Source organism: Eretmochelys imbricata, chromosome 21 (assembly GCF_965152235.1).
Source record: "Eretmochelys imbricata isolate rEreImb1 chromosome 21, rEreImb1.hap1, whole genome shotgun sequence".
NCBI lineage: Eukaryota > Metazoa > Chordata > Testudines > Cheloniidae > Eretmochelys > Eretmochelys imbricata.
Window position 1 is genome coordinate 6919842 of NC_135592.1, and position 71859 is coordinate 6991700.

Consider the following 71859-nt stretch of genomic DNA (forward strand, 5'->3'; position numbering starts at 1 on the left):
AGGTCTTGCCCAGCTTCTTGGCTCAGACTGAGCAGGAAAGAAGATGCGGTGGTGAGGTTTCATGTGGATCAGACTTCATTATATTTCCCTACACATTTGGTCGTGCAGTGGGAAGACATGCATGATGTATCCCCAAGCCAAGCATTTCAAAATCATGAATCCGGGACCTCCACCATCATGAGGCTTACTTTCTGATTTTGAGCTTTTAGGGGTCACAGTCTTAAGCTTTTTTCCTCCACACATATCCTTTTATAAAAAAGTGAAAGCTGAGCTTCTCACATGACTCCAGGAGCTGGGGCTTTCAGAAAAGCACCAGATACCATCCCAAGACTCATGATAAAATCATGAGAGTTAGCAAGAGTGTGCCACGTAAATAATTAAAACTAAGCAGTGCTAGTGAAAATTAATTGAACAAAGCAGATCTTGTGAGGCTGTTAGGGTATTTTTGGTTGGTTTGGGTTTGCGGGGGGGGCGGGGCAGGATTTGCTCATTCACAAAATTTGCCTATTGCTATCGGTCCCCATCACTTGTGTCAATGAGGACTCAACCCTGCAGTCATATCTTCATTGACTTCAATTGGACTCAATGTGGACACCCGTTTCTCTGATCTTGGCTAGCTATTAGTGAAGGAGCAGGACTCTGATAGTTAATGCTCAAGTCCTGGAGGGCTTGGATAATTAACCAGTAATAATAGGAAAGGAAAAAAATTAACGAGCCCATTTAACCACCTTCTTTGTCGTAAACCAAAATGTTTTGTTGTGCTGGGAAAGTAATGAGCAAAATCCCCTTTCCTGTTAATGGTACATTAACCCATCCTGAATTGTGGCAAAACTCCTGTGGAATGCATGGCCCTGAGATCACCATGCTGTTCCTGAATGAATTCCTAATGATCAGTGCAGCTGCTCTGGGGCCCCCCACACTTTCATAACGATAGGGGATTTAAATGGGGAACGTTGCTGAAAAGGATTGGGGAACCAGTTCTTCCAGGATCCCAGCTCTCCTTACGCTGTCCCCACTTATCCTGATTAGCCTCAGTCATCTCCGGTAATTGCAACGCTTCATTCTGCGGCTAAATCCAGCCGCCAGGCTGGGTTAATTTGTATCTTTGTTTCATGAATATGGAGGGCACAACATGCCACCTTTATAATCAGGATGCCGGGAAGCTGGCACTTGTTTACAGGCACAATTTTTAAGTGGTAATTGCTTCTTATTGTCAACAGGCTCCAAGAGATTGCAAAGGATCTCAAATACCCAAACAGAAGCGGCAGTAGACCCCATTAATATTTCGGTGGTTGTCAGGCAAAGCTGCTCAGAACAAGATTATTGGCAGCCTGTCTGCAGAACGCAGGCTAGATACTCATCTCCTGAGACTCGCTTTGACTACCCTTTATGCTATTGCTTTTTCTTTTAGCAAAGCAGGCACTTAAAAAAGAAAGAGAGAGAAACACTCAACAACATGTATATTTTCAACACTGTGTTGGACGGAAACCCAGCTGGGGTAGGAGAGTGAGAGTTGGGTCTGATCACTTGATCACCTCTGTCGGTCAAAACCAAATGGATCTAGGGCCAAACACATCCCACAAAGTCTTTTTCTCCCTTAGTATTTTTTTTTCAGATGGTATATTTTCTTGCCAAGCCAGAGACAACCCAAGCTGCAAGACCTGGATCCTGATTTTTGAACTCTCCACAGTTTGAGGAGTATTTGGATCTGGTTTGGCCCATAATAATGACAGGAGCATCGATTCATATGCTTTAGGGCCAGGAGAGACCACTACAATCATCTCATCTGACCTCCTGCAAAGTACAGGCCATAGGCTTTCACCCTATTGTAACTGCATCAAACCCATTCCTTCGAGCTGAGCGAGAGCATGTTTTTTACCTAGAGCATATTTGGGCCTGTCTCTGCCATTGGCCTGATTCAGACATCAAGCAACCCAAAAAATCAGAGTTGTTTTGTTTCAGGCCTATCACTAATGGAAATGGGGTTGACCTTGCAGGGACTCTCAGGAGGAGTGTCTCGGGGACTGCGGCAGAAGGGGCATTTGAAACAAGACCTCATAGGAGGCACGAAGGGCATAGTAAGACTTGGGACAAGTGGCTGCAGGAATGGATGCTAGCAAGGGTGGTTGCAAAGCATCTACTGAAGAAGACATAAGACTTCCAGGGTCAGGTGAGCTATGGGCTTGGTTGTCATCCAAGAGTTGAAAGTAGCTCATGCGGCCTTACAGTTAAAGCAACCTTTGCCTGCTGGTCTAAGCGCCTATATTAGGACTTGTCTACCCAAAGAAGTGAATTTGGGTGAAGTGTAGTGTGTGAATTTAAACAAGAATAGCTATTCCTGAATAATTTCTTGTATAGAGGCTCTGATTCCTGAATAAGAGAACCTTATTCTGAATTAACTTAATCCACTTCCAAAATGAATTAAGCTAATTCAGAATAAACTAATCAGGAATAAGTCCCTGTGTAGACCAGCCCTAAGTGTGTCCACACATGGAATTGTTCAGGAATAGCTATTGAGCTTTTATCCACACATTCCCTTAATCCACACTAACCTTCAAGTGTAGACAAGCCCTGCTGACCACATCCAGGAGCAGACTTTTGGGCCCCAGCTTCCAGTGCTTGAATTAGGGTCAATGAGATTAATAACATCCCTGCCTCTCAATGTAGCAAGAAGATAATGAGTTTCCAACGGCGTCTTCCCTTTGAAGTGAAACATCTCAAAGCTTTTGTTTAATTTAGTAGAAATCCCTTCTCCAGCCACCCCTCCACCTCTGACCCCAGCCGGGAATCTGTGACTTAGCTCTCTAAGAGACGAGACAAAGACTCTTAGGCCAACTCTGCCACTGTGGTTATAACAAAAATAAAACGACTAGTCGAACTAACAAACGTAGGGTGAGATTTTCAAAGCAGCCTTGAAGACTGTACGCACACCTGTCATTACTTTTAACAGGAGAGATGGGTCTCACTCCCCTGGACTGCTTTGGAAATCTCATCCCTAACAAAAGGAAGAGCTCTTAAGAAGTTCAAAGCTCTTCATTGTTTTTGCCATGCTATTTATTGTCATTGCAATAATGCTGTCTCCTGCCCTGAAAAGAAGGAGACAGGAGAAATCAGACTGTTACAATATTGTTAATTCCTTTCAGAGCTACCAAGAACTAAAGAGGAGGGCCACTCAAGCTACTAGGAGCATCCATTACCTATTGACACTCTAAACCCTAGCTAGTATTTGTTATGGGCCAGATGGCGGCTTGGCTTGTGCAGGACAGTAGGACACACCTATGCATCCCATCATCGGCAGCTGCCTATAGGTGAGAGCAGCTTGTACAGGGCAGCTATATCTCTCCTACCCCATGTGCATGGGCAGAACCTTGGTGCCATATCCCTCCCCTATGTGCCAGCCAGCATACCTGTTCAGGTAACCTGGCACAGGTACTTCTACCAAAGCAAGGGGGAATTCTCGATAAGTCACAATCTGCTTGCTGGTCTGCTCCAGGGGCTGGATAACTTACTCAGAGCTTAGGGCAAAGCCACACTTGGGCCCTGCGTTAACATACTTCCCCCTACTTACAAACAGAGCTGGAGTTCTGGATTTCTTGCTGGGTCAGCTGGTCATATGGAATACAATCCCTTGAGCAGGAGCAATTTCCCTGCAGACTATGATAAATGACTCCAGGGAGGGAGTTGTAATTATTAATATTTTAATTACAGCCAGATGATAACGAACCGAAAAGCCGTTTTTTATTAAAGCTGCAGCAGTTGGGTAATGAAGGAAGAGGCTGCTTCTCTTTTCCTTCAATCACGCCAAGCTCATTTAACTCGCTCTAAGTTGAGGATGTTGGGGGATGAGATACAAAGAAGGAAGAAGCTGCTGTTCTTAATTAGTTCTGTCTCAATGGGCCGCAGAGACCATTCCCACCTTCACTTGTTAGCCAATCCCCTCTATCTTCTTATCATTAAGGGCCTGATCCAAAGCTCATTAAAGTCATTAGGAGTGTTTCCATTGACTTCAGTGGGCTGAAGATCAGGACCCAAGTACATTGGACCCATCCATCCCAATGAAGCCACCACAGTAACATCAGGGATAAAACTGGCCTGTTTATTCACCCAGAGTTTGCTTTGCCACCTGCTCACCATGGGAAAATCCCCATTAACTGGGTGGAGAATCGTAGAAAGGTTCTCAGCTCAAGGCGTGTTGCTGTGTGGTTCCAGTTTCTTTTTAATTGTGTCTTTTGCGTTGATGGGTCTCAGTCCAGTTACTCATGGGCAAGTGTCCAAAAATCCCACTCATCCTAACTGGACCCTTGTTGACAGTCTCAGCAGAGGGGTCAAGCACTGACTGGGCCATGGAGACTGACTCCCCTCTTATATCTTATATCTTATATATAGGGTGGTCCCTCTTCCCAGGGTGAGACTATGGTGCATTGCTGGGCTAGTGATGGGGAAGTTTGCCCACACTGTACCTGTTCCATGGATAATGAAGGGGGGAAATGTCAGAAGATTTGCAGTTCATTTTTCCTTCCCTCCTGCCTCATCCTCATTTATGGATGTACATTGGATGGGGACTGAGTTTCCTCAATTTTCCAAGCTGTCGTTGCAATGGTTCGGGTCAGTTCTTCTTTTGTTTGACCCGGTCCCTCCAGCCTCAGGGCCTGACCTGGCAATGTGCTGCACTACTTCAGTAAAGTGCCAAGAGCCCTCAACTCCCAGAGGTATCAGTCAGAGGTGAGGGTGCTGAGCATGTTGCAGGAAGCACCTGAACCTTGTAAAACCTGACCACAGCTACAATCGATTCTTTGGGAAGCCTTTGCAGACAGGGAACTTCAGGAGGAAAGCCAAGGGGCTTATGGAGGATATAGCTGGACATGCTGCCTCTCCAGTCATGAGGGACTTTTTGACTAAGAGCCCAGTCCTGGGAATGGAGCACACTCAGCACTTCACAAGTTCAGGACCTGCATTCAGCAACAAGGAAGGCTTCATGGGTGATGAGAGATCTGTGGGCGAGGGCAGGTGACACACGAGGTATAGTAGAACTAGAATGCAGAAGCACTGCTTTCTTAGGCCCCGCTGTGCTGCAGGATGTCTGTGCATCTGCCAGCTGTTAACATTTCTTTGGCTAGGCCCCTCCTGAAAAAAGAAAATATTTTTTAAAAAAATCCCTCCACTGATTACACCACACAGGCTTTCTGTGTCAGGCTCCCAATAGCTCATACTACCAGAGAAATAAGGACCAGGTGATGTGCTAGACATGCCCAAGTCCATTTCACTGGCAGTCAGACCCAGAGACACATCTGTACAACTGGGGCTTCGCTCGGACACGTGTAGCTCTGTGGTTCATGCAAGCCATTTTGTCGGTGTTTGATCCGTGCCTGGGTTCACATTATTATTTATTGTTTGCTTGTGTCACAGTAACACATAAACGCCTTAACATAAATCGAGACTCCATTGTGCGAGGTGCTGTACATATGCACAGCAAGACAGTCCCTGCCCCAAAGACGTTACAATTGAAATAGATAAGACAGACAAAGGGTGGAAGAAAGGAAGGATTTTTTATGCTCATTGTACAGATGGAGAACTGAGTCGCAGAGAGATTAAAGGAGAGATTTTCAAAAGAGCTCATTTTGGTGGCTGAGCTCTTTAGAAAATCTGGTCCCATTTGATTTGCTAAGTGTCTTCATGTCTTTTGAGTTTTGCTTGGAAAATTCACAAATAGGACAAAAAGGGACAAACAGTTTTTTTGTTATGAACTATTCACTCGGCTCTGCTACCTATGGAAAGATATGGATCTACTGTATATACCATGGGATGCCTCCTCTCTGGCCCCTGCGGCCAGGTCTGCTTGAAAATGGGTTATTAAATAACAGGCTACCCCACTGGTGCTGAGTCAGCCTGAAACTAATGAACACCCTGGCTGGCCATTTGAAATTTATTGCACCTATTAATTACAACCATTAGCTGCAGCCAGTGAAATTTTTATAATGAGTACCCTTGTGACTTTGCCTTCCTAGCAGCAAATTAACTGTGTGGGGGGAAGAATCAATGGGATCAGCATACTTTACAGAAGTGATGTTTTAATTAGCAATTCTCTGCAAACATGTGAGCCCAAGAAACAGTGCTTTGGTTCATTATCTCCTCTTAAAGGGACAGAATTTCTTTTTGATTTAGTCCTTTTCCGGTCTCTTCTGTTTAAAAAAAAGTATCCCACTGTAAATTATGGGTTGCTGCTCTTAATTGGGTTTCGCCTTAGGTTGGTGATAATGAGGGAGGCACACATGGTGTGTGAAAAAATAATAACCATAATTTTAGAAGTGGAAATAAAAAACAAATTAAATAATGTGGATACTGTGGTAAAATTAGCCAGCGATACAGCAACTGGCATACAGAGGAGTGTAATGAAGTGTCTAGTGCGTATATGTGAGGCATGCCCTCTGCTGGATGGGATCAGTATGGCTCTGTACTGCTAATAGCTAAAGGAATAGATGGTCCATTATTTTAAGTAATAGATTTTAGAGCAGGTGGCTCTGGATTCCATCCCTGTAATTTTCATTAAGTTCTTAAGGCCACATTGCACAGTGTGCAGTAGTGACTACTAAAGGCCTAGGTGAGTGGATTCGTTACAACAGTCAAGAGTAAAGCTCAACCCAGCCCAATTTGAGTCCAGATCTGTGCTTTCCAGAGTCCGCTGGCTTTTGGAACTGGGTTAGGGTGTAAAAAATATGTCATAAATCTCTTAACATAGGCCTCTATGCTGGGGCATAGCTCACAATGCTGACACACTTGAAGCCCAAGGTTTTAAAAAAGTGACAGTGGTTTGGGGTACCCCACATGAGACCCTGAAAGGGGCCTGATGGTCAGAGGATGGGTGCTCAGCACTGTCTACTCAACCAGCTCTTTTAAGGTGTCTCAAATCGGGCTCCCAAAATCACTGATCCCATTTGAAAATCTTGGCTACAAAGGTCAGAGATGGCTGGAGTATCCACCATGAATGGGAAACAACTTGAAATTTGAAGGCATTTTTTCATATTTCATTACAAGCTATTTTATTCTATTCAGGTCCTTGGTATTTGGGCACTTTCCAGTACTAGGTCATTTTACCTGGACATTGGCCTCACCTGACAAATTTTTTGCAAAAAAACAGGACCTGTTTCCATTGAAAAACAGTCCGTTTCCCAAGAAAAATTGTCTTGCTGGGGGCAAAAGGCAGCTTTAAAATTTGGAGTTCAAAGTGTAAAATTTAACATTTTTCTAGTGGGGGAATTAAAAGTTAATTTGACCACATTTCTCAGAAAACCAAAACTGGAGTGGCATGAAAATCACATGAATTGAAACCTCAGAATTTCTGTGCAAACCTTTGCCAGGATAATTAAAGGGCCAATGACACATCATGACAAACCTTCTCTTTCAGTGCAACTCTGCTTTTAGCCATGTGAAAAGAGGGTTCACCTGATTCTTCCCTCACCCGAAGCAGAGCCCAGTGGCTATGACCGGTAGCCGTTTTTAGGGTAACAATACATGATACCACAAGATGCAGGTGATTGGTCAACCTGACAGTAGCAATTGCCCTGTAGGTAAATTTAGTCCTATGACTTCAAGGGAGGAATAAACAGTAGGGACAAATGTACTCGTCTTTTATTGCAGTGTAGACATAAACTCAGAATAAAAAGCATGGGTCAGATTCTTCTCTCAGGGCTTGTCTACATGGGAAAGTTTTACAAGTTATACCAGTATAACGCCCCAGGTAGACTCTCTTATTCCTCAGTTTTTCCAGTTATTCCTGTAGTAACTCCTCTGGGCCCAATTCACTGTCACCCTGCACCTTGCGTTGTCATTTATATCATTGCAAAGCAGGTGTAAAATGTTATCAGAATGCAACGGTAGCATTTTACTTTCACATTTCACTGGCGTAAATCGCTGCACAAGGGGCAGGGCAGCAGTGATTCAGGTCCACTGACTTTAGTGGATTTTCTTTGCATTTAAACCAGTGTAAATCACATCAGAATTTTGTCCCTTTGCGCTTCTCTAACCAAGATCTCATAGCACTTTATTCATTAAGCCACAAAACCCTCCTGGAAGGTGACTAATAAATACATTAACCATTTTACATATAGGGAGATTGAGGGCTTCTCTATACTGAGGATTTTTGCACCCTTCTAGCTACACCAATTTTTGCACTGGTACAAATCCCTAGTGTAGACATGTTGCATCACCGTACACAGGGGTTTGCCCTGGTGCACCATGTCTACACTAGGGGTTTGTCCTGTTGCACCAATCCCCAGTGTAGACAGGCCCTTCAAGAAATGACTACCCAAGGACCACACAGTGAGTCAGTGGCAGAGCTGGGAATAAAGCCTAGAAGTCCCAGTTCCCATTCGTTTGCTCTGACCACAAGATTACACTGCCTCTTGCCATACAACCGAGAAAGAGAGGAAAAGACAGCATGGAAAGTCTAAGCTAAAATAAAGATTTCCCATTTCATCAGCCTGACCTGGCTGTTAAGAATAGCTGGGGTTGAAAAGCAGAACCCAGTGAAATCAGTAATTGCTGGGCTAAGGAATAGGTTCTGTCCAGCTGGTTCAGAAAGACATTTATTAGGACTCAGAGAAAGTGACATTATTAAAGTGAGCATGCTGATTTCAGACAGCTCCCAATTCATCACTGTGACAGTGACAAACATGGCCAGGGGTTGTGCAATTGACTAAAGAGAATTCTCTGGCTTAACATTTTTAATGCACCCTGCATTTTTTCTCTGCTGCACAGGGCTTTATCCAAAGGATCTTCTCCCTTGAATAGAAAGGGCAGCGTAGCTCTGTGAAGCATACCCAGCTCTTGCAAATCAAACAGGGCTTCTGTCACTGCTACCGAAGCCAGTTCATTTATTTTTTAATTATTCCTTGCTCCTTCAAGTTCCTTTTTCTACCTTTTCAAGAAGAACGGGAGCATTAGGCTCAGCTGTTCTTGCCTTCATTCTTCCAGGCTCGTTCATCATTGTCTGCTCCCTGAATGGAAGGCAGAGGGGTCACTTTTAAAAGCCTCCGTGCGACAAGTTTCCCTAAAGACATCAATAGTTCCATAATGGAAGCTGGGTCCTGTCAGTCAGACTGCCCAGGTTCTGATGATGGTTTTGTGTCTGCAGCTAAGTCAGTCTGTCCTGGGATCCGCTAATATCCAAGGAGAAAGGTATTTGAGTGATGCAAGTGCTTCGCAAATGTTTGTTAGTTAAGTCTCCCTGTGAGGTCTGGTAAGTAATTTTTTATCCCTGTTTAATAGAGAAAGTGTAGCAAGGAAGGGGAAGGGTCTTGGCCTAAAATGAGCTTGTGAAGTGAACTGGAAGTGGCTGTGTAAGGACAAGGAATGTGTCTGGTTCTGAGCAGCTTCTCTAGGTGCTCTGGATTCTTGAGACCTGGGCTCCATTCATGGTAGTAGCTGCCATCTTCCTCTCTTGCTGATTCTGAGTTGGGAAGGGCAAGTCATGCAAGGGTCCAACAAGAATCCTCAGCAGTTCTGCCTTTCCCATTCCCCCCTCCTTTTGAATGAGGGCCTGAACCTGCTCCCATTAAAGTCGATGGAATTTTTGTCATCAATTTCAACAGCAACGAGGATGAGGCCTTGGAGACATAAGCAGGCAGAGCAAAGGCCTGTCCAACTGGAGTCAGCACCCTCATTGGACCTGTTGTACCGTGAGCAAAGTCCCGTCCACACAGTCAATGGTAGCCACTTAGGAACTATTTTATGGTTACTCTTTCTTTTGGTATTGGCCATTACTTTTTTGCCACCTCTGGTTTCCTCTGGAAGCTCTCGTGGGGCCAGATCCATAGCTGATGTAAATCAGCAGGGACTCTGCTGGAACTAAATCAATCTACACCAGCTGAGGATCTGGCCAATTGTCTCCCTGATTGCCTATGTCCTAATGGAAAGCCCATCAAAGTCAATGAAAAGTCTCAAACTTCAATGGGCTTTGGATCAGGCGCCTCGTGCTTTGGACCTGGCCCAGGGGGCTGAGATGCAGAGCACTAACGGTAAATATCAGCCCGTTGCTGGGCAGGAAAATGTCAATTCAGCAGGAAAATGTCAATTCAGCAGGAAATGCCATGGCTGCAGTACAGACCATATACTAAATGTTTGTTATCTCCAGGTTCAGCTTGATTAAAACTTGTCTTTAGTTCCTTCTAGGTGGCCATTTGCCTAGAATAAGGATTTCCTATCAGTTATGTCAGGCTTGCCAGCGCCTTATGTGAGCTGCTGGCTCATTGTGGATACGTATGCAGTGGCAGATAGTTAGCAAAGGGAAATGCTGGCAGAATGATGTTGCCCATGATACATGTTAGAGCCAAGATTAACAGAGCTTGACCAGAGAATGGGGAGATCTATTGTTAGTACTACCTGCCTGACTGGGCTCAAAGGGACACACTATCTACCTATTGTATTCACACTTACCGTAGAGTGACAGCATGGTCAGATATGGTGTGGTCCAGAGCCCTGAACTCTACTCCTGGATCTGCCACTGAGCTGCCAGGTGACTTTAAGAAAGTCACTTAGTTCCTCTGTTTCTCCTTTCTCGCCTCCCCCCACCCCCCCGATCTGTTTAGACTGTAAACTCTCTGGGACAGACTATCTCTTGCCATGTATGTACAGTGCCTAGCACAAAGGGGCCTCTAGGTGCTACTATAATATCAGTAATAATAATTCGTTGGGTGCAAAATGCACTCCAACGAGTTTTACAAGACATAATGGGCTGAATTTAGCACTGGGGTAACTCTGTTCGTTTGCACACTCCAGGGATTGACTTGATCCATTAATAATATTAAACAAATGTTCATGGGTTTTTAATATTAAAATCCAAGAAGATCCCATTTTCATTTTTCTTAAATTTTAACATTTCCTTGGAAATGCATGAGAAAAACAAACAGAAACTAGCTATGAACAAAAGTTAAACTGAGCTGTCAAGTTTAATTGTCCAAGCTGAAAAATTTGGAAACAAGCAGCATAAATAATGGGAAACAAATCTGACTTGAAAATGTATTTTAAATGGTAACAATGTAAGGGCCTGATCCTGCCATCCTTTCTCACGCTGGGTCCGATTCTGATAGCCTTGCCCACACTGAATAATACATCACTCAGAGGGCAGCCCCATTGATTTCACAGAGCTACTTGTAGCATAAGGTATCAGACTCTGTCCCATTGAGTAGTACCTTACTCTACATATAGTGCAGGTTTCAAAGCCCACTGAAGTCACTGGATTTGTCTCCCACTGACTTCAGTGGACTTTGGCTCAGGCCCAAAGTCCAACTAACTTCGATGGGGTTACTTTGTGTGTATGAAGGGACAGAACTGGGCCCTAAAGTATTTGAGCTCAGATTCACCACTGGCATAAATGGTTGCAACTCCTCAAGCTTCAATTAATTTTATGCTTCTTATGTGAATGGTGAATATTACTAGACCATTTCCATCCAGCTCTTCCAGGGTGCAAGGAAACTACCCAATAGTGAGGTAGCAAGTTCATTGCACTATGACTTCAGATTTTTATCTCGACAGTGTGTCTTGAAATTTCCCTGGAAATTGTCCCAATGTCCCATTTCCCTAAAAATGGTAGGGTATTGTTACCCTTGACATATGCCCACAACTGTACTTTCAAGAGGGTACCATTTCTAGGGCCTAGTTCTGATGGATATTATGGGCTAGATTTTGTTTTCCCTATATCTGGGAGACAGATTGTCTGCTGGTATAAATCAGCCTAACACTATTGACTCCAAAGGAGCTACACTGATTTACATGAGCTAAGGATCTGGCCTCTGGGTTTTTAAATATCCCCAAAATATGTTCGCCCATTTTAGGTGCAGGTGGTAAAACCCTGTTAAATAGTTTTAAAAATCGTAACAGTCCTGAAGTTCTGCAGTATGCCTGGGTTTCAGGAGGAATTTTTAGCTAGAGCTGGGCCCACATAATATGTATGCTGAGAAATTTGAATCTGGATTCAGATTTTGACCACCCCCAAAGTTGAGACAGATCTGGTGATTTTGTTCAGGCCCATGGCTGAGGTTGGGGGATGGTATTTGGGTAGAGGGGTCGAGGAGAAATTTTCTACCTTTACAAAAATAGTCATTGACTCAAACGCGGGGCCCCATCTGGCTCCTGATGAGCCAAATTTACAGCTACTGACATCAGCTGAGGTTTCACGGGCAGTAGTGCCGTTGCAGTGAAATGGGAGTCTTTCCATTGACTTTAATGGGAGCTAGATCGGGGCCGTAGGACAGAGTTTGGCCCACTGTCTGCAACAGGAGCTGAAGTGGGTTCACTGAGCCTGATTCTCCGCTTGCTTACACTGGCTTAAATCAGCAGCAGCTGAGGTTGGCGCAGTTATCTCAGGGTAAAGCCACCAAGGCATTTTCACTGGCTCTTTCTCTCAGTGCAAATTTGCAAGTATACCAGACCGGTTCGGCAGAGAGTTCCTTTCTGCCACCTCAAGTCACAGAGTGTCGCTACAGTGAGAGAGAGGGAGACACTAACGAGCTCGCTTCCTATCTTGCCTTCAGACAGCTTCGTCCAGTGGCACTTTGCTCCCTGCCAGCTGTTACCTCAGAAGACCCTTTCGCTGGCTTATAATAAAAAGCAGCAGCATATAGAGAGACGCACACAGAGCTGCCACTATGCTAAGAAACCCTGCAGATAGGAAGACTCGTTAAGGAGCCTGTTGTCATTGTTCCTGACTCTGAACCTCAGAGGTAGCATTGGGGCCTTTTTAATTTGGGAGCCTGCTAGAGAGGTACATAGAAGGCTGTCAAACGAAGGGGAAGGTGGGGAGGTGGGCGGCTGGAGAAGTTTATTAAAGGGACTCTGTCCCTTGCTTGCTGTCTGCTCTATATTAGTGCTGGGCCCTGATTGGAAAGACCAAGTCAGGCAAAAGCACAGAGGACAAAGCCAGCCCACTAGGTAGCTGCACTCTGGTTCCCAGGTTACTGGATGGGGATGACGTGATTTTCATTGCCATGTCGGAATGACAGTGCTGGGAATTGAAGGGCTCTTAATGAATACTGAATGGCCTTGCTGGAAGCCGGAAGGTCGGTCAAACATTCTCCATGGCCTTGAGGAGCTTAGCATGACCCCCTGAGAGCCAGCTGAGCTATTGACAAGCAGCCACCCTGAATGGGATTTTAGTTGCAGTCTCTCCATTGGGGTAACTATCAGCTTGGGATATTTTGTAACCCTGGGGGTGGGAAGGGGCAGAGTCACATGCCAAATGGATTTTTTTTAAAACAATATATTTGCCATTTCTCTTGCAAAATCTCCTTTGGGCCAAATCCTGCTCTCACTCAGTGGACTTATTCTGCACTCACTCTGGACCCGACCAGCAAATCTCTCAAGCACATATTTAATGGGACTACTCGTTGATAAGCACATGCAAAAGTGCACTGGTGGATCAGGGCCAAATAGCAGCACTTGGCCCAGTGTGTTCAGTTTAATTCAATTCAGTTAAAGATATTGTTCTTATTTTTCTCCTAAATGTCTCCATGTAAGTTAGAGACAGGTCCAGCCCTGAATTTCCACAAAGTTACGGGATGTATGAATCAGGCATGTCTCTGTTAGCAGCTCGCCAGTGTCAGAAGCTATGATTCATTGCTAACCACTGTGGGCAATACTTGCCCCTCTAGAGCTTATGCTAGAACTTATATAGCAGTTCCCACTCATGGATCTCAAAGCTTGGATGAGTTTCATTATCCCCATTTTACAGAGGAGTTAAGTGACTCACTCACATGGTAATTTAGTGACAGAACTGGAAGAGTCCACTCTCCCAATCCCATGCCCTGTACGCTAGCACACACTGCCTTCCTTGCTGAGATAGGGATGAGGGGTCAGTTGAAGTTTCCCTCAGGACTTTCTGTATTTCAGAGACTAGACTGACCTAGCCATAGAAATGTAGAAATTTAGTGTTCAAGACTCCTGTTTTCGAGCACTTTAATCACTGTTACCCTCTTTCTCATTGGCAAAACTAGATTTAGTCATTTGCAAAGTTAGAAATGCTAAAAATTAAAATAGGGGGAAAGTGCGGGTGGGTTTGACTTCAGATGTTATTCTTTCCCTTCCATGTGTTTAAAAAAAAAGGCTTTTGTTTGCATAATTACATTTTGCAGCTGTTAGAGCTGTTACTCCCTAATGTGGGCTGTGCTTTGGGGCATGATTTGATCCACTGAAAATGGACAAGAAGACACTGAGCTTTGATATCAGCTGCTTCTCATTAATTGCAGTTGCTGGGTATATATCGCTAAGCTTTGTTAGAACACCACAATGAGCCTAAGCTTAAGGTCCCTGTAATATTCATTAGCTTAGCAGACTGTGCAAACTATCTATGTTTCTGTGCATGTGGGAATTGCAGCTCACAGGCTTCCACGGGCAGCAAGTGTTTGGTTCAACCCCCTCTTCTTTTACTGGAAAGGAAAATTTTAGAGAGTGTGACTGGGGGCATCTGACATGGAGAAGGCTGGAGATAGGAGGTTCTGGCTGGGAGAGGAGACTGCCAGGAGTTCTGCATCTGGGGTTGGGGGGAAGTCTGTCTCGCAAAGAAAGGCAGTGATTGTCCATCCCTGCCCACCCTCCTTCCTAGTCATCAGCAAGAGCTGCTCTGATTTAAAAAACGCTCTTTTTTCTTCCTCTCCCCGTCCCCAACTAGGTTTCCTTTGGATGCTCCTGAGCCTGACCTGCCATAGGGGATGCCCCAGTTCACCTTCGCTTGCTTCTGCGGGCTCCATGGCTTCTGCAAGATGAAGAGGAAAAAAGAAGAGCCCAGCGCAGAGCAGGAGACGTCAGTGTGAGACTTGTCTCGGGTGTATCACGTTTACCCGCTCACTCACATCGCTGGATCCCAGCCCCGATTTGAACTTGGTATGACACTTTTGCCCTTTGACTGAGATCCCACCTCAGGGGGAATCAGTCCCATTTCTGCTCTCTGACCTCTGTAGCCATGATGAGGCACCCATCACATCTGTGTCCCTTGCTTATTTTGCTCCCCTGCTGTACTGGAGGGTGCGCAGATCGGGGGGTGAGGGGAGAGAAGGGAGTCACAGGAGTGATGCTCCAAACCCTGGGACAGGAAGACCAGCATGTTCATTTAACTCCTAAAAGCAAAACTGAGTTTCCTATGCTTGACTGTCGATAGTTAATCCTCCAAGTATAACTAGGGCCGCAGGAAACAGGGTTCCTGTCCAGTGAGAACTTTTGAAATTTCAAAATGCTTTCATGTCCTGAATCCGGATGACAAATTGAAATCTCAAAAACTTCCACTAACTGAAACACTTGATGTGCGCAGGGGAAACAGTTTGGATCAATTGTAATGTTTTGTTTCCATTTTGAGTCTTTCCCCTTTAAGCTTTTTTTTTGGGGGGGGTCTAAATTTACTAAAATTTCTGTATAAAACGTGGTTTCCTTTGAAAAGCCAAAACTTTTTTCCAAACATTTTTGAGTCAGGAGATTTGTCGAAACTGACCCAGTTTCATGAAAAAGTTGGGTGAGGGAATATCTTCTGTTGGACCAACTTCTATTGGTGAGAGAGATGAGCTTTCGAGTTTACACACCACTTCATGAACAATTTTGCTTTGGAGAAATCGGCCTTTTTCAACAAAAAAAGAAGTTTTGCTGAGAAATTCTTGACCAGCTCTAATTGTGACCTCCACTAGGAGACTGCAGATCTTTGTTCCCTTCTAGTGGGTGGCCCATATAAGAGGCTTATGATTCTACTATTGCTCCTAGATAATGGCTTAGTCCTTTAGCCTAAGTGGTAGCAGCTTGTGCTTTGAGTATTGAAGGTCCTGGGTTCAAACGCTTTGTTGCTCGAAGTGGAGTCAGTTATACGCAGGGGTGCTGGAACAGTTTGTACAGTGAGGGTGCTGAGAGCCATTGAACCAAACTGTAAACCCTGTACATCAAGGAAACCACTTCAAGCCAGGGGATGCAACAGAGCCAGCATCCTCAGCACCCCTAGTTCCAGCACCTCTGGTTATACAATGTCTTTTGCACCTGAATAAATTTGGTTTCCTCCTCTCTTCCCCGTATAACAACCTCATTGGCATCCATAAGAGGACAGCCAGCTTCTTAGGGGACTTGAAGGGAGCTAGTTCAAGTTTAGTAGGATGTTCTTGGTTACTGTAGCAGAGGGAATTCCAGCCAGGATCATCTAACCATCAACACACAGCCCCCGTTAGCAACAATAGCTGTGACTGGGGCAAGGGAGGGGAAACGGGAAGTCAACATCAGTGCAACATTCCCAAGGGGCAGGCTGTCTTGCTCAGTACAGCCCTCCCACAGCACTTGATAGATGAGCTCGGGAAGGTGTCCTGGCAGGAGGAGGTGCGCCTGGGATGTGAATGATGGGCTCGCTCATCGATGTCAGCAGCAGGCTGAGGAGAAGGCGGAGGGAGCTGGTTAATTCGTGTTCACACGTTTATCCTGCAACTTCTCTCATTTTCTTTCTCTTCCTTCTTCTTTCCTAGAGACTTGCCTGGCTTGGAAAAAAAGCTGAAACTCAGAAATGACCCTTACAGAAGAGCCACAAACAGGCATTATCCTGGGTGCTAGGGTGGTTCAGCACAGATCCCCAGTCTCAAAGGTGCTTGGCCTTGGACCCCACAGCTATCCGCGGCAGAGAGAGAGTTTGTCCCTTTGCTGGGTAAAAGTTTCATTCATGAGAAAGCTGTCTTTGTCTTGCTCGAATATGTCCCCATGGACAAACTCTGAAAGAGATTTCCAAATCAAGAGCCAAGTCCTGCCCTCAGTTTCCCTGGAGTAAGTGGGCAGCAGGAATTGGCTCTGTGTTTTTAAGTTGTCTCACTGCTGCACTGTCAGCTGAAAATGAACAAGCTGTAGAGTTTTTTTAGTATCTCCCAGGTGAATGTCTGTGTCTACAAGAAGCAGTTCCTAATGCCTCTGAGACATTTTGTGCTCAGATGTGCTAGATGACAGCATGGAGAAACCCTTAGGAAGTGGTGCAAACACAATGGACTTTGATTCTGCTCCCTCTCGCACGGGTGCAAATCAGGAGTCACTCCGCTGAAGTCTATGGTGTTAGCCCAGTGGGAGAGCAGACTCATGCCCCTTATGTGTCTATATTAACTATGGGAAGTGAATTTTGCATTTGGCCCCTTTTCTATAATGGGCTTGAATCAAAATCCCTGAACTTTATGTGGAGAAAAGTTTGGAACTGGGACTCAGATCTCAGCTTTGGAGCTCAGGTCTATCTCTAGTATGTATGCATCCTCCTGTGGTTCTCCATTTTTCCCATAATGGGTGCCCTCTTCCAATCTAGCCATTTAGCAACCTGGGAAAGGCAGAATGGCCATGACCCTCTGACACCTGTTCATGTACATGCTGTAGGTCACAACCCCCAGGATAAGAGCCCATGTTCTCAAAAAAATTCATGCAGCTGACAGTCTGGAAATGCCAGTGTTCAAATAATTAACATTTATTGCTGCCACTGCCTCACCTAATCCAGGCATAGCCATTAGCGTTAGTGTGGTGCTACAGTTTCAAAGGTTGTCCCTGTTTTCTCCCTCCTTGTCTGCACGCCTTTCCTTCCTGCTGTTAAAGCCCTATGGAAACTCCCTGGGTGCTGTGCCTTTCAGGAGGTGTTGCAGACAGACTGTCCTCTTCAGGTACACTAAAGTAGCCCCAGCAGTTGTCACTGTGGATCCCAGAAAATACAACTATTTCACGGCCTGATCCAAAGAACACTGAGATCAGTAGAAACTTTTCCTTTGATTTCAGTGGGTTTGGATCAGGACCTCACTCAGGAAGATCTTCTTGTGGTAGTGTTGGAGAACCCAGCCCTCAGCTCCAAACACCCGCAGCCTTATGGCACTGGAAATCCAGACCCAAATTTAGCCACTCAGACCCAGCTCTGGTTAATTCAGGCAGCCTCAACCCCTTCACTCCTGAATCCTTTGCTGCGACCTCCAAAATGTGCAGCCCCCGAGACTCCTAGGGGTTTGCTCTTTCGATGGCAGTGACTAGGAGGGAATACCCAGTGAGGATGGTCACACAGTATTTGTAGCCCTTTCAGTCAGAATAAACTGCAGCTGCTGTGGCTTTCGAGAACTGGTGGCAAGGCCTGAGCTGGGTGCATGACAGAGTCAGAAAGGCAGGCTGTCAGCATGACAGGCTGCGATGGTAGCCGTGGAGATCTGGGGAGGGGTTCAAAATGGCTGCCTCAGGCAGGGCTGGTTAAGCCAGTACTGCAAAGCTGGTGGCTGTAGGGAACCCTCATGAACCCCCTCCTGCCCCAGTCATCTCTGTATGGAAAAGCCAGTCATCTCTGTATGGAAAAGCCTTGTTCTTGCTCCAGGGTTCAGTGGTGTGGAGTAGAAGCTGCTTTGTACTGAACAAGAACGCAGTGGGGACCACTTGGGCCCCCTAGAGAATGGGGGTGCCTCCCCCTTTAATATGCTCCTGGTTAGGGTAAATTGCTGGTTCTCTGCCTCTTTCTGTGTAACAGAAAACCTCCATTCACTTGCTCCTCTAAGTCCCTCAGCAAAGCCATTGCACCAGTTCTGGATACATCTCCTGAGGCCCGATTCCCATCACAGAATGGAACCAAGCCCTCAGAATCGATCAGGGCAGAGGATGGGTAGTGGGAGAAGGTCATGTGCTAAATCTGGTGGATGAGGTCTGGGGAGGGGAACAAGAGAATGACGTTGCATGGGACTGTCAATGGGCCTTCACTGCAGCCAGCCAAAGGCTTTGGGTAGGTTATTAATATTAAACAAAAAATAGTAATTGGGACAAAACCACCATTTCTATTTAAAGACCAAACATGGAGGAGCGGGGGCACAGAGTACCTTAGGGTGGTGGGGCCAGAGATTGTTAATGCTGTAACTCTGATGCAAAATCTTGCCCGGTAGGGTCTCTGAGGAATGTTGTCTCTGCTCCCCTCTAGGAAGGGCAGACAGGTAAATCTTTAGGGGCCAGATCTGTGACCAGTGTAAATCAGAGGAGACTCGTTGACTTCAGTGGAGCTATGCAGATTTACACCAGCTGAGGATCTGGCCCCAAGAAGAATAAGTTGAGCTAACTCAGAAAACAAATCCTTTCCCCCACTTATAAAACACACTGACCTTTCCAGTGCTCAGACCGCTGCTGCCAGACCGGATTTACGCTTGACAAACAGAGCTGTGTGTGCTGGTGACAAGCTCTCCTTTTGGGAAAATTTGCTAGCTTGGCCGGCTACCAAAACTAACAGGGCCATTATTTTATTGTCTTATCCAAAGGGTTTAGCATGAAACCTCTGCCCAGCAAGGATGACCAATAAAAGGAGACACATGAGATCATCTCCTGGGGTATAAGAAGAGCAACGAACTAAGCGGCTTTAAAATAATCTTTGTCGGGTGCCAGTAGTCGGGGTTGCTCTAGGAGATGGTTGAGTCACTTCAAACATTTCAAACACGAAACAGCTGGTAGCAGACCATAGCAAGGAGTCCAACTGCACCTGATCTTGCTTAGTGAGTCAGTCTGGAAGATTCACATGCTGAGAAGCACTGTATTTTCCCCGTGGAGCATGAAGAAGATACTCACACAAGCTGCTGTCTGGTTCATGCACATGAAGGATCAAGCATAGGGAAAGGACCCAACACTGAAAGCATTGGGGTCACACTCCAGATATATATGGCCCAGATGTTTTTTTTTCTCAGCGAACTTTGGCATGGCTGAGCCAACTTGTGATGGTGACCATTTTGCTACTGCTTGATGCATTACAGAAGCCCATCACTGGAGGCTGTTGGGCTCATTTTCATCTCATTCCAATGGTGGCAATAAGTTTAGCAGAAGGCTGAATTTTAGGCTTAGTTTGGGTATCTAAATCTCCTAGGAGGTTTAGCAAATGGTCGTGTTTAAATATTAAACATTACAGGCCAAATCTTGGGGTCTCTCACCCAGGAAAAGCTTTCACTGGGTCAATGCCTCACTGGAATGGAGCATTTTCAAATTCCATTGGCTGCAGAGAGAGCCGAAGGTGCTCAGCATCCCTCAGGATATTGCCCCTTGACTGGGTGTTTTGCCTGAGTAAAGACTTCAGGATTTGGCCCTAAAATTCTTTCCAATCATTGACCCCATAATAAAGCAGAAGGAAAAGTGATGCAGAGGACGAATCCTGTCACTGAGCATCTCTAGATGCCAATATCACAAATGTGCACCCTATTCTGCAAGTTGGCAGCAATAGGAAACATGATTTCTAAAGAAAGCCGGCTACAGCCGTATTCTGGGTAGGGACATGCCTGCGCAGCTCCCACTGATGCCAGTGGGAGCCCAATATATGTATCCAAAGCCAGGATACAGCTGAATATTTCCTATCACAGTTCTGAGTTTCTGCACAGCAAGAAGTGCTTGGCAGCCTGTGAACTTTTACTCTGTTTTCTGCACTGAGCAAGGTGGGGGTAGTTGTTTTGACTCATCCCCATTCATTTTCATCAAGGTCAGCTCATCACCTCATGCTCAGCTGATTGTGTAACACACTGTTAGCAGTTATAGCTCTCCATGGATACCAGAGACTATCTTTACTGGCCTTCTACTTACACAGAGCAAGAAGAGCTACCTCTTTAGTGCAAGTGGCAGAGACTTGTGCATTTGGTGCTGATGGACACAAATTCAATCCCTATTTAGGACCAGGGTCTGTGTGGGTACAGCCCCTGCTCATCGCAGCTGTAAGCTATAGCAGCCATTCTGGCAGCAGGAGGTTGTTCCAACTGAAGATCAGTTGGCTGCAAGTCCCTGAGACCTTTCAAATTCCTTTGGGTCGAAGTCAGAGGCAGGAGATTTGCAGATGATCACAGTCAGTTTCCTTTTTAGTGAGTTGGACCCCATGTAAACTAAGAATATTAATGTTTTCTCCTGAGCGGTGAGTTTTTAATTGTTTAATGGAGCACTCGGTGAATAGCCAAGGTTACCGTTGTGGAACCTAGGCTGCTATGAGCCTTTGATTATGCAGCCATCACGGCTTCATAGTTAAGGTTCCAAAATTAATACACACACCCTGAGACTCTGTAAAGAGCTAACAACTTTATTGAATGTATCCAGCTTGGCTGGAGGTTTATATAGTACTAATTAAATGCTCCTGAAATGGGTCTTACGTAAAAACTGGTATGGGTGCTTCAGAGGTTTTCTCTCCACTGTGGTTGTTCCAAAATCTGGTCTGGAAGCAGAAGGGGGATCTTTCCAGGACAATATGGTAACCTATTGAATGTATATTGTAGACCACCATATGGCTGCTGAATTTATCTCACCTCTAGAATTGCACCTGCCTCCAGCAAAGAGCTTCCTAGGTAGGCATGGATGAATACAGTATGTAAAATATACAGAGACAGACACACACATACATACATACATATATATATATATATATAAAACTGAAAATGCAATAAATTACACAAGTACAGTATGAATGTTTAAAAGCTCAAGGTGCTCAAGGTGCAATTATTTTTAAAGAGAACTTTCCATGTATGTGGATAGATAGCTCCCAAAGTGATAATATGTTATCCACAGTGGCTCCAAGCAAAATCATTTGCTCCTGGCTTGACCCCTGTGGTGCTCATAAATGCCTCGTGGTGCTTTTTGATTCTTCTATCGTAATGACTTGATCTCTAGGTTGATGGCTGAAGGTTCCTTCATCCACAAATTCATTCCCACCAGGCTCCAGCACCGTGATTTTCTGCAGCAAACTTGTCAATAGTCTGAACTTCCAAGCAGTTTGCTCTTTGCTAATTGCCCAGGCTGAGAGCGGGTGCTGCCAACTAACTTCCACATGACAAGTTTGCAGTGGGCAAAAAGTTAGATTTTTTTCCCCCAGTGGCAGCATTTTATTCGGACACCGGACTCTTCCAAAACTGTGAAAGCTGGAAAGCTAACAGCTCTTGTCAAAGTACAAATGAGCTCCCCCTCTCCCTTTCTCTTCCTCACCCACATACTTGCACAAGCCCTGGCATTTTTTATGTCTATATAAGAAGCATTTTGCTTCAGTGCCCAGAATTTCCCTTGTTCCCATACTTGTGTAACATGCTTTATGCTGCTTGTCCATCTGGCTTCCACCTTTCCATGTCAGAGGTGACTGCATTTCAGTGGTGCTATAGAAATACAAATCTTACTACTACCACTACTAAATTAACAATAATGATAAACTAATACAGAGCTATTCATCTATAAATCTCAAAGCACTTTACAAAGGAAGGGAAGCATCATTGCCTCCATGGTACTGAGAGGGAAACTGAGGCTCAGAGCAGAGACGTAACCTGCCCAAAGCCACCCAGGGAGTCAGTGGCAGAGGCAGGAAAATAACCCAGGTGTCCTGACTCCCAGTTGTCCCTGTGAAGCTCTTTTGGATCCTTTGGGTGAAAAGGGTGCTGTAGAAATGTAAGGTTATTTCTCCCTTTTTATGACAGTTGCTTTAATATCAATCCCATCCATGCTGAAGTCTGTGTATAATTCTCCCCATTATAACAGGAGTCTTAACTGTAACATAACTCCCCGGAACAGTTTCAAAGAGAAGTGTGCTATGCTAGCTACCATCATTGTTCCTCAGAAAATGAATGTTATGCTCCTCAAAGATGCATTTGTTCCCACCAGAAATAATCCATCTTTAATCCTATTACAGTGAAGGAAACCATCCAAGTTTCTCTAAATGAGAATGGAAGGATATTTCTGAAACAGGCAAATCTGCTCATCTCTGCAATGCAGCAAGCACTGAGGTGTGCAACTCCATTGCTACCCACCCCACTGGCCACCTGCCACCCTTCCCCAAGACCAGCTTTTCAGATGACCCAGTGGGGACCTCTGAATTTAGCAAGGTGGTGGACTCATGGGAATTTAGGAAACCAAATATGCAGCCCCCTTTCCCCATCCAATCCTTTCTGGGCAGCTGGCAAAATGTATTTAAGTTAAAGGGCCAGACGCTCCACTGGTATAAATCAGCACAGCTCCAATTACACCAATTTACTAGAGCTGAGGATCGGGCCCAAAATGTGTTGCAATTAAAAGGAAACCAGCATTGCTTGATCTTGACAGTAGAGCGTCTGCAGTAGTGCTGATGGTGTAGTCAAGGGGGAAACAGCTTTAATGATCCAAATAACCAGAGCGTTGCCTTGGGCTAACTTCCAACAGAGGCAGTGTACCCTCTTTGTGAATATTGGCCTACTTTGGAGTCAGAGAGTCTCCAGATGTTTATTTGCATGACAATAAGTGGGTAGGGGACCAAAAAATTGTGTGTGTGTGAGTGAGTGGTGGGGTTTCATCCCAAGTTGTTTTGTTTTTTATCAGCAGCAGATGATCTCTTGACAGATGTGGTCTTGCCAAGGGAACTTTCACTGCATTTATTTAAGATGAAGGAAATATTTGTGCAGTGAGTTGGAAGGGTACAGAACATGCACAAAGAGTGAAGCCCGGAAAAAAGCTGCAGCTTGAACTCTTGTCGTGTAACATATTCCTGAAAGTCTTACTGAAGATGTGCAAAAAGAACAGGGATCTAGCCTAATCCAGCATTTCTTAATCTGTGGGCAGGACCCCAGAGTGGGTTGCGACCCTGTTTTAATCAGGTTGCCAGGGCTGGTGTTATACTTGCAGGGGCTAGGGGCCGAAGCCCAACACCAAGTCCCACCATGCAGGGCTAAAGCCTGAGGACTTCATCACTTAGTGGTGGGGGTCAGGTCACAGGACCCCCACCTGGGGTTGAAGCCCTTGGGCTTTGGCTCCCCTACCCAGAACGGTGGAGCTCATTCTTTGGCCCTCCCCACCTGGGACAGCTGGGCTCAGGCAAGCTCAGGCTTCAGTCCTCCCTCCTGGGGTCATGTAGTAATTCTTGTTGTCAGAAGGGGGTCGCGATGCAATGAAGTTTGAGAACCCCTGGCCTAATCTAATCTGATACACAAGTCCACGTATCTATAATATATCAAATTGGAATCTCTTTTTTTTCATAATCTCCACAATAGGATTTAAGTCTTCATTGCACTGGAATACTTTGCAAACACAAGCTTTTGGCATTTAATTGGACTGGGAAAGTACCAGTGTTCTGTTTATTATGGCCAGAGTGATTTCTGCATTCCAGTGTGTATCCAATTTCTTTTAAGATTATCTAACCAAAGGTGTCCTTTTCTTTCTTGCACTTCTAGGGTGATATGGTAGGATTATGTTTTTTAAATGCACTTTACTCCCCCATGTTGAGTTGGTGGCCCCAGTTATCTTGCTCTTTATGATTATGCACAGGAACATCTATGGGTAGTTAGTTAGGTGTGAAGAAATCAAACATCTGCACACTACTGTCTCATCTGATACCGTCCATCTAACTGTAACTGACATGGTCCCCCAATGAGTTCTTTGACCAATATTTTCAAAAGTGACGAGTGATTTTGGGTCCCCAACTTGAGTCACTTTAAGGAGTGCTGAGTTCCAGAGGGTGAATGTTCTGCACTTTCTGAAAATCAGGCTCCCTTAAGGTGTCTCTAGATGGGCATTCAGAATCACTAGTCACTTCAGAAAATCTCCCTGCCCTCCTCTCACCCACATTCCCCCATCCCCACTCCTCAGCAGAATAGCCTTCCTGGTCCGTATCTTGCAGTCCTTTCTGTTGAGCTAAACAGGAATTTTTCCCTGAACAAGAACTGCAGGATCCGGACCATTATTTGCATCTCTTCTTTAAGAGTAAAAAGACAGTTGGTTAAATGCAATGTATATTTATTGAATGTATCTGTATATAATTTGCACAGCCACTTTGTAAAGCAGGGTGACCACATGGGTAACATACTCGTGGACTTAAACCACTGATAATCAAACAGTCCTCACTATGAAGTTTATTATATGTACAGATTTATATATAGGGTCACATTTCACTCTCATTTATGCTGGTAAATACAGAGAGTCTGTCTGTGTGTTCAAATGTCTCCAAAAAAATATGTGTAGTACAGAGATGGGCCTGAACCAACCCCTTGGATCCAAGCACCCCAAAACTTCCACCAAGTTTGGGGATGTTGGGGGGGCCTCAGACCCATCTCTAGTGTAAAGGCATGTCAACAAAAAGCAGAACAAAGCAAGGATATAGTCACAGAAAACGCAACACTAAGGCCCTGACTCACCCAGCAAAGCATATGCATAAATTTAAGCTTGTGCTAAAAAGCTTTGCTGGATTGGATCCTAAAATACAATGGGCCTAATTCACCCCTAATGTAACCCCATTGTTCTTCAGTGAAATGTACAGTTACCCACACATTTAAAGGTACAGGACTGTCTTTTCAATGGGTTAAGTGTCTCCCTGTTGCCCTTTTTTCTTTCACTGTCCGGATTCTATCATAAAGGGACCTAACCAGACATGTTCCTCAGGAGTCTCCCAGCCTCAGTAGCCATAGAAACCAGCTATTTTTAGTTTGTTTTTCAAGATGCCAATAAATGACTTTTCTCTACTTTGGAAAGACAGAGGACCCGGTCAGCCTCATGTATTAATGCATGGTAAATTAGTGTCTTTTAAAAGCCATGCAAACTTCTTGTAAAGTACTGTATTTAAGAAGAAAAATAAATGTGAAACTTGTTAATAGGAGAGTATATAAACATGCAGAGTAGATTATTCACTTACTATTATATTTCCTATCTAAGAAAAATATTTGTAATAATTTTTAGAGCACACGCTTTAGAGTATAGATTTTATAGATGTCTGGAGATAAAGAGTATTTTTGGTACATGACATGTTTTGCTTTCTCCTTTCTCAAGCTGCTTGCTTAATCCCTGTTCCAGACATACATTGGCAGTATTTGGAAATTAAATCAATGCCTGTGAGAATGCAATCATTAAAAATCCCCAAACAATGACTTTGTTTTCTAGGATTTCATTCATGTTTGAAGCTGGAGGCTTTTTAAACAGGACTGAGAAACAAATGTGTATGATTAATTATCACGCCGCATTTTAATGAGTGACAGTGGCTTAGCATTCTTCAGCCAGATTCAATATGCAATATGAAATAAATGTAGCGGGATAGAGGATCTGTTTCCTTGAGGTTTTCTTTAAAAAAATCACATCTGCAGAAATTATTTAGGTCCCAGACTTGCAATGCAACGGGGCAGACGTTTGCACACATGCAGAGCCCCATTGACTTCAGTGGCACAATAATACTGGCACAAAAGTCCACCCACATACATCACATTGCAGGACTGAGGCCTTGGTGGTATTTTCCCACGTACTTGGTATGACTTGATTAAAATTATGCATGTATACCTTGTACGGTATTTTTTGAATACCCTAACCTTATACACCCTTCATACAGATCACACAAGCCTTGTGGAGTGGAAAATTCTGGTAGGGCAATGGTGCTGTGCAAGCCACCCTTCATAGACTATCTGATCCTGCAAAGGGCTGAATGTCTTCTGCAAGGTGCTGCTTGCCTCTCAGCTCCCACTGACTTCAACGGGAGCTGAAGGCATACTCTGTATCTTGCAGGAAGTACTGAGGATACTTTGCAGCATTGATGCCATAGAAACACAGGGCCAGATCCTCAGCTGGTGTAAATCAATGTAGCAGAGGATCCGGCTTACTCACTCCAACATTGGTAGCTGGCTAGGAAAACTGTCCTGGAATCAGATCAATAAAACTCTCACGTGTGATGATGACCAAGGTGATTTTCTTTATACACTTAATAGCTATCCTAGGGCTATATATACATGTAGCCCAGTGACTTCTGGTGTAAAATATCTAGTTTACAAGAATGTATTATAAATTATAGATGCATATCATGTCTGTATCTTGCACTGAAATACCTGCCTATTGATCTGTCTCCCGCTGATTAATTTTCTTTATTGACTAGTTCCATTTTTGGAAGCAGTTAACTGGCTTTATTTCTGTTCTTTTGTATGTCTCTGAAATCTATGCACCTGGAGTAAGCACTTTCTTGTTCTAACTGTAAAAGCATGACTAGGAAAGCAGGTATGTTAATTGCTGTAATAAAGAGTCTTTATAATATCCCTTTGCAGTAGATGAGTTACATTTTCCATGTTGTTGATACTTCTTTATTATTACTGAGATCAATGAATCTACACCAACAGGCTATTGCAAACATTGCCAAGCAAAAGGAGTACAAACATGGCACTTACAGATGGTGGGAAAGAGAATACGAAGAGTAAGGCTGAAAGGAGAACATTTAAGGAGAGTGCAAATGTGGTCATTAAGATTACGATCAAAATTGATCAATTGTTCCTTATTATCCTGACTCTCATGAAAACAAATAAGGTGTCACTCAATCAACTTAACAGCAGATAACATTAAATCTAGACAGGTTTCAGTGGTTGCCCTGTTAGTCTGTATAAGCAAAAAAACCGAGGAGTCCTTGTGGCACCTTGGGTTCTAGCCCACGAAAGCTTATGCCCAAATACATTTGTTAGTCTCTAAGGTGCCACAAGGACTCCTCATTAAATCTAGAGGTTGCACCCTTTGGTAGAGTGGTGCAAAACTGGGGACATTTTGGAAATGGCTGTTTTGGATCCTGAGGGAACTGTACTGCCACAGCGGACAAGGGACCCCAGGGGACTTCTACAGAGGTTCTACTCTTGCAAGGATGCCTCCCGATCTGTGGGGTTTCTCCATGCATATTGGGGCATCTGAGGCTCAGAAAGGCCTGTCCCCTTCCCAAGCCCCCAGATACTTTGGAAACTCCCTGTGCCTGATTCTCCATTGTCTTGTACCTTCTTTAACCATTTATTTTGTGCAAAGCGGGTGTAAAACGCCAGCAGTGACATAAAGGCCTGATCCAAAGCTCACTGAATTATGTTGGCCTTTGGATCAGCCCTTCTGTGAGTGGAGAATTCCAGTCAGGTAGCATTTTATAGCCATTTTGGATGTGTCAATGGCTATTTTTTGTTCTGCGTTAGAACAGCGCCTAGCACAATGGAGGCATGGTCTATGACTGGGGCTTTTAGGCATTACTGCAACACAAATAAATAATAAATAGGGCTGTCGATTAATCACAGTTAACTCACGTGGTTAACTCAAAAAATTAATCGCAATTAAAAAAGGTATCTCTATTAATTGCACTTGTAACCACACTGTTAAACAATAGAATACCAATTGAAATTTATTAAATATTTTTGGACGTTTTTCTACATTTTCAAATATATTGATTTCAATTACAACACAGAATACAACGTATACAGTGCTCACTTTCTAGTATTTATTATTAAAAATATTTGCACTGTAAAAATTACAAAGAAATCGTAGTTTTCAATTCACCTCATGCAAGTACTGAAGTACAATCTCTTTATTGTGAAAGTTGCAGGAGGCCACACCTCAACCCTCCCCCAGCCCCAACCCAGCCCAGCCCGGACCTACTACAGCCAGGGAGGAGGCGCCTATCCTGCAGTCCCAGCCCCAGAGCTGCTGCCTCTCCCCCCGCCCCGAGACAAGGTGCTGCTGCAGGGAGAGTGAGCTGGGGGGAGTCCTCTCTCCCCGCTGTAGCCCCGGGGCAGCCTGCAGCCCAAACCCCTCATCCCCAGCCCCACCCCAGAGCCTGCATCCCCCCCCCCACACACACCCAACCCTCTGTGCCAGCCGTGAGCCCCCTCCCTCACCCTGAACCCCTGATCCCTGGCTCCACCCCAGAGCCCTCACCCCCAGCCAGAGCCCTCACCCCCACACCCCAACTCTCTGCCCCAGCCCTGAGTCCCCTCCCATACTCCCAACCCCTCAGCTCCACCCCCACCACATTAATTTTGTTATGTGCACCAATATGGAGGTGATGAGCTAAAAATAAGAAGAGCTAAAAATAGAGTAGCAGGACTTGCAGCAAGACAAATAAGGATCCTGCCAAGTGTCACTCGTTTCAAAGAATAAAAATATCTAGATCCCAAAGCAGGTCAGTATCATCATCCCCATTTTACAGATGGGGAAACTGAGGCACAGAGCAAGTAAAGTGACTTGCCCAAGGTCCCTCAGCAGGCTAGTGACAGAACCAGGACTAAAACACAAGTCTCCTATGTGCCAGTCTGTTACACCATCTAGTACTCCATGCTGCTTCTCTCTAAAGGCAGGGGTCTAGCAAAAACTAGCCACCTAGTAAAGGTAGGTCTTTAAAGGCTGAGTAAATTGTACAGGAAAATTTGGTGATGTGAGAAGAACTTGGACATGGCCTACAAAAGGTGAATCTTGGTGCAGTCTCCACTGTACAATGCACTGGTGACCTGATCTGAATCCTATCCAAGTCAATGGAAAGATTCCCACTGAAACAGCCCTGACCAGGGGTGCTGGAACAATTTATACAGTCGGGGGTGCTGAGAGCCATTGAACCAAACTATAAACCCTCTATATAATGGAAACCACTTCAAGCCAGGGAGTACAGCAGCATCCCCACGGCACTGCTAGTTCCAGCACCTATGGCCCTGACAACTGGAAAGGTAGATCATTCTGCGGACATATTCAGAAGCAAACAGTCAATACAGGAAGCTACCACAGAGATGTTGAGAAATTGCCTTTGAAAAACAAGATTGAAATGAGAAAGACAATTGATTTGTTATGGATGGTGCTTGGATCTGGATTTGTCTGGGGCTTGGTGTTCAAGGCCCACGGGTTAGGTTAGGGTTCAACAGGACTGAAATATCATAACTGCTTGGGCAGGAGTGTGGCCCAAAATGATGTAAACCTCAGAAGATCAATGCGATTTCTGTCACCTTGCAGCTTGCAAAAATAGGTCCTTTCTGGCTGGGATTCATCCCAGAACCACCCACACGTGGGTTTGGATCGGGGGACTCTCATCCAACCCACCCTGCAAATGCTGGGGCATCTGGGGTCTGTTCTTTCTTTTCTACCAGTGCTGCTGTAACCCAGAGCTCCTCCAGGAATGATGCAGCCATTCTGTTTAGTTTTAAATCAGCAGCAAGATGTGCCCAGCTTAAAAATAACTGTTTTGACAGTATTGATGTAAATATGTGAATGGCATGTTCTGCTTTTTTCCTTTTGCATTCTTCATTGCCTGATTCTGTGTGGGCTGAAGACAGGCTGAGAGACAGGGTGAGACAGTGCCACCTATAGGACATTCCTCAGTTCCAGTCTGGGTAGGTTTCAGACAGCTGTCAGGAGTCACTTTGTTCTTGTACCCCTCATTATATCAACCAGACCAGACAATGTAACATCTCCCACTCTCCACAGAAGCCAGCCTGATCAACAAACTACACGAGATGACAGGCTTAAGTTTAAAGTGGGGTTTGAATTTACTGAGAGGAAGATGAGGTTGGAGGGGGAATAATATTATTTGCAGGAATGTCAAACTGAGACAAGTGGAATGAGTGAGATAATCATATAGTACGATCCTGCATTAGAAAGAAGAAAGAGATGGACATTATGAAAGGAGATATCAGATTAACTGATTAGTTAATAGTCCAACGTGTAAGAATAAATGTTAAATACTATAATGTATAAGGGCTTTAAAATGCTAAAGTACAATAGTGATTTAAATATTACATAATACTAAATGCAATAATAATAATAGTTAATATTAAACCCAGAGATTTCAGCTTGAGCTGAGAACTGATGTCTGAGAAAACTCAGTGCACCTAATACAGCTCCAACCCTGGCTGGGCATGTCCTGTCCCTTTATGTCTGAGGTTGCATGGGAATGGTATAGTCCTGTGGAGTAAGATCCCCTCCCGGGAGTTGTCGGTGGTATGACCCTATGAGATATGCGAGTGGTAGCGCCCGCTGACCCCCCCTCCCGCGGCACCGACACAGGGAATTGGTACCGCCCACAGGGGCGTGGCCGGGCGGTGGTTGGCTGCGAGGCGGCCCGGCGGGCGGTTTGAAGGCGGTTGGGTGGGCCCCAGCCCGGCCATGGGACGATGACGCGGGGGAGCTATCGCTGTCTCCGTCGGCGTCCGGCGGGGAGACCGAGGTGAGGGCCGCCACGGGAGCGCGCAGCAGCCTGCAGGGGTGGCCGGGAGAGCGAGAGGCTCAGGTGTGAGGTTGGGATGCCCCTGGGGCAGAGTACGCATGCGCGGAGGGAGAGTGACGAAGAGACCTGAGACGCACGCACAGCCTCTTCACGCGCCGCTCCAGCCTGCGCTGATGGGACCTCGTGGCGCAACGGTAGCGCGTCTGACTCCAGATCAGAAGGCTGCGTGTTCGAATCACGTCGGGGTCAGGGTGCCCCCGGCTGGCAGGGGGATTCATTTTACGCCCTTAACAAACTAGAGGTGGGGTGGGGGCGTTTCCTCTGGCGTAGAGGGATAAGGGGAGGTGATCCCCAGGCATAAACACAGGCAGTCTGAGACAGGGCACTGGGGGTCCCCCAGTAATGATCCCTGGGAAGGGTGGGGGGGGAGCTGAAATAAAACACAAGTTGATGGTGCATGGGAGGGGTGCCCCTAAAAGTAAAGTGGAGGTGGCCCCATTAAAATGGAGGAAGATAGGGTCTGTGGGAATCCCCTATGCTAGGAATAGTGCATGGGGGTGCAGTTGGAGGCAGTGGGGGAGCAGCATAGGGTTTCCCCAAAGCAGAGGGAGCTAATAGGAAGGATAAGGATTCCCCAAATTAAAACAAAGGGCAATTGGGAGGTGTGGTTGCAGGATAGAGCCCTGGGCAGGAGTCACCCCAAGGAGCATTTATATATATATATATATATATATATATATTTATTTCTACTCATAGGTCTTGTCTATACTGCAGTGGCCCAGCTGCAGACTTTCAGTGTAGATGCTACCTAGGCCTCTGGGAGGGATTCTCCCTCTGCGCAGGTAATCCACCTCCCCAAGAGGCAGCAGCTAGGTCGAGGGAAGAATTCTTCCCTCACCCTAGCACTGTTCGTGTGGGGGGGAGACAGGGTGGCTTAACTACCCTGCTTCACACCCCTGTGTGATGTAGTTAAGCCAGTTTAATTTTCCAGTGTAGACCAGGCCATAGAAATGTAGGGCTGGAAGGCACCTCCTCAGGCAATCTGCTACTTCATCCTGCTGCAGCTGACCCCTTTCTTGTTAGCTATTGCACTCCTGCTTAGCCCCACAGGGAGGGGTGTATGTTCCTGCTCTTTGGATGCAGATGCTCAGCTGACTTGTGACTTCCCCTGAGGGAGGATGATAGAGGAAGGCATAAAACTCACTCTTCCTTTTTAAAAACACTATGTATATGTACATTTCTGGCATATATTCCTACAGCAGTCTTCTTTAGTCTCCGCAAAATCAACTTGAAAAGAGGGATCATTACAGATGTAAATCCTAAGCAAGTACTTACGATTATTGGTTAAACACTGTGCTTGTGCAGCATTTATGTTCTAATTCACAGTTGTGTTAAGATACAAACTACTTAAGCAAAGTAAACTGACATTACTGGGTTAAAATTACATGGGGGTGAGCCTCATTTGCCTGTATAAATTACACCAAAGGTTAAATTGAAACAATCAAAGTTTGATTTTATTTTCTTTTTTTCCCTTTAACTGAATTATTGTGCTAGTTAGTTTCACTCTGGTTATCATGCAGAAACTTATGGCTACAGTACTTAAGTTACAAATAATTAGAGGATGTAAACATCCTCACAAAGCTGTTTTACTAACACTTAAAAGTCAGGAGGAGATTGAGTGGCTATAATGCTTATTGTTTTTTTCAAAAACAAAAAATCAAAACCTCCACAAATCTAAATTTGGGGCCTGATACCATTAACTATCAACAAATCTAGCCAACTGAAAAAAACAAATCTGAGGTTGTTTTCAACTATTGCACCTGCCTCTGAGTTCCTCTGCCAATGCATACAGCTTCACAACTACACTTTTTGGTTCTTAAAATTCTGTTTTCTCTGCTGTATGAAATACTCTCATAAATATAACCGAGGAAACTGACTATAACTGGGGAAACGGAGACCATCTCTACATACAGTGCTGCTGTCAGATACATAAAGCAAACAAATCTCAGTGTTGAGAGGGATATTTTGCTCTCATCTTTCAGTTTATAGCATTTTTAGGTGTTTCTCGTAACCACAGCGGGGAAAAACACTTTCAGGCAGAGTAGGCTTTTTAAAGTTGATAGGGAGTCTCTAACTGCTTTTGACTATGTTGAAAATGTTATCCAGTCTTCTCAATGTACTGAGCATAGTCAAATGTGATCATGAGGTGGTGGGCAATTGCAGCTATCATTTGCTTCAGTGGGAGCTGTGAGTACTCAGCACCTGTCCAGAACAGTAACCTGTTCCAAAGCTCATTGACATCTATTGGGGTCTCGTTCACTAACTTCAATATGTTTTGGATCAGTCTCCAGCTCCTTACAGTCCTTGAGGCTGTACAAAGCCTAGAGGAAAACTTAGGCAACTAACTTTGAGAAAGGTAAACAAAACAAACCCACCAGTAACTGTTAGATCATTAGACTGTTTCTATGACATGACACAGTTTAGCAGAGCTTTTTGCAAAGTCATTCAGTTAGTAGCTGCCTGGAACAAACAATTGCTAACCCAATTTTTGGAACTAATTTTACCTAATAATGCCATTTTATTAATTTAGTCATGATGACATTGCAGTGTCATGGTAGCTTGGAAAGTGACACATGCACTTGGTTATGCAAATAGTTTTGGATTAGGAAGCAACAGAATGCCTTATAAAAGTGTCGATTTCACAATAGAAAAAGCTTTTGAGTGTTCTTGGATTCTAACCCTTTCAACCTTCATTTCAAGATGTTTTATTTTGTACACCTGCATTTCCTTTAACCTTGGTCTTTAGTGCTCTTCTATTCATTTAAATGTTCAGTCTCTTTTCCTTAGATGGCTTTTGTTATGACTAGATTGTTCACCAAATCTCGCTGCGAACGAAAGTTGTTTTTGAGCTTATCTGTTTCCTCAATAATTTCTATTTATTTAGAAAAATAATTTCTGACTAAAAAGAGCTGAAGTGGAATTTCCCGTTTAGTCCAGTGTACTGTCGTCCTTGATGCTCTTTAAATTAAGAGAAGTTGATGGACAAAACCAATAATTCCAAAAGCCTTGTTAAGAGTCCTGTGAATGAAAGAGGCTATATTAAAATCATTCATATGGCTACAAGATCTAGAATTAAGTCTAAACCTAGCCTTTGTGGGGCTGAATAGGTCATATAGCCTTGTCACATTGACTCTGATAACCAAACATACAGCCTTGATTTTGTGTTTTAGTTGTATGTTTGGGGGCGGGTTGGGTGGGGGAAGAGATGAAGTGTCACGGGGAAACTTGAGGCAAGTTAATAGCATCTCTTCAAATGAATGAACTAGTAAAGAGTTGTATGTTTATGCATAAAAATGAATGGAAAACAGAACTTTCAGTTTTCTGCTGCAATTTGTTGAGGTTTTAATGGAAACAGGCTTTGGCAGATGGCCATCTGAAATGCTGTTCGTTCAGTTTGGCTGACTCCTTTGTTAAAATAATGTATTTGTAGATCAAGTGAATGCATAGACTCACAAGTGCAACTTGAAAAGGGTCTTTAAATGGAGTGTGGCTTCCATGGGAAGGGAACTGAACACAATTTAAGATAATTGTTAGTCATGTTTTAATTGTAAGTGCGAGATGTCACTGAAGGTCCCCAGCTCTTGTTTCCTTGTACAAATTCTTACTTAGAATGCCACATGTTTCAAAGGGAATCCTATTTTCACATAGGCCTTTAGTGAAAGGTGCATAGTATAAATACAAAGCTAGATAAAGGATTTTTAAATGTCTATCCCAGTGCTAGCTGAATAATTTTCCCATAATGGACAGAAGGGAGTGTTTCTTGCTTTAAATAGGGGCTGAAACATGCCAGGTACTTAGTAAGTACTAATTTCTAGCTTTGTTATTCTAGGGGCCAAGGACAGATTGTTGAGGCCTGTCTGTGGTAGGGAGTAAAGCATCTGAAGAAATATTGTTTAATATTAGCTGCCTCCAGTGAGCTTGGTTAATGTAATGGCTGAGCGAATATCAGAACTTTAAAATGGCGGTCTCTGTAACTATTTCCTGCTCTAAATGTTTTTAAATGAACTGGAACACAGAATCCTAATAAAGTCATTCTTAAAACACCCATCAGCCAGTGACTTCTAGTTGCATTGTAGTCTGGAGAGCTGTATCTTGTCCTAAGCATTTCAAACAATGTCGTTGTCCCCGTCCTCCCCCCCCCCCCCCCGCCAATTCTCTGGGAAGACTTCTTCTACAGTGTAGTTCTCTTCCTATAGAGGAGATCTTCATTAACATTCAGTCTCATTCAGCTATACATATTTAGTTCTCTTAATCTTGCCTCATAAATAAATCACTCCAGACTCTTCATCATTCTTGTTGCTCTTCTGAATTACCTTTTGTCTTAGTAATTACTATACAGTATCCTTTAGTCAAGGACTGTAACAAATACCTTCTAGTATTGAGGTGTCCAGAAGTGAATGCAGTATTCTAGTCATGCTCTCAACTGAGTGATTATAGACTGAGTATCTCTCTCCTTTTCCATTGTGTGATGCCTCTACGACCCTCAAAACACTAGCGTTTCTGCTGCTCTGTCCTTTGCTATAGCTCCTAGAACTTTGTAGACATCACAGATGTTCTTTTGAAATATCACTTCCATAAATAGCTATCCTGGATTAACTTTCCCCATATGTATTTACTTGCCTTCTGAACAGATGCATCTTGTATTTCTAACCTCATGAAACTGTTACGTTATTTTCAGGCCTCACCGGCGTAATAGATTGGTTTTTCTTCTTCCCAGCAAAATTCCTCCTTGTAATGAACCTGTAGTGAAGTCACAATCTGGTTTGACACCAGTCTATTACCATGGAAATTAATGATGTCACAGATAAATTACTAGAGCTTTATTCTGGGCATGAAGAGCAGGGGCATTTGGGCTTTTAGAAAGAGGAAGTCCCTTTTTAACATCTGTAGCTGTTTTAATTACAGAGTCAGAATTTCATAAGATCATGTGAGGGGGTAAGTGAATTTGTCTGGAATATCAGAACAGTCTCCAAGACTGTTTCTAACCTGGCATACGAGGGATCTGGCATTCCTATCCGTAGAGCTGGCCCAGTGGAGAGTGACCAATTGTAATTTTGACCAGGGTAGATTCAGCCTTAGGAAATGACACCTGCATTTTAAATTGAAATGGGTCTTTTCACGGATACCTTTTTTTAACACCCCCCCCCAAAAAAAAAAAAAAGGCTGATGAACTTTGAGGCACAAATACGTCGTGAAACAATGACATGAAATATCTAGACTTGGTTCTTGTAAAATTATGTACTTTGCCGTAAAAAAATGTAAATCGTTTAGAAAATTGCCCTTTTTTACTACAGAGAAGTGAAGGCATGAGTTGACTTTGTATCCTGGGCTTCAGCCAAGAGATAAGAGACTTGTTAAGCTACACTAAAATATAGTGAGTTGACTGGCTCCCTGCATGAAAAATGGGTGCAAGCTGCCTCAGATAACCCATTAGAGTCTTTGTTCTAGAATCTTCATTAGACACTTTTAGGTACAATTAATTTTATTTTTAAAACCTCTTCTAGATGGAAATGTTTGTTATTAAACAGATTTAGGGTGGGGCCAAGAGGGAGGTGCTCAGCTCCCATTGGAAGTCAGCAGTTGGATGCCTAGCTAGTTCATGCTGCTTTGAAAATCCCAGTCTGAATTACAGAATTCTAGAACTAGAAAGAAGGTCTGCTTTTAACGTTCCCGAGGCCTGATTTAAACACAAAGTTGCATCCATTTAGCTAATGGTGTGATGATAAACTGGGGCAGCTTTGTGTGTAGTCACTATTATGTCAGTTTAAACCTGGTTTTATATCGGTTGAGCTTGGACATTTAGCTAAGTGTCCACAGCGGGTTTATACTGGTTTAACCAAATCTGTTTTTAAACTGGTGCAACTCTTGTGTAAACAAGCTCTGGATAATCTGCTACAATAGAGTATGTTCTTTTAATATGCTTTTTTTTAAACAGAGTTTTTATCTTAATAGTAGAGGTGACAGGGTTTTGAATTAGCCAGTGTTACAGAATAAAAGTCTATAGACCTGTCTAGTGAAGTTTTTTTGTAATTAGACAGTGACAGATCGCTAGCAGAGTATCAGTTTAACATTGGCACTGATCATATCGTAACACGAAATTATATTGCAGTAGTAGTCACTGCAATATTAAAACGGCTCTGGTAAATGAGGGGTAGAAGTGAGTGATCATAGACAACATATGGTTAAGTTCACGTCTCAAATCATAAATAAGCAGAGAGAGAATTTGAATTGATGTCTATCTATTTTCCCGTGATGCAAAGCGTTAAGGTTTGGTTGAATGTTTAAGACGTTCGGTAAACAAGTGTAGAATTTGTGTTTGGAATAACCTCATTCTAATGCATTGTCAACTAATCTTGAGATAAAAACTGGATTGTCTGCTCCAAACTGAAAAGTGTTTGAGGACTGTCTTTCTGTCTTGTAGAGCACCTCATATGCTGATGACAGTCAAATAATAAAGGCATATGAAAGTGCACCACAGATGTCTGTTCTGCCAACAATATGTGGACTTGTCTGCCAGTGTTTCCTGTACTGCTTCTAAGACTTCATTCTGACATTCATGGGTCAATTGAAAAAATCAAGTGTGCAGAAGAATACAGTGTTCTACTTCTATAAAAACATCACCCTTCTATAGCAACTTCCATGTGCGAATCCCCTAGGGCTTTGTAAATGTTAATGAATTAAACCTCACAACGTCCCTGTGAGGCATGAGACAGATGGGGTGATAGACACAGAAGCAAGCAAACAGAATGAAACCACTTTAATTCGATCTTATCCAGTTCTGTCAAGGTAGAATTGGGGTAGAGTGGTTCCCAAACACAATCTGAAAAGATGCATAAGATGGTTTCAAAACCTTTTCTTCCCACTAAAAGAAAGGCGAAGTGAGTGAAAGAGGCATGGCTTTTGCCCCTTTAAAATATCTGGGTCTCTACAGACTGTCTTCCAATCAGAACAGTGCCTGTTCTAATGAAAACCAGGGCGCAAGAGACCAAGGCATGGAAGAGCAGCTGTTGCATGCAGTCATGCGCAGTATTTTTGTGCTAGAAATGATTCATTTAGTCTGTGTAATATATATGGAAATATGCTGTGGGAATGTCCGTCTGGTACTTGAAAATAACCTATCTTATTAATATAACTCAGACAAAGCAGATCTTTGACTTGCAGATCTTATAGGCTTTCCCTTCGGTCATATAGGCATAGGCAATCTGCCTCTTCACTCTAGACTCTTTACTGAAGACTATTAAATCTACATATATACAACTTGGACAGAGTGGCAGGCCTGAAAAGGACACCACTCCATCACGACAAACATAACTGAATGACAATACAATATTTTTAGGTTGCTGCAGAGACGGCCAGCAAAAGGAAAGCAAGTTAACAAAACCATATTTCTGGAGCATTCGTGACAGACAAGGAAGTGAAGAAGGCAGGATTGAGGGTGGGACGGAGGAGAAATTATTTCCAAACTCTTGATACTGCAAACAATGGAGATCTGGACTATAAAGGGATACTCAAACTACTTTTCTAAACATATTGCATATAGGCCTAGGGATTTAGTAGTAATTATTGGCCATATATATTAGTGTACACACGGTCTTTTTACCTCATTTCTGGAAGTCGCCTCTGAAATCTGAGCACACCATCTCTTGTTCCACTTAGTTGTAATTGTTAGTTAAATATAATTATTACTTAACTTTGTATGAAATCTGTGATGGAATAGTGAGGCACTTGGAAACCATTCCAACAATGGCAGGAAAGCCAAATGTAACTCTTCCTGTTTTATTAATCACTTCTATATTTTTAGATAAACTGGATTTGCAGAGCAACAGGTTAAATGCTTAAAGATGCCTTGTGCTGTATTTAACTTTCATGGTAAATTCTCATATCTTATCTCAAAGGTTCTGCTGTTGGAAAAGATGGCCCAGGTCACTGTTGGTGTGTTGATAGAAAAGCAAGAACAAGAAAACCAAGACACAACAGATGAAATCAGCATTAAACTACTGAGTGATAATGAATTGCAGGAAAAGCTTCTCATGTATGGTGCCGAGCCTGGACCGATACTACGTACGCTTCAAATGAATTATGGTTCTGGATTCTACTTCCCCCTCTGTTCCTAATCAATTTAAAGGGTCTTTAAAGTGAGAAATTGAGTCTCAGCCCAATTCAAAAACATAAGACAAAAAACAAAGGCCTGAATTTTCAAAACAGCTCAGCTCCCATTTCAGCACCTAAATGATGTGACCAGACATTTCATACGTGCTCAGCGCTTGTTCTCAACCGGAGTTGCTGGGTGCTGAGCTCATTTGAAAATCTGGTCCTAAATTTCAGGGTTTTTACAACAATAAAACTAATTGCTCAGAAATCAATTGTTGTTAATCCCCTTGTATTCGGAACTGCTTATTTTAGCTTCTACAAGGACTATTTATGAGAATAAACTACGGCAGTTGGTGAATCCAAGTCCACAAGGATTATGTGCCAAGCCACAGGAAAGTGGAGATCTTGACCGGGACTCTGAGAGTGAGGAAGAAAAAGGTACAGTATTCGACTCTTTGGATGCAGAAATTAAAATGTCAGTTTATCAATCTTAATATTTTGTGTGTTTGAGAGCATTTAGTATTACTGAGTGAGCTTTTTCTAAATTGCCTAGGAACTATTTTCCATTAATTTCAATGGGAGTTAGGCCTATCTGCATCTTTGAGTGCTTCAAAAATCTGGTCTTAAGTAATTTAGGAGCACAAATCCCATTGACTCTCAGTGGGACTTGTGCTCCTAAGGCCTGGTTTACACTAGAAAATTACGTAGTCATAATTATGTCACTCCGGGATGTGAAAAATCCACTCCCCTGACCGGTGCAGTAAAGCAGACTTAAATCCCCGGCTAGATCGTGCTACTGCCTCTGAGGGAAGTGGAGTACCTACGCCGGGGGGAGAACCCCTCCTGTTGGCATAGGTAGTGTCTACACTGAAACGCTACAGTCGTGCAGCTGTGTTTTAAGTGTAGATGAGCCCTTTGACATTTGAAAAGTCTACTCAATATAGTATGCACGATGTGCTAATCCACCTGTCTGAAATTATTTTAAATGTTGCTGATAAACAAAAGTATCTCAATGGTGACCTTTTATGAAGGAAAGTAATCTTGCTGCAATGGTTCTGAGAGTCTTTGCAGCTGAACTCCAGAGTAATTTCTTAGGTCAGATGCCTTTTGTCCCTTCCATGTTGTGCTCTTCATAGAATCATGGGGTGAAATCTTGGTCCCATTGAAATCAGTGGGGGCTTTGTCATTGACTTTAGTGACACCTGGATTTCACATATTGTCCTTAATTTAGTGTGGCTTAATGGGTTTGTGGTCTAACTGTTTTATCACCTCTTGCTGTCTTCCACTCCTCCAGTCCCCATCTTGCACTTCATTATCAAGTGCACCCCTGCATACTGTCTGGTATATGATTGGGGTTTTTTTGTTTTGTTTTTTTTTTTAAACCAAAACTATAATGGCACATGGCTTATTCAGTCTCAGTAGAGTTGTAGACTGACTCTGCTCCTAGATGGAAAACTAAAAATGCTATAAAACACTGGGATGAGCAGTGTGATTCCGCAGCAAATGTCCCTGGGTGATGCACCAAAATAATTCAGATCTGGGCCACGTAACCCAAGTAAACCACACACACTACAGGGCTTGCACGTATTCCACAAATCAGAAAATAAGTTTCCTTGGCTTTTGGATGGAGTCTTCAGTCTCGTCTCCTATGCTGAAAACACTGGGACTCCTCAGTTTGAAGAGGAGGGAAATAAGGAGATACAATCCAGGCAAACAAAGCAAGAGTTTTGAGAAGGTAAATTAGGGACATAGAATTATTTGTATTAGATGCCTAGGAGCCCTAGTCATGGACCAGAACCCCATTGTGCTAGGCTCTGGACAAACACAGAACAAATGAATGCAATTGAATGGTAATGAACTGAATATTGATAAAAGGAAATACTTGATGCACAGCTAACTGTTGTAACTCAGCGTCACAAGATATTGTTGAGTCTGAGGGCAAGTCTACGCTACAAAATTAAGTTGACCTAAGTTACGTTGATGTGCAGCCACCGCAGTAAGTGAATCTGTTTTACGCATCCACGCTATGCTCCTTGTGTCAGCGGTGCGCATCCTTACCAGGAGCACTTGCACCGATTTCACTGCCAGTGTGGGGCACTATAGGATAGTTGCTGAAAGGCAGCAACTGTGAATGTCTGCAACACAGTGTCTAAGCTGACGCTGCGTCAACCTGACTACATTGACGTAAGCACTAAATCTCTCATGGAGGTGGAGTTAAGTAGGTGTAGTGGGTGAGTTAAGTCGGTGGGAACTAAATTTTACTGTAGATGCTTAAAGTTAAGGTGACCTAAGCTGCTTTACATTGACCTAATTCTGTAGCAGAGACCAGGCCTGAGATCTTAGCTAGATTTTTATGAAAAGGACTAGAAGTTAGGGGCCTGATTCTTATTTGCACTAATACTTGTTTACAGTACTCTGAGGGGCAAATCCGCAGTTGGTGTAAACTATCATAACCCTTGTTGAGGATTTGCTTCTGACATTGTAAAGGGCCTTAAATTGGCTCCTAACTTGTAACTTAGAATCAGGCCCTATATGGAAAATGAGAACATCCACTGTTAAATGAGACGTTTAGAAGTCTGAAGAAATGTAAACCAGCATGTTTCAGGGCATAAATCAATCTGTGTGGGAATTAGGAAGCAATTTATTCTATGGGCAGGTTGTTCTGTGACTGCCTGCCACAGGGTTCCTTGAAATGTCTGGCACTGACCGCTGTCTGACAGCTATTGAACCTGATGGCCCTGTGGTCTGATCTGGCATGCTAACTCCTTTGTGACTATCAAGGAAATTGAAGTATCTTCAAAGGAAAAAACGAATATAGAGTTTTCTCTCGGCAGAAGTGTAACGTTCAGTAGCTCAATCCTGAAGATCTTTTTGGGGAGCTACATAGAACTGAAAACCAAGCGTTCTTTTTTATCACTTGTAAGCCTCCTTTAAAGTTCCTATCAAGGAGATAGCCAAGCCTCTCATTTATTTTTACAGGCTGTAGGGAATTGCTAGCTTTCTTTAAACAATTAGTTTGGTGGGTCAATTTCTGTTGCTGTTTGAAAAAAGGGAGTTCCAAAATCCTGAGCGGATTAGAAATGTTTTGAAAAATACTAAACCAACAGCTGCATGTTGGACTAATCTGACAGCATAGCAGCTGTCCTAACAAAAGCATAGCTAGCTCAAACAAGCTGCCTGTTTTTCCTTTAAGTTATTTTCACTCAATATAAAAACTTCCCTGGTTCTACTGCATAATGCTAGGGAATGGATAAGGAATTATTCACTCGTTAATTTTCCAGACGTGATTGCCAATATATGAATACTGTTCTGACCCCTCTCCTGCCCCTGTAGCCCTGAAGACTTGAATCTAATCCTCTGTTGGGTAGACCGCTGGCATTTGGGCACATTGCCCCTTTGCACCTTCTCATCTATGTATTTGTATGTTGCCTATCACCATTGTAGCTGGGTGAAAGCACAGGAGGATAATTAAGCAAAGCAATTTCTAAAGATGGCTGTTCTACAGCTCTTGTTTTGAAGTATTGACTTAGGCAAGGTGACATAGATACTCCAGCATAATTACTCTTAAGTCCTCATTTATTAGTTTTCCTCCTCTTATTCAGAGACGGGTACTGAAGTAGTCCTTGAAACAAAAGACTTTAAAGTGACAGCAGCTTGTGCCACTGGCTACTGTAAAGTAAGTAACCTACTAATGCATGAATATTTTATGTAACTGCTGCTACATGCAGGAAATTTCAAGTTAATAGAAATGGATGTTCTTTGTATTAAGCTCTTGACAAATGCAGCAATTACCTTCAATCAGTTAATTATAGTATGCTTCTATGGCACAACTTCTACTGTGCAGCCCAAGGAAATCAACTGTAAAAGTCAGCTCGGGTGTTTAAGAATATGCAAGTGTATTTCCTGACATACAAAGTGCCCAAGTAATTTATAAATGCTGACTTATCAGTGTGTTTAAAATATAAAATTAACTATTTAAATATTGATTCAGTCACCAGTGTTTCACCATGTTAAATAACATTTAAGCTTAGATTTTAAAGGGACACAAAGTAAGGTGACCATTATAAGTGGTGTGAAAGCAAGTTCCTATAAACCTTAAGACCAGACTCATCCCATCTATCTAAAGTTCTTATAGGGAAGTGCTGTTATCCCCATCTTACATTATAGATGGGGAACTGAGGCGCAGAGAGAAACAAAGTGACCTTGCCCAAGGCTGCAGAGGGAGTTTGTGGCAAGACATGTAATTGAACCTCTGTCCTAGGTACTACTCTAACCATTGGACAAGCCTTCCTCATGTTTCTTCATATTTTGTGGAAAAAAATTTCCTAATTACAACAATTGGCTTCCAAGATTTGAAGAAATCTATAGCATTTGAAGAAAGCTGAAGTGATAAATACCATACTAAGATGTGCTGGCTCCATCTGTGTAAAATAAACAGTTCTATATTGTGTCCTTCAAAAAATATGGACCTTTAGTTAAGGTCACTTTTAGTAAAAGTCTCCATCGGTTTTCAGCGTTCCTCATGGATTTCTTTTTCTTACAGGCGCCACACATCGAATTTTCAGAACGCCACAAGAAACTCCTAGCACCTGATGCAGATTACAGTCTTGCCAAGATAGTGGCCGAGGAAAGTACCCACCCTCCCAATGTTTTAATTTATGGTTATGTTGGTGCTCCTAACAATTCAAAAATCTTGAATTTTGTGCATGAACTTGCATGAGAAAAAGCTTCTCGTTAGGCATGCTGTAGTGGAGCTGAATGTTTCTTCGCTGCTTCTTACTTCACCTACTGCTAACTTTTCAGCAATGGTTATTACTGATCAGGGGTTGACCTATAACATTGGCTTTGGCCTATTTGCATCTTGTTCATATAGAAAAGCCTTTTCGTTCAAATTACATACTAGAAATAGTCATGAGAATAATTCTCTTATGAAATTACTGGCCCATGTCAATGAAGGTGTTCCATTAATTGTCAAATGGGCCGTATTCTAGACATCTACATTGGGCCCTTAACAAATAAAGCAAGCTGATATTCGATTGCTACTTAGAGCAGAAACTGTTATCTTGAGAACTATTTTACACGTCTGATGTGTGACGCACAGATGATTCCAGGTTCTTACATTTAAAAAAAAAAAATTAGCAGTGCACAATAAATGAAGGTGTAGACTTATTGTTGCAGGTGGAAAAATCACTAGTAGTCATTACTTGGATAAGCGCAGGTTGTTAACTGCAAGAGAATAGTCTCTTGTGCACAGTATTCTTGACCTTGATACAGCATCTTTGACCAGGAGAGTATTCAATTATGCATAGGTTGTTTACCCTTCCAATTAATGAATGCCTGTCTTGGATATTAACAGCTAGAGCAAATATTGCCAGAGGATAAGTTGCCAGCACATCGGACACAAGGACAGAAGAGGTCAGGTGGCGGCAGTCCCCAGGCTAGTCGTAGGACAAAGGTACTCTGGCACCAATTAACTTATAATAAACTGGCTTTTTTCCAGAAAATCTTCCAAAAGTGCTATCCACGAAACTATGTCCCAGAGCAAATAGTAAAGCAAAATGGTGCAAATGAGGTATCAGTGAATAGCATTTAGCTACCTAAGGCACTATCCATGCCCTTCAAAACTCCTTTCCTTGGTGTTGCATTTGATCCTGAATACAAATCTTCCCTTACCCTAATTTAAGACAAAGTAGTGCTACCTCAAAGGTGGACTCTTAAAACAAGCAAAATGCACAAACAGTTGCATGACTCCTTTTAAAGAATAGAAAATAATCACAGAATGATGATTCTTTGCATTTCTAAATCAGCGAGAGAGGTTGAAACTGTATGATGTACCCTTAATAACTTTATGCAAAATTTCAGTGCAGCAGAGTTGAATTTGTTTTAGGCCCCAGTCCTGTAAAGTCTTATCACAAAGCACAAAGTTAAGCACATGCCTACATCTTTGCCAGATTGGGGCATTAGATTGTAATGCCCTTAAAGTGGGGGTAGCCAGAAGCTGGGACTGGACAATCAGATGGATTACTTGATTGTTCTGTTCTCTTCATTGTGTCTGAAGTATCTGGCACTGACCACTGTCAAAGACAAGATAGTGGGCTAGATTGACCATTGGTCTGCCCCAATATGGCTGTCCTTATGTTTGTACAGCAACCAGCACAGTGGGTCTCCAGTCCTGATGAAGGCCTTTGGATGCTGTGATAACATAAATGTTATATCACCAGGACATGAAAAGAGGAACCCCCCAGCGCCGCTCAGTGCCCGCTCCTGCAGCGTCACATGGACGGTACCGATGCCTAGCAACAATTCTTGCCTGACTATGGGACCCTGCCCATCCATCTCCCTGGACCAGCCAGTATGCCACAAGGCACAAATGTGGCATATCCCAGTTTCTCCTTGCAGGGATCTCATGGTGGGAGAGGACTGAAGGCGTTAGCAGCTCTCTCTCAGGTTCCAGTCCTGCGCCCGTTGAAGTGAACGAGACGTGGGATATATATGATATATCACTGTTTCTTTTTCATTCTGAGGGCTTTAGACCAGACCTATTGTGTGCTTCAGCCCATAAACGTAGCTTATTCATAAAAATAATTGACTGGCAGTTGAACACTTTTTTTGTTTGGATCAGTGAATGCTAGTCAGCCTTCCAACAACCTAGCTGGGTCCATTTGGAGTAAGTGCCATTTCAATCTTTTGAACAGATTCACTCTCTTGAATTTCAGATTTGCCCTAAATGCCCTAAGTGTTACAATCAAAAAAAGCTTAAAACCCATTTCCTCCTCCCCCGTTATTCCATTTCTTTCTTACCTGAACCACTTTTTTTTTAATTGTAGTGGTGATCTTTGTTACGCTTGTTTATATGGGCTATTGAATTAGTGGATTTAGATCCTATGTCCAGATACAAAGTACTTCTTACTATGGAATGTTGATTTATTTACTTAAAGTAAGCTGCAATCACTTGCTTCTTTGGCAGGGTAAGATCATGCTGGACAAGAGCACAATGACTTATCGAACACCAGCTAATACTCCACAGGCCTCAATATTTGTTAAACAGAGTAGACTGCAGGCAACTAATCTATTTTTTTAAACTTAATCTCCTGGGTGGCTATAAATCCTTCACAAGGTGTTTCTTCTGGTTACGATAGAGGAAATATTCACTTTAAATGAAGTTATTTGAAGGCTGTTTCCACTTACTGCGTTGCTTCTTATCTGAAAATAAAGAATTTGGTTATTACATTTCTGGCACAACTCTCCTTCCGGCTTTTGTGATCACAGCTAATGTTCCAGGCTAGCACTGGGCATGTAATTGCCTTTTCCCATTCATCCTGGTTTTGGTCATTGAAAATTCACCACGATGAATCCTCACTCCAAAAAAGTTAACGAAGATATTCTTCCTCTCGAGTATCCACACCTTGTTCAGTGGCTTCAGCAGTTGGGAATAAAAGATCCTGCATAAATTCTATTTACTAAATCTCCCACTATAAACTCTTTCTTCTCTTGTTAGGCAGCTGACACAATGGGTGACTCAGTGGGCAAAGATGATGGTCAAGGTGAAACATGGTTTCCTGATCCTCGGTCTCCCATAGGAATAAGGTAATGCTCTTCAGCCATTCACGAATTCAAAAATTCACTACTCAGTCATTGAAACTAGTGTAGAGGCTTTTAGCTGCTTCTCTTTTAGGTATGAGCTTCCTTTGCAGCTCTGCAAAAAAGCTACTTTCTAATTCTTTAGCGCTTCTAGTAAACAAGAACCCATGTGTCCTGCTGCTGCCTTAGAAAGCCTTGGGGAGGAGCGCTTATCATGCAGTGCAGCTCATTAAACAAAAGGCATCCTGACCTGCAGATTTTGCTTCTGTTGGCTACCAACCAGAATGCAGTGTTTCCCAATACCACTTTACCATCACTGTTAACACAACAAATAGTGACCATATGGCACAAGCCCATCTGGGAATGTATTCCTTCCAGTTCTATCTTAAGGCAGGTCATGCTGGTCCATGCGGTGTTAAAATGAACTTCCTGCCTGCAGTGGGTGCCTAGCCTGAGTTTAAAGCAACCCTTGGTTGTCCCCGTATACACAGTTCACAAAAACGACCTCTTTTTACGTTAATCTCAAAGGAGCATGTTTGATCATATGGAGGTTTGCTCCAGCCATGACTATATTTTAGTTTGTCTTGATCACAAGAAGCCTGATTCCTGGTGCTATATTTCTGAGTCTGTGTGCTTAAGTTTGAAAGGTAACCGTGGTTAGCTGTATGGATTTTTTTTAAAAGTTATCTTAAACTTTACCATCCTTTTCACAGTCCTGCTAAGAGAAGATCAGTGAGAGAGAGTGACCCGTCAACACACAATATTGTGGAGAAGTCCAAAGTGGAAAAGGAGAAGCCCAAGGCAGCAGCATTAGAGCTGGAGGAGGTCCATCGAGGAATCTTATCAATGCCCATAAGGATTGCTATACTCGCTATCTTTGTTTTTGTACTCTTTGTCTATGTAACTATGGAGACCAACCCAGACAATCCATTCACAAACTTCATCGCAGGAAGAGGATAGTAGTGCTGTCCTGATACCTAGCTAGGGAGCATTTAGGAGTGACTGTAAAACAAAGCAAACGCCTTTTTCGCTCCCTACTTACATGTGAATAAGCTCTTGAGATGGTGAATTAAAAGGCCAACAGGGGAAAAAAAAAATTCTAGTCACTGAGTTTTCTTTGTCAAATATTCATTATATAGAGAGGCTCATAAGTCTTGGAGACCCAACTTGTTTCACAATTTATCACCTCACCTTGAGCAGGGGAGAAACAGACATGTATCTGATGATCAGATTCATCAGTTCATCCACTCAGAAGGGTTTTGCATTTTTCTAAACTACCAGTGGCTGATCATTCTTTCCCCAAAATGAACGCTCTTGTACTGAACTGTTGCTCCCTTGTATTGGAGAAGCACTAGCTTGAGACCTAGAAAACAAATTGCACACCTCTAACAAGCCAAGTAACAGCCAGCATGGTACCACAGACACTGAGGAGCAAGTCTCAGGTTCCCCCTGGAGTGCCTTCTCATATCTTAACTATGACAGGAAATTTGCTTTCTTTTTCACTCCTCCAATTCTGGATCGTATCAAAAGTGGGTACTGTGGTTATCAGCACGTTTCTGAGGCAATGCGCTTCCTCCTGATTTAAAGTTGAGCTATCTTAGGATTTTATATTTAAAAAACAAAAAAATCACTCAAGTTACAATGCTGTAAAAATTAAGATGCTTTAAAACCATAAATGAAAGTTCATTTCTCTTTACCTGCTAAGACCAAGTTGAGGGCTTTTAGTGTCTGCAGCTCTTGTAGGAAGAACACAGAATTCTGAACTTAGGGCTTCACCCTAAGAAATCTAACACATCACCAAAGCCTTATGAAATGTGTTTAATTTGAAGTCTACTCATGTAGTCTGTTAATGGCATAAGATATTGAATGGTCTCTTCTAATTTTTAAAGGCATTTCATTTAGCCTAAGATCTCAGCAAATCACTTTACGACTGTGTCTAATGCCCTCACTTAAAACCTTGGCTAAAGTTTCAATGTGAGATAATGGATTATCTCTTTCCTAAACAGATAACTAGTAACAAGGAGAAAGGGCTTGACTCCTACAATTGTTGTCTTTAATTCCACTGCCTCAGCAAATTCTGCCTCTGTATTCTGAGTTGCACGTTCTAAAATGCTAGCTGCTTTGAAAAAATGCCATCTTTCAATATAGCATATGCAACGGAAGCTGGATGGTGCTATTTTTGCATGGTTTTGTATTTACATGGAAACACTTACCAGGTTCAGATTGTTGTGTAAGTACCAAGCTATTTTAAGTTCAATTGCTACAATGTTAAATAAAGAGCCTTGTGATATGAAATCTGTTTCCCTCCTCAAATTCACACCTTGTGATTTCAGCCTTTGACGGCAGGGGCACGTAAGCAGCAATCTAGCTGTCACTCAGTCCCTTCTCTAAATCTTGTGTTGTATTTTCCAGCTGAAATTGGTTTCTTAGGTCTGGTTATTTAGGATGGAGAATGGGAGATGTAGTTTGTACACCCTTAACATTCCTAATAGCTTGCTACTGCAAAACCCTTCTATTCTAGAAAGGTTTTAAATCTTCCTCTGAAGCAGCTAGTATTCTGCTTTTTGGCATACCCCCCCCCCCCCCCGCCCAGAACCGCTGTTCTGAGCTAGTATGGCAACTTTTGTCTTCCCAAAATCTGTCTTAGTTGTAAAATATATTGCCTCCGATAGATGATTCGGCTTAAGCAACTAGCTTTAAATTTTGTCCTCTTAAGGTCAAAGTTTGGTGCTTCCTGTGATGAAAAGAGCTAGGTATTGTCTCCCTTTTTTTCCCCATTTCCTGCAGATTCTGAGAAACTTTCTCTTGCCTCTACAGAGACTTTCAAAATTTATGTTGGTTTTGAGATAAGAGCTGATACTGTTCCAAGTTCTGAATACAGGGTAATGCAGCACAGGGCTTGTCTACATGAACTCTGAGTTTGTGGCAAGCTGGGGTATGAATCTACCTTACAGTAGGCTGCTGTGCGCTGACTGTCCATGCGCACTCTTCTGATGCGCGCGCGCAGTTTGTTAATGCTCTGTAATCTACTCCCGTTTGTCTGCACCCTAGCTTACCGTGAACTCTGTTGGTGTAGACAAGCCCACAAGTGCTTTGAAGAGAACCTGTCATTTTCCCAGCATCGAGATGTGATCTGAGACCACAGCAACCGACGTGCCAGATTTACACAATAGTCTTCATGGAAATACAAAGGATGTTGCACTGGAGAGAGTTGTATGTTGAATGGGTAGTTCACACAAACATCAATTTTTTTTGTTTTACTTTTGTCTGCGAGTTCTTCTAAGCCTGTTCCTCTCATTACCACTAGATCAATTAAGTTTATAATGTGCTAGGAAGAAGCAATATTAACCAGACTTCCCGTCTCTTGGCATTAGCTGCCTAACACCATGGAACACATTGGGGGACCCATCAGTGCTTCCCCCACTGGGATAATGCGAAGAAGCTAGTGAATTTACTCTTGTCCATCTCTAGACCAGTGGTTCTCAACCTGTGGGTTGCTTGTGGCACACATCAGCAGCCCAGGTGACCTCCTCAGGGCCATACAGCATGTGTGTGTGGTATGGATGGATGGAGCCCATGTAACACAGAGCTGCATATACAGCCCACAATGGTACATAGGTTGAGAACCACTGCTCTGGACATCATGTGCTCCTTGCTTCTGCTGCCATCTATTCATGAAGAAAATGTTAGCAGGTAATGCCCTCTCCCTCACTAGGTTCTATTTCTTGATCTAGGACCTGCAAGGGCAAGTGTATATAGGTGGGTATTTATTTTATTTAATTTTCGGTTTGCTGGGCTACTATGTTCAGTACTGTACATTCTAAGTGAAGAGACCTGGGGGCAGGGAAAACCCTGAATTTAATTTATTGCAACAAATGCAGAAAACTGGTTTGCTGGATCTGCTGAAAATGCCTAGTATTCAAATTTCCAACCACCCTATAGCAATATCTGCTTCCCTGTAATTGATTCGGCTACTTAAGAAAGCACGTAATAGATTGAAAGCTTAGTTAATCCTTGTCAATATTTTTTTTTTTTTTAAATTCCCCTTCTCACCTTGGAAGGGGGCAACACAAGCAGCTTCCTCAACCTCCAGAGAAGTTGTTTGTGCCAGCTGTTACCCATCTCCCCTGAGCTAGAGAAGGCAACCGTTACCTTACCAAAGTGGTATAGGAAGCAATGCCTGTTCCCCAGGGAGCTAACTTAGCACATATTGTGCTTGTTCGTTTTACAGAACAGATCAGCAAAATGAACAAACATGAAGGTGGTGTAAGTCATCGATAGAAGATGAGCTGTGCTACACCAGGATATCAGTTGTTGAAAAATGATAGCTACAGGCAATATTCTCATGTGTGGAAGGTAGCTTTAATACAGTCCGTAACTAATAGTGTGTGTGTGTGTGTGTGTGTTCTTGGCAATTAGTCTACAGCCATTGTTCCTGATGGGCACAGAAAGGCAGGGGGCATCAGAAATTACCAGTACATCAGTCCTAGCCAATGCCTATGGTAAAACATGGTTCCTAAGTTCAGGGATCATCCAAAAGTGCAGCAGGGCACCTATTCAAGTTCAAATACTGCTGCTTTCATTTTCAGCAGCATGCCCTGGACAAAACAAGGGAATAGGGAAGTGATCCATGGAGAACAGAGATGGAAAAGACCTTATTGGCTTACTGTTCCTTCCTCCTCCTCCCTTCGTGTTCTTGTTCCCTGCAATATACCGTACTTTATTACAGTCAGACTTACAGCTCCCTCCAGACAGGACTCCATCATGCTACTGTACAGACAAAGACTAAAAGACAACCCTGGCTCCAAAGAGTTGACATTCTTTTACTAGGTCCTCACTGATAACCTGTGTCTGTTAAACGCACCAAACTATCCAGCTGTAAAAACCTACTGGAGATAAAGCACTGTAGTTCTACTGTGTGCTAAACTAGGCAAGGTCAGCCATGGGTGTGGGTATAGTGCTAACCTCACCTCGCTACCATGCAGCAAATGCTTCACGTGCCTCGTTTTTTAGGATTTTACAAGATAAATATCGTGTGTTCTCACTGTATTTCAAAACCCAAACCTTTCAATGAAGACAAAGCCTTAGCCTGAGGAATAAATGGGAGGAGGGGACATAACTGAGTCTAGTATGGCTCTCTAGTGTTTTGTCAGGCTTGTTATCAACTAGCTGGACTTCCAACTCCCTTGAGCGACAATCCTAGAATCTATTAGATCTCGTGTGTGTGTGTTGGTTCTTCCTTTATTCAGCCTGAACTTTACTTTTCACAAACTTTTTGGGTTTCCCCGTGTGTATGTACTAATGAGGAATGCCTCGTGTCATGTGCTCTTGAGACATGGCCTAGAACATATTGCAGTTGTAAGAAAGTTTATGCAGGGGTGCAGCTTTGTTGCTGAAATTAAGTGACCAGTTTTTGTGGGGCAGGGGAGAAGGTTATGCTTATTGTTACTACTTCTGCAGTAATCAAGGCTGCTCTTCCAACTCAAACGATTCCCTCTGTAGCCAGGGATCTTTACTGCGGGCCCAGCTGCTGAAGGGTGGTGGTCACGATATGAAGTGCTGAGGCTGCTGCAGCGTATCCTGAGTGAGAGCAGACAATCTCAAACAGTTGCTCGTCTTGCTTGGCTTAAGGCAAGCCACTTGAATGATTTCTACCTTATGAGAACCATAAAGATGATATTGTGATCACAAGGCACATTGTACAGCCAATACCTGCATCTTGCACTGGTTTTGATAGGTGTGGAATGGCAGATAGAAAAGGAGGACTTGTGGCACCTTAGAGACTAACCAATTTATTTGAGCATAAGCTTTCATGAGCTACAGCTCACTTCATTGGATGCATACTGTGGAAAGTGTAGAAGATGTTTTTATACACACAAAGCATGAAAAGATCTTCTACACTTTCCACAGTATGCATCTGATGAAGTGAGCTGTAGCTCACGAAAGCTTATGCTCAAATAAATTGGTCTCTAAGGTGCCACAAGTCCTCCTTTTCTTTTTGCGAATACAGACTAACACGGCTGTTACTCTGAAACCTGTCAAAAATGGCAGATAGGTAAAGCATTAACATGAATGGTACTTCATCCAGCACCATTGGAGTTAGTGGGAGCTTTATTCTGGGCTCCAGAAGGGCACTGGATGAAGCCCATGATAATGAATAAACCAGATTCCATTGTAGAGAGATCACAAGTGGGTTGTAGTTCATCAATTAGCCAAATGAGGAAAGAGGAAAATAAACAGGGCTCTATATTTCTGGTTTCACTCTTATTTTAAGGTGTCAAGCATCTGGTGGAAGCTCAGTAACTCCAAGTTGTTCTGGGGCAATCATTACTTGGCTGAAAGCTTTTTGCCTCAACTGAATTTAACAGTTCTTGGAAACTCGGATGTTACAAATAGCAGTAAGTTGTAAACTTCTTTTGCAATCAAAATGTGATGCTCAGACTCAGCTAGATGGGCTCCTACCTCTTTCTTTTAAATCCATTTTGTAGGAGTTTTGGGTCTTTAAACTTGATATGCTGTACACTTAAGGTCATTAGATGGCAAGATTTCAGTAATACATTTGCTGAGTTTCAGCTGAACATGGCTGAACAGTCCATATTTGCAAGCAGAATGTTGGAGGTATCATTATGCCAGTCTCCACAAGTTTAGAGCTTGTGTGGTCAACTTTAGGGTAGAATTTGCACATGGCTTAGTATTTAAGAATCTTAAAATTATGTTGATCTTTAATAGGAAAATCATGTTCTAAGGTGGGTTTAAATAGAGTTTAGTTGCATGTGAGTAGAGACAAGACCAAATCTCTACTTGTGTAACTCCATTGCAGTCAGTAGAGTTACACTTGCAAAGAATTTGACCTGGGGAGTTCCAGGTAGTAGGGACAATATGGGAGAAGAAATGATGAGTGTGGAGAAAGCAAAGGATGGGTATCCAGCAGGGGAGCAGATGGAAATGGGGGCTCGAAGGTGAGGATGTGCAGCTAGAACTTGGTAGGTCAGGTGAGAGGAAGGTAGGAAAGGGATGTGAAGTGGGGAAATGACACATGGTCAGAGCAGCAGGACGGGGAGATGGGTTTTAAGCAGCAGCATTTAATCAGCTGGCTCTTCACTAAAGGAAGCAGGCAAAGGAAGTAATTAGGCTGCTGAGATGAGGCAAGATAAATGATTTCATAAATGCTCAGCAGGAATTCCACTCCCTCTATTCGGGGTCAGAAAAGAGTCTCTGGAGATCAGAGGAGATTCAAATGCACGGTAGGTCTGGGGAGCCTGTGCACATTAAGGAACTTGTAGTTCCCATTGACTTTAAATGGAGTTGTGGGTGCTCAGCATCTCTGAAAATCTGACCCGGAGCTCTGATCCAGCAAAGTGCTTACCACATGGGTAAGTCCCATTGAAGGCAAGTGCTTTGTTGAATCATGGTATACGTGAATGGGTGAGGGTAGCAACATGGCCTGAGTGCTTCACTCTCTCAGCGGCTAGGGAATAAGTCCTTCCTCTGCTAGTTCGTTGTGTCTCACCTCTAGCCCTTTGAGCCTTCATTTTAGAACAGCTTCCAACATTGTGCTCTAATTGTGCTCTGTGGGATTTCGTTTCAAGGCTATGCATTGACTTTAATGACCAATTGGCTAAAAAAAAAAAAAAAACTATTTCGTTATGCTCTCTCTCCTATCGCTGTACTCCATACAAAATGTTATAAACAGGACCTTTTGTACTAGTTCAGATTAGAACACAACACAGAGCTGTTTATATCTTTGCCAAAGCTACGATTCTGTAGCATTCAGTGCACAGCGTGGAGGGGTCAGATTTATTCCTGATGTCACTTTGTTGAAGGTAATGAAGTTTCCAAGAACAGCTTTGGCCTCTTAATATTTAATATGACATTGTTGTCACTTGATCTCCTAACGCTTTGGAATGATTAATCCTCACAATCTCCCCGGGGGAGGCAGGTAAGTTTTATTACCTCATTTTACAGATAGGTAACCCAAGGCAAAGAAGTGAATCTCGCCACATTCTGCTCTGTGCAAGGCACATTTCTTTTACTTTGCCCTCTCTACCGTAAACAGACAGCTGTGTGTGTTGATTAGATATTACCCACATACTCCATATATGTGTATTTGTGTGTACACAGATAGTGTGTGTATATAATATAAGCATGCGTGTGTATATAAATCCAAAACAAACATGGCACTGTTCTCATATCTGCCCTGGGGAGAGGATGACTGAACATGTGACAGATGCTAGTCCCGATGCTTAATGCCCGCCTGGAAGGCGCTCTGATAATACAGCGAGGAGTGTGGCTTAAGAGCCTACGCCAACTAGACGAGGGAGTGCAAGCTCCCATGAATTAGTGGCAGCATTGGGAATAGTGAGTCAGTTCTCATAGCCCCCATGTTGCTCTACCCACTCAATGCGTTGCTCACGTGGCTTGATCGCTCTTCAACGCACCCTTATGAGTGGAGCGAAGTGGGAAATGGTGTCACTTTTATCAGAACTCGGACGGCTAAGTAGCAGCAGGCTATTGACTGATCAGCTTTGCTAGCCATAGGAAGCTACCAAATAATAACGATAACGAAGGTGAGAGTCTGCATGAAAGATCAAGTGTCGTGGTGGATTCTCCATCACTGAGCATTTATAAATCCAGACAGGATGTTTTTCTAAAAGATCTGCTCTAGGAATTATTGTGGGGAAGTTCTGTGGCCTATGTTATGCAGACTAGATGATCGCAATGGTCCTGTCTGACCTTGGAATCTCTGAATTAGCAGTATTTCAGCAGCCCCAACCAAGATTGGGACCTATTGTGTTAGGTGCTGTATATCCATGGAGTGAGCCATGGTCCCTGCCCTAAAGGGTGTACAGTCCAGCCAGGATAAATAGTGGGAGGGAGGAGGGATTTGTATTTGAGGCACAGAGAGGGTAAATGACTGGCCAAAGGTCACACCTGGAATCCAGCCCTCTTGAGTTCTGTAGCAGTGCCTTAGCCACAAGCCCACCCTGCACATACATTGTCTTGCCCTTTTTATCATCTGTTTCAGTAGATGTATGAAATCCTAGTTACAGAGTCTGGCTGGGGATTTGATCCGTTTTCCTGTCTGTTACAATTAATCCCTCTGAGGGTGGAAGCCTCATGCCTTTTTCTTTATGTTCAGAGAGACAGCAGCAATGTTCCGTAGAGAGGACTGGCAGCGGGGTAGGAGGGGCCTGTCCACGGAGACTGATTGCTGGGGAACACAGAGCAGGAAGCAATGCACAAACTATGCTTTCTTGGCTGTATTATCCCCCACTCTCTGGATTTTATCTCGTCCTGACTGCTCTATGTCGGCTCCATAGCCAAGAGCCTTATGCTAGTGCTTCATCCCATCCACTCAGAGAGAACCCCTCAAGCTGGCTAATCCGACTGCTTAACTCGACTACAAGTCTGACACTTTATTTACTTTGCTTGGGCGCAGACCCTTCTGCTTCCTTTCCAGTCACTTTGTGAACGTAAACACCTGCTGCTGGTCTGTGCTGTGACAGCTCTCAGCATCCCGCCAGGACATGGCTTCCCGAGGCAGCCTGTTGCTTAGTATGGAGGAGACAGTAGCCGCTTGTCCTTTCTTCAGAAAATACTTCACAAGTGCAAGAGTTGCATCTGCATCTCAGGGAGAAGGAGCAGCGGGTTTTGTTTTGTTTTGTTTTTTTTTGTATATCTGGCTAAAGAGAACAGCTGCCCCTATATCCAGGAAACGCAAGTGAAAGGTCCAGTCATGCTGGCTGTCATGCCCCTGTCAGTGCAGAGAAACTTCAGTGAGCACTAAAAGGATCGCTAACGTGTAGCAATAGGTCAAACAAGTCTGGGTACAGAGACCCCCGCTAGATAAAAAGGGAAGACTATATTTGCACCAGCTTTTGTTTCAATTATCTGGTTTGTTTATATTTTGCCTCTGTGCCTTTCCCTCCATCCTCTGTGCCCTGAATTCCCATCAGTGAACTGGGAGTTATGATGGCTGGGCTAGGATCAGCTCTCCCTTCTTAACCAGCTAGCCCCTCCTCTGCTGTGCTTGTCGCTGCCTTCCCCTTGGGTCACACCACCCACAGATTGCTGGCAGGCTGCCATCTCAGACTGCCTCTCCCACCCATCTAATTTTATGCACTGCTGTCTTCTCTTGAGACCTGTCAGCAAGGATCTGTGCTCGGCAGAAATAGCCCTAGGAGAGTAATGACAGCAAAATGGTTGCTAAATAGGGAATGGCTGGGGCACTGCAGCAGTAAGGTCAATTATAATCAACTTGTCTCCGTATTCGTCAGACATCCCAGGGATGGGGAGCAGCTGGGGCTGTAACACGTCTTAGAGAGCTGCCCTGATGAAGACAATAAGGTATCAGACGCATAAGGAAAAGGTAATCGTCCCATCCATTTGCCGTGGTGGTACTCTGTCTTCTCCCATTGTTGTGAACATAGCTCTGCCCAATCCACTAGTTTCTCGTGTTGTTTTGCAAGGCTTTGGATATTTGCAAAAGTGCCTAGACCTGGACCCGAGAGGCTTGTGACTTAACTTTTCATCCACCCAACTGTGGAGCTAGAGAATGAATGGACTTCTGAATGCAAGTGCTCACCTATCAGTACAGGGTTCTGCCCCACTGGCATGCAAACTAAATGGTGTACACCTGTTTAGTGATTAACACACTTGCTGTCTTTAAGGCTCAGCTAAAGTTCCCCAAAGTATTTTCAAAAAGAAAAGGAGGACTTGTGGCACCTTAGAGACTAACCAATTTATTTGAGCATGAGCTTTCGTGAGCTACAGCTCACTTCATCGGATGCATACTGTGGAAACTGCAGCAGACTTTATATATACACAGAGAATATGAAACAATACCTCCTCCCACCCCACTGTCCTGCTGGTAATAGCTTATCTAAAGTGATCATCAGGTTAGGCCATTTCCAGCACAAATCCAGGTTTTCTCACCCTCCACCCCCCCACGCAAATTCACTCTCCTGCTGGTGATAGCCCATCCAAAGTGACAACTCTTTACACAATGTGCATAAAAATCAAGTTGGGCCATTTCCTGCACAAATCCAGGTTCTCTCACTCCCTCACCCCCCTCCAAAAACCCACCCCCATACACACACAAACTCACTCTCCTGCTGGTAATAGCTCATCCAAACTGACCACTCTCCAAGTTTAAATCCAAGTTAAACCAGAACATCTTGGGGGGGGGATAGGAAAAAACAAGAGGAAATAGGCTACCTTGCATAATGACTTAGCCACTCCCAGTCTCTATTTAAGCCTAAATTAATAGTATCCAATTTGCAAATGAATTCCAATTCAGCAGTTTCTCGCTGGAGTCTGGATTTGAAGTTTTTTTGTTTTAAGATAGCGACCTTCATGTCTGTGATTGCATGACCAGAGAGATTGAAGTGTTCTCCGACTGGTTTATGAATGTTATAATTCTTGACATCTGATTTGTGTCCATTTATTCTTTTACGTAGAGACTGTCCAGTTTGACCGATGTACATGGCAGAGGGGCATTGCTGGCACATGATGGCATATATCACATTGGTGGATGTGCAGGTGAACGAGCCTCTGATAGTGTGGCTGATGTTATTAGGCCCTGTGATGGTGTCCCCTGAATAGATATGTGGGCACAATTGGCAACGGGCTTTGTTGCAAGGATAAGTTCCTGGGTTAGTGGTTCTGTTGTGTGGTATGTGGTTGTTGGTGAGTATTTGCTTCAGGTTGCGGGGCTGTCTGTAGGCAAGGACTGGCCTGTCTCCCAAGATTTGTGAGAGTGTTGGGTCATCCTTTAGGATAGGTTGTACATCCTTAATAATGCGTTGGAGGGGTTTTAGTTGGGGGCTGAAGGTGACGGCTAGTGGCGTTCTGTTATTTTCTTTGTTAGGCCTGTCCTGTAGTAGGTAACTTCTGGGAACTCTTCTGGCTCTATCAATCTGTTTCTTTACTTCTGCAGGTGGGTATTGTAGTTGTAAGAAAGCTTGACAGAGATCTTGTAGGTGTTTGTCTCTGTCTGAGGGGTTGGAGCAAATGCGTTTGTATCGCAGAGCTTGGCTGTAGACGATGGATCGTGTGGTGTGGTCAGGGTGAAAGCTGGAGGCATGCAGGTAGGAATAGCGGTCAGTAGGTTTCCGGTATAGGGTGGTGTTTATGTGACCATTGTTTATTAGCACTGTAGTGTCCAGGAAGTGGATCTCTTGTGTGGACTGGACCAGGCTGAGGTTGGTGGTGGGATGGAAATTGTTGAAATCATGGTGGAATTCCTCAAGGGCTTCTTTTCCATGGGTCCAGATGATGAAGATGTCATCAATCTAGCGCAAGTAGAGTAGGGGCTTTAGGGGACGAGAGCTGAGGAAGCGTTGTTCTAAATCAGCCATAAAAATGTTGGCATACTGTGGGGCCATGCGGGTACCCATAGCAGTGCCGCTGATCTGAAGGTATACATTGTCCCCAAATGTGAAATAGTTATGGGTAAGGACAAAGTCACAAAGTTCAGCCACCAGGTTAGCCGTGACATTATCGGGGATAGATCAAATCCGCACAGACACACCCCTGGAACCCCGACCTGGGATATTCTATCTACTACCCAAGATCCATAAACCTGGAAATCCTGGGCGCCCCATCATTTCAGGCATTGGCACCCTGACAGCAGGATTGTCTGGCTATGTAGACTCCCTCCTCAGGCCCTACGCTACCAGCACTCCCAGCTACCTTCGAGACACCACTGACTTCCTGAGGAAACTTCAATCCATCGGTGATCTTCCTGATAACACCATCCTGGCCACTATGGATGTAGAAGCCCTCTACACCAACACTCCACACAAAGATGGACTACAAGCCGTCAAGAACACTATCCCCGATAATGTCACGGCTAACCTGGTGGCTGAACTTTGTGACTTTGTCCTTACCCATAACTATTTCACATTTGGGGACAATGTATACCTTCAGATCAGTGGCACTGCTATGGGTACCCGCATGGCCCCACAGTATGCCAACATTTTTATGGCTGATTTAGAACAACGCTTCCTCAGCTCTCGTCCCCTAAAGCCCCTACTCTACTTGCGCTAGATTGATGACATCTTCATCATCTGGACCCATGGAAAAGAAGCCCTTGAGGAATTCCACCATGATTTCAACAATTTCCATCCCACCACCAACCTCAGCCTGGTCCAGTCCACACAAGAGATCCACTTCCTGGACACTACAGTGCTAATAAACAATGGTCACATAAACACCACCCTATACCGGAAACCTACTGACCGCTATTCCTACCTGCATGCCTCCAGCTTTCACCCTGACCACACCACACGATCCATCGTCTACAGCCAAGCTCTGCGATACAAACGCATTTGCTCCAACCCCTCAGACAGAGACAAACACCTACAAGATCTCTGTCAAGCTTTCTTACAACTACAATACCCACCTGCAGAAGTAAAGAAACAGATTGATAGAGCCAGAAGAGTTCCCAGAAGTTACCTACTACAGGACAGGCCTAACAAAGAAAATAACAGAACGCCACTAGCCGTCACCTTCAGCCCCCAACTAAAACCCCTCCAACGCATTATTAAGGATGTACAACCTATCCTAAAGGATGACCCAACACTCTCACAAATCTTGGGAGACAGGCCAGTCCTTGCCTACAGACAGCCCCGCAACCTGAAGCAAATACTCACCAACAACCACATACCACACAACAGAACCACTAACCCAGGAACTTATCCTTGCAACAAAGCCCGTTGCCAATTGTGCCCACATATCTATTCAGGGGACACCATCACAGGGCCTAATAACATCAGCCACACTATCAGAGGCTCGTTCACCTGCACATCCACCAATGTGATATATGCCATCATGTGCCAGCAATGCCCTTCTGCCATGTACATCGGTCAAACTGGACAGTCTCTACGTAAAAGAATAAATGGACACAAATCAGATGTCAAGAATTATAACATTCATAAACCAGTCGGAGAACACTTCAATCTCTCTGGTCATGCAATCACAGACATGAAGGTCGCTATCTTAAAACAAAAAAACTTCAAATCCAGACTCCAGCGAGAAACTGCTGAATTGGAATTCATTTGCAAATTGGATACTATTAATTTAGGCTTAAATAGAGACTGGGAGTAGCTAAGTCATTATGCAAGGTAGCCTATTTCCTCTTGTTTTTTCCTATTCCCCCCCCCCCCCAGATGTTCTGGTTTAACTTGGATTTAAACTTGGAGAGTGGTCAGTTTGGATGAGCTATTACCAGCAGGAGAGTGAGTTTGTGTGTGTATGGGGGTGGGTTTTTGGAGGGGGGTGAGGGAGTGAGAGAACCTGGATTTGTGCAGGAAATGGCCCAACTTGATTATTATGCACATTGTGTAAAGAGTTGTCACTTTGGATGGGCTATCACCAGCAGGAGAGTGAATTTGCGTGGGGGGGGTGGAGGGTGAGAAAACCTGGATTTGTGCTGGAAATGGCCTAACCTGATGATCACTTTAGATAAGCTATTACCAGCAGGACAGTGGGGTGGGAGGAGGTATTGTTTCATATTCTCTGTGTATATATAAAGTCTGCTGCAGTTTTCACGGTATGCATCTGATGAAGTGAGCTGTAGCTCACGAAAGCTCATGCTCAAATAAATTGGTTAGTCTCTAAGGTGCCACAAGTACTCCTTTTCTTTTTGCGAATACAGACTAACACGGCTGTTACTCTGAATGTATTTTCAGAAATTCTTATGAACGCTGAACTTCCTCGAGGGCTTTCTCAACCAGATGATCTCCAAATGCATGGCAGACACTAGCTAAACCTAACACCCTGCCTCTTGTGAGGAGAATAAATGACATGCCCATTTTACAGATTTCTAAACCAATACAGAGAATTTAGCTGGCTTGCCCGGAGAGCTCACAATAAGACGATGGCTGAGCAAGGAACAGAACCCATAAGTCTCAACTCTCATTCCTCTGACCTAACCACCAGAGTACACTCCTCTTCCTGGTCAGAGAATGGAGCCCATGACACCTGATTCCTAAGCCACCTGCTCTAACCACTGCCCCCCCCCCAGCTATGAATAGAATCTAGGAGTCCTGACTCTGATTTGCCTTGCTCAAACCATTAGACAAACGCTCTCACTTACTCTTTCTCACTCTCTCAGAGCTGGGAACAGAATGTAGAAGTCCTGATTTATGATCTGCTATCCTAACTGCACTGCCTCTTGTGCTGGACTACGTAGGAAATCATCTTTACCTTCTTAACATACAGGACAGTGTTACTGAACTCAGAGCATAGGGAGCTCATGACAATGGCAAACCACTGGTTAATTTCCATGGGTTTCCATTTATCACAATGGTAATCCTGAGTAGAGATCAGCTATTTTGATTCCTGCTAGGTCCCAAGTAAGCTTTCTCCATAAGAACAAACATTTTCACAGCTGTAAATAAATATGGACTTAAAAAAAAAAAAGTCACAGAAAGAATGATGGCTTATTTTTCATCCCGTTTATATAGGCTGTCTTGTTATGCAGCTTAACGTCTTCTGCTGATAATGATGAAACGCTACTAACTGGCTAATTTTGAATGTTGCTGTCATGTATGTATTTTTCCAGCCACTATCTTTTCTTCGAAGTTGCATCTGCTGAAATGACGCCTCTCTCTGTTTGTCAGAGGGTCAGATGCAGCCGATGAATTTCTCCCCTTGAGAGATCCTGAAGCTCTGAGCTCACGCTTCCAAGGATTGAGGTGACTAGCTATGGCAGAACTAGCTGAGGGCCCTGCAAGAGGGAGAATTAATTAAATGCCAGACTGCCAGATCTATGAGAGAGATTGTCAGTAAGGACTGGATCCAGCAGTTCTAACTCCACAATACAGGCCTCTACCATGTAAACAAAAGGGCTAATTTTGCTGGCTCTGAGCAGTTAGCAGGTGGCGATCCTGTATGGGTCAACCACGGACTGGCACCAAGACATGCCTGGCCAATGTGTTACACCTCTTTTACCCTGGAAATAAATCCCACGCTGCTGAACAGACGTCAGATCTCCTGCTCTGAAGAGGATTCCTATCCGTTGGGCTGCTGAGCCACCATTAGAGTCTGGGGTGTGTGGAATAAGCCATTTGTTCTCTTCCATTACCCTTCGCCTGGTCTCATCTCTGCAGCTCAGCCAAGGGATCCATCAATAGCAGAGGGGCCACTGCAGAAGCTTCAGCAGAATGACCCAAGAGATGAATCTGGCTCATAGTGCATTAGTCAATGAATGCTGGGAAATTAACCCTTTACTAGCTGCTCTAAAACACCTTGCTGCGTAAAGCATACATGCAAAAACAGTATCTGGTCTGATGCCACAAGGTAAAGGATCCACGAGGCAGGTTAGTTGCCTCCAGATTATTTAATACGCCAAGGAAAGAGCAGGGGGTGGAAAAAATGGCCACCTCTTTGACAAACTGCATATGTTAGGAGCCGGCTGAATCTTAAAGGCTGCAGGTGCGATGGGAGGGAACCTGAAATTTGTAGCGTTCAGCCTATTTGTGTAATTTACAAGAGTCCGGACAATTCTGCTGCTGCTGTTCCCATGGAAACAGATGTTGGCTTGCAGAAAATCTTTACGGGTTTTGTTGTTTTGTTTTTTAAATTTAGGTCCTCCTGCCTCATTTTCAGAGAGGCAGGACATTTTTGCTACCTGGTCCCTGCTTGCCAGGGCAGGCCAGAATTTGACTGGGCCGTTACCAACCCACAAGCTGTTAAGCATCTTGAGATCCCTCTGCATCTGCCCCCATGCCAGGGCAATGCTAAGACTATCCATAAAAATGAGGACACCAGCTGGAGTCAATCCATGGATGGATTTTTGTCCTGCTTGTTCTGTAGTTGTACTCGACATTGTCCTCTGCTCTGACCATATTTAAACATAAGTTGCTAGACGAACCTGTCTTTCTCTCTCTCCCACTCATCTAATGGAACAGTCTGACTTCCAAATCTGTTTGGTGGGTTTGTTTCCATGGCAGTTGTTGTCTGTCTCTGAGTCCCTCCCTTTCATTACAGAGCAGGCCCCCAGCAGCCAGTGAGATGGTGTAGGTGGAAGGAGGTCTAGCAGCTATATACACTGCTGTGGCTTTTTTACCATTTAAAAAGCAACTTCTAGGCTAAGCCAACTCCTATCTTTGTATATGAAGACTCTGGAGTCTCTGTAGCATGTTACGTAAGCTTGGTTCTTGAGAGACAATTATTTTCCAGCTTGTCAGGTCTGGCTCAGACAACAGGGAAGTCATCAGTCATGCAATGAACACGTTGGCTTTTGTGGCCGAACTGATCTATCTATCGCTGCAACACATTTCTCTATCTAGAGCAAACCCTCTTTCTTCCACAGTCTTGATCTTTCACTTCTTTTGTCTTTTGCAGATGTTAATGTGATGCAGTTTATTCTCGCTGGGAAGGTAAGTCTCACTGAATTACTCTTCTAAGAAATGATTGCCAGGCAAATGAAAGATCGTAATGTTATGTTTTAAAAAGCAGGATGTATTAGATCTGATGGGCTAATAGCATTAGCACTTATGAACAATTTTATTAGCATTAGCAAGAATGAAACCATGAGGACAGAGACTGTGCAAGCTTCCCCACATGCATCTCTGTTGATACATTCATGATCAACCCTGCAACATCTCTGGTCTCCTGTTAGTATTCATATTCCTGTAGGACCTACAGATCCCAGCTAAGGTCAGGTCATGTGGTGTAAGGCACTGTGCATACACATAATAAGAGCTAGTCCCTTCCCCAAAATAGTTTACAGTTTAAAATAGACCAAAGGTGGGAGGGGAACAGAGAGATGGTGTCTTGTCCAAGATCACACAGCAGGTTAGCGGCAAAGGCTAGAATAGACCCCCAGGTGTCCTGAGACCCAGTTCTGGGCCTTCCCATTAAACTCCCCTAGTACTGGCTGTCTCAACCCATTTTATGTTGCTCTGTAATGTAACCCATGCCAGCTTGCTGAGGCGCCCTGCGCCCTTCTAGTGATGGCTGGGCCACCTGGAGGTTGATGAGCCTGCGACAGCCTTGGCTAATAAGAGAGGTGAGTCTCTTCAGTCGGGCATAACAACTCATGCACTGGCTGGAGGACAACACCTCCAGTCTGTGACGGATTTTGAGATTTCAGAATTTGGCTTTGTTGGGCATCGGAATGAAACCGGAATGCTTTTTCAAAATTCAATGTCAACAGCTTTTGATTAGATCTTCTGTTCCATGTGAGAGACATTTGAAATGAAGACCTTTCAAAATGCAAAAGCAAAATGTTTCATTCCCCAGTTGTTGAAACGGGACATTTCAGCTTTGTTTGAATGTTCACTTCTTCCTTTCCCCTGTGCCCTTCACCCCGTTTTTTCCCTGAAACAAAAATTCAGAGGAATTGATAGGACTCCACTAAGTGTTTCGAGTGTGATGGGGGAATCTGCATTTTCCAGTGGCAAATGGTTCCATTGAAGTTTTTCTGAGCTGTTCTAATCCAGAGATCTCAGGTTTGGTCCCAGCTGTTGACCATTCACCCATGTTTTTCTGAGGTGAATAAATGTCCGTTAGGGAGCATGGCAATCTCCGTTTTAAAGCGGCTGAAAAATGAGTCAAACGTTTTCACCAAACAATTTTTTTCTTAAATACTTGAAAATTCTACAACAAATATTCACTGGAATTTCACTTTTTGAAATTTTTTGACCAACTTTCTGTTTTCATTTTTCATGCCACAGGCTCCGGAGTCTAAAAGCATCTTAATGTATGTAATACATAGTGATAGGCACTGTACAGACATGTAAGAAGAGGAATGATCATCATTAGAGGTGGGAGCCTAAGCCGCCAAATTGGAACACTCAGGGAGTTTGAATCCAAGGTTTCAGAGTATCCTAGTAGAAACACAGGGATCAGTAGACAAACCTCCTAGACCCTGAGCCACAAAAAGAGGTGTGTGACTTTGTGTGTGAGAATAGTTCCACTGGGACTACTCACATGCTTAAATTTATGCAAGTGCTTAGGTGCCTTGATGGATGGATGGAGCTCATTTGCATCTTTTCACTTACTTATCCATAGTGGCTGTTTCATTTGGGGGCATGTCAGATTCCCTTTCCACAGTTCCTTCCCCTTACCTTATAATTTATATTCTACTCAACCAGGTGTTTCATGGCCTGAGAGGACTTTTTTCATGATGATGTTCCCACCTCCATAGCAGTCAGCTCAGATCTTGCAAATTCCTTGATGTCTAACTTTTCAGCTGTCTGGATTGAGCTGTAAACAGTCTGTTAAATAATAATAACTTATAAATACTAAGTATCTAATAAAACCAAACCTCTAATAAGCCCTCCATTAAAATGCACGTTGACATTCTTTTTAATTTTTAAAGAGGCAAATGCATTTGTAATTAGCATTTTAACATTAGATTGGCCATGTTCCTAAGGTTTCTATTTAAATGCAAATTAAATCCTCCCACTGGAAAGCTAATAGGAGATGAAAAGAGCTGGTAGGGGATGGGAATTCGCTTTCATGTGGAGTCATTTTAGTCATCTTGCTGTTGATTTCTTCATTTTTTATGGCCTGGTTTGCTTTAAAAATAGAGCTCCTATGTAGAACTGCATGAAACATCTGTAATAATTAACCTTGCTTGGTTCCGGACAACACTGAAAGTTGAGCTCAGAGTCTCCGAAAGGTTTGCTAGCTTTTTGCAAAGGTGGACAAAGGTTAGAACTGGTCTGGGCCCAGTTTTAGATGATCTAGTGCTTGGTTTCACATAGTAATCAGGTGAGAGAGGAAGGATGGTCCCGTGTTAAGATCCTGGAGTAGGATTTGGAAGTTTCGTTTCCAGCTCTGCCACATGCTTCTCGTGTGACCATGGACATGGCACCTGGGGCCAGATTTTAAAATGTATTTAGGCATCTAAAGATGCACCTAGGGGGCTGGAAATTAGCTGCTTAGGCTCTTTTGAAAATCCAACTAGGTGCCTATCTGCATCTGTAGGCACCTAAATACCTTTAAACATCTGGCCCTTAACTCTCTCGGTGCCTCAGTTCCCAATCTGCAAAAGGGGGACTCCTTGTCTGAGCTAAGCACACATGCAACCCACACTAAAAGAAACTGAGTCTTTGTTGCCCTGTACTGTCTGGTGTACATTACAGCTTAAAGAGGCTACTACAGATAAGATAATAGGACAGGGTGGGGGACGTTACAGGGGCTGAGCTCTTTAGGTCAAGTGATAGCTGCTCATGCTTTTAGATCTGAAGCATGCAGGTTCAAACCCTACTACATATCCAAGCCTGGGTGACTATACACCGATAGAGTGCTATGCATGTGCTGGTTTAGGATGCATCCATTGTCTCAAGGAGCTCACAGATTTAGGAAGTGATATCCAATGGGATCATCAACCATTTTCCCAGGCATATGTGAACGTGTGCAATTCAATATGAAGAGAGTCAGCAAAAATAAGTGGTAAAGAGAACGAATTAGAGAGAGTTTCATAGTGTAGGGAGCTCCTCAGTAGATGGTGACGTTGGCACCAGAAAAAACTGCTCTGGACCATTATGCAAATATAACTTTGGGAAGCAGCTGCTGGGATATACTTTGAGAAACAAGGTTGGTGAGGAATATCTTCTGTTGGTGGAAGAGTCAAGCTTTTGAGCTCCACAGAGCTCTTCTTCAGGGCTGGGAAAGTTAATCAGAGCGTCACAGCTGAATACAAGATGGAACAGATTGTTAAGCATAAGGAGTTAACACATGTTCCAAGAAATTGTTCAAAATGAAGTGGGCAATTTAACACCAACCATCATAGGACAAAGGCAAGTTAGTGGGTTACAAAGTGTTGTAATGAGACATAAAACCAGTGTCTCTCTAGAACCCCTGACCTTTGGTGTCTAGCAGAGTTATGAATTTAAGATCCCAGCCTCCTCTTCTGAAGGTGTTGTGCAGGTTTCCTTTGAGGACAAAGACTGAGAGGCCAGCTATAGAGTATTTTTGTGAAAAGTGATCAGTTGCAGGAGATAGGGTGTTTTTGTCTTATCATTTTTCTGTGTGAGTTCAATTTAGAATCTAGTGATTGTCTAGTTTCACCCACGTTGTTGTTGTTGTTGTTTGGGCATTTGATGCACTGGACAAGGTTCAGCACATGTTGTGATAGGCATGTGTAGGACCCTTGGGTCTTCAAAGGTGTGTGTGAGGGCGGGGTGGTATTGACCATCATAGCAGTGGAGATATGACTGCAGGTTTTGCATCTGTTATGACAGGGCCTGGTGCTGCTTTGAGATGGTGGGTCTTGGCCTTGAGAGGCTAGCTTCTGATGATGAGCTTAGCGATGCTACAGGATTGTTTGAAGGCCAAAAGAGAGGGTTTGGGAAAGATTTCTTTCAGGATGTGGTCCCCATGGAGTATGGGTTGTAACTGTTTGATGATACCCTCTTTGGGTTCTCGTGTGGGGTGGTAGGTGACAGCTAAGGGTGTGCAGTCAGTGGCTTTTTTTCTTTTCTGTATTGAAGCAGACTCGTTCGCGGCATTAGGGAGGCCCATTCCGTGATGTGCTCTACTTCTCTCATGGAATGTCCTCCTTTGGGGAAGATGGTTTCAAGTGAATCAAACAGTTCATTAAATCTTGCCTCGTCCTCCGGGGCTCTGGCTCAAGCCAAACAGGCACAAGGGATCATTTGCATCTCTCTCCCCTGCCCCTAAAGGATCTAGGGTGTGGACTGAGCAGCTGCTTAATGAGATGCTTTCTGAGACCTTGAGCTAAATTCAGTCCTGGCTCAAGCAGGCAAAAAACTTTCCACAAGTCAAGGGAGTTACATTTGTCTCTCTAGGGCTACCTTTTGGCCCTCTGTGTCTCATTGGAAACATCTCCTGCTTTTCATCTTTCTCTTCCTTCTGCCTCCCTTTCCCTATTGCTTTTGTTTTCCCTGCAAGTTCAGAGAGAGAGAGAGAGAGAGAGAGAGAGAGAGAGAGGCCCTCTTACAAAACATCCTGTGCTAGCACTGGGTGCCATAAAAGGCTTAGCATGGCTCTTATAATCCAGTACGTGTGTGTGTATACACACGTACACACACATCTCGCTGACTCAGGGCACTGAGAAATACAGGTGGTCACACCAGATGGGGATTCCTCTGACTCTAACTGGCTTTCATCTTTTGTAGGAAAGTGATTAGGTCAGTTGGATTTACGCAGCTGGTTGATTTTCTTTCTTCCCCCCCCCCCCCAGAAACCCAGTCTGCTTCTTTCTTGCTTTACTTTCCTCTTAACAAGGGCTGCAACCTCCTGGGAGAAGGAGACAGACCAACGCACAGAGAGAGAGAGAATGGCTGTTGAGAGAAATGAGACAGAGGAACAAGGGAGAGGAAGAGAGATTCAGAGCTGCTCTTGCAGGAGTTTGGTGTCTGGACTTACTTGTATTAAAGTTGCAGAGCATTCTGAATAAAGAGCAAGTCTTCCTTGGGACCCACCGCTGCCTCGCAAAAACTGTAAGTACAAGACACTTTTGAAGTATTTCTTTGGCAGCCGAGAGAAAATTCCGCGCTCGCTAGAGGTCATTGGGTTCTTAGTGTGTGTGTATATGAGTGCAAGCCTTGCAAGAGAACAGCTTCTTCTTTCACACATGAGCATAGCTTCTAAGGCGCAACCTGGGATGAATCTTTAAGAGCATTAGTGTTCTCTAAAAGAAATACGTGGGTCAGGCCAGGGTGGTAATTTTCTCTCAGTGGTTGCTTTTTAATTGCTTCAAAGCTAAGGTTGCATTGAGTATAAATTCTCAGAGGGTGCTTCTAGTTGGCATCTCCTGAGGATATATCTGTGGGGCTGCAGCTCACCTTGCCACAATCCAAAGCCAGACAGTGTCAGCCTTTTGCAGTCCAAGCCAATCCTTGAAGGAAAAGAGGCCCAGATCTTCAGTTGATATAAAGGGATGAAGTCGATGGAGCTATGTTAATTTACCCCAGTTGAAGATCTGGCCCAAGCTCCTTAAATTATATTTATAGAGGTGGCCTAAATACCACAGGGATGGGTATATCACGAATATGATTGTTGAGGCTGAAAGATATGAAAGTGAAACTTGCATATTTGACCCAGTGAAAAATAAAATGACTTGTAGAGATCAATAGTAGTTATGACAGGGTGGGAAGGAGGAACACAGCATGGGGATTAGGAAGATCAGGAAAGGGTCAGTGTTTGCTATGTGAAGTGGTTTGTTTTTCTTTTGTAGGAATTGTAGCTCTGAGTCTCTCCTTAGACAAATCCCAGGATGAATCAAGCAGTCCAATAAATCTTGCTATAGCCTCCAGGGCTCCCCAGCCACACAGGGGCAAGGGATAATTTGCATCCCTCTCTGTCCTAACAGGCAGAATTTCCAGAGGTGTGGTGCCCACCCCCTCTAAAAATCAGACAGTCATTTCTTTCTCTTCCGTCCCTGATCTGGGGCTCCTGCAGATTTACCTTTGCCCTGCTGTTAGCTGTAGAATATTTCCTTGCAAATGCCGTTCTGTCCTCCTGTTTAGCAACATCGGAAAATTACATTTGGCATGATAAGACGGCAAATAACAATCTCAAGGGGCTGCTAATGGGGTTAAAACCAGGCAGGAAGTTAAATATTCATAGTCTGCTGTCTTTGCATTAAAACTGTGTGCATATAAATTAAGAATGAGCTCAATGAACTGCCCATTGTAGCAAAGGTCTCATCTCTCCTCACAAAGTTTCAGGTAATTCCCATTTACCAAGACAATCTGTCCCTCTCTCTTTCCACACTGAAAGCATCTTTTCCCCTGCACAACATTTTGTAGCCATGGAATCCTGGAAGAAATAGGGCTTGCTGGGGTTTTGTCGGGTTTTCTGGTAGCTGTCGAGAGACTCGATTCAATTTGATGGGAGGTCAGCAAATGTCCAATTCAACCCGAATATATATAGTTCATTTAGAAGCCTCAGCTGTCAGGCCTTGTGCAAAGGGGAAATAATGTTGGCACCAGAGTGCCAGTTTTCAGAATGATTTAAAGCCTTTGCAGCTAAAACGTGGTATAATTTGGGGTCATTTGAAAGCACAGGCTGGTAACGCAATACTGTGTGGGGCAGGATAATCATAAAATAATGCTCTAAGCTCACAGCTTTCAGATCCGCATATGGAAGGCCTTCCTATCTGCAGATATTGCTGAGCTGCACCGCTTTTCTGCGAGGGTAGCAACAGCAGGGAGAGAGGCTTTATTTGTACAGGATCATGCTGTAAAGCATGAAAATCTTTGGTAAGAGGGCCAGATTTCCAAGTGCTCAGCACTCACAAAAGGCATCCGAGTTGCAAACAAGATGCTGCTCCTGTTTAGGCACCAAAAGAAATGGCCAGAGTTCCAGGGGAGCTCTGCAACTTGGGTGCCCACTGGGTGCTGAGTGCTTGGAAATCTGGCCCCATTATGTGTGTTTCGCACTGAGAAATCTGGCTCGTTGCTTTTCTGAAAATCTGCCCCATGGTGTATTTCACGCTTTGCTCATTGGCTATGTCTTCACTGCAAAAAGGTGCATTTTACATCAAACTTGGTTGCTCGGTGTAAAATTCAAATAGAGAAAAGATATGGGTAGTTTTTCACCTCCATACAGCTCCCAAAGGTCAACCCCAGGTGGTGGGCAGAGAGTTGACCTTGAATAGCTGCATCAAGATAAAAACAACAATGCCTTGCTTCCACTAGGATTTTACATCGAGAGAGCTACCTTGATGTAAAAACCCACTTCTATTTGCAGAGAGGACATAACTAACGAGGCCTGATTCTGCTAGCCTTGGGGCTTTTGCCACTGATGTCTGTCAGCCCACGAATCGAGCCCTTTGCACTAGGTTCACCTTGGCTGAAATTCATCCAGACCATTCCATGCAACTAAACAAACAAACAAACAAAAAGCACGTGAATTAAATTATATATATTTTTAGATGAGCTGAAGCAGCTAATCTTGAAATGAAACATTATAATCAAAGTTTACAGGACGTTCGCTTGTCTGGAGCGTTTCAGGACACAGCATGTGTTTATTTAAAATACATGGCACCCTGCCAACTTTTTGTGCGTGTAGCAACAGGACAAAAAAGGTTGAAAGAAATATTCATAATTATTTTTTTCCCCTCGTTTGGTTGTATTTTGTTTCTCCATAAGCTTCCTATCCTGTTCTAGAAAAACGTGATTTTTGTTCCTGTTGTATTGTCAGGAAGCTCCAAGTTCAAATTTTTAAAATGCTGCTTTTTGCTTCTCTGTTAACGGCACGTGTAACAGGGTGTGCTGGCGCTGTAAGGCAGGCCTGCGGTTCAGCTCTTCTCTGAACGTTTCACCAAGGTG

The 71859-nt window shown here is 43.6% G+C and overlaps 2 protein-coding genes and 1 non-coding gene across 3 annotated transcripts; all 3 read left to right on the forward strand.

Moving 5' to 3' along the window:
- The first annotated feature begins 14699 nt into the window (after positions 1–14699).
- BLACAT1 (BLACAT1 overlapping LEMD1 locus) lies at positions 14700–14801 on the forward strand. The gene has a single exon (XM_077839409.1). The coding sequence runs from the start codon at positions 14700–14702 to the stop codon at positions 14799–14801; it is 102 nt and encodes a 33-aa protein (XP_077695535.1).
- A 16024-nt stretch (positions 14802–30825) lies between these two features.
- On the forward strand, positions 30826–48872 carry LEMD1 (LEM domain containing 1). The gene is made up of 8 exons (XM_077839287.1): positions 30826–30868; positions 38824–38989; positions 39332–39457; positions 42622–42695; positions 43563–43650; positions 44380–44474; positions 46518–46606; positions 47314–48872. Exons 2-8 carry the CDS (start codon positions 38842–38844, stop codon positions 47558–47560), a joined length of 867 nt encoding a protein of 288 aa, XP_077695413.1. The 5' UTR covers positions 30826–30868; positions 38824–38841; the 3' UTR covers positions 47561–48872.
- Positions 31046–31117, forward strand: TRNAW-CCA (transfer RNA tryptophan (anticodon CCA)). Its single transcript has one exon. It is a non-coding gene; the product is annotated as a tRNA-Trp (tRNA).
- Positions 48873–71859: the final 22987 nt, after the last annotated feature.

Excerpts from the sequence above, each read along its gene's own strand:
- BLACAT1 (XM_077839409.1), top strand. The coding sequence starts at position 14,700 with ATGCCCCAGTTCACCTTCGCTTGCTTCTGCGGGCTCCATGGCTTCTGC.
- LEMD1 (XM_077839287.1), top strand. The coding sequence starts at position 38,842 with ATGGCCCAGGTCACTGTTGGTGTGTTGATAGAAAAGCAAGAACAAGAA. Across the intron at positions 39,458-42,621 it reads TGAGAGTGAGGAAGAAAAAG|AGACGGGTACTGAAGTAGTC; the intron begins GTACAGTATTCG and ends CCTCTTATTCAG. Across the intron at positions 44,475-46,517 it reads AGGCTAGTCGTAGGACAAAG|GCAGCTGACACAATGGGTGA; the intron begins GTACTCTGGCAC and ends TTCTCTTGTTAG.